Source organism: Scyliorhinus torazame, chromosome 5, assembly GCF_047496885.1.
Source record: "Scyliorhinus torazame isolate Kashiwa2021f chromosome 5, sScyTor2.1, whole genome shotgun sequence".
NCBI lineage: Eukaryota > Metazoa > Chordata > Chondrichthyes > Carcharhiniformes > Scyliorhinidae > Scyliorhinus > Scyliorhinus torazame.
The window spans coordinates 109,625,092-109,696,127 of record NC_092711.1 but is presented as its reverse complement, the minus strand read 5'-3'; the positions used below and the strand labels follow the sequence as shown (position 1 = coordinate 109,696,127).

Genomic DNA, 71,036 nt, shown 5'->3' with positions numbered 1-71,036 from the left:
TGAACATGTTGCCACCTCCCAAATCCTTGCCCATCTTTCCCAGAACTCCCATGTTTGAATCCCTTCAATCAGGTCTCTGAAATGTCACAGTGAAATACAAGAGACAAACAGAAAGACAGACAATCCGGGAACTTGGCTCCAATACGGATATGTTCATAACCAGAAGACAAGGGTAGCAGCACAGTCATTATCGAGAGACAACAATACTTGCTGGAGACAGACAGACAACTAAACAACACACATCACACCAAGCTACCTAGATCCATATACACGAGACAGGAAGGAGAATTGGAGACAGACTGGAAGAACTCAAAAACTGCAGACACATTATCCAAAAACAACAAGGCACAACAGATAGAACCAAGGAAGTTCTACCTGCTCCCTAAAATACCCAAACACATAGACTGTACCAGGAAATACCGCAAGACAGACCCATCAGATCAGACTGTGAGAGCGAAAGTCCGACAGAATCATAGAATTTACAGGCCCATTAAGCCTACACCGTCCTTGGAAAGAGCACCCTACTTAAGTCCGTGCCTCCACGCTATCCCTGTAACCCAGGGACCCCACCTAACCTTTTTTTGGGCACTGAGGGGCCATTTAGCATAGCCAATCCACCAAACCTGTACATCTTTGGATGGTGGGAGAAAACTGGAACACAATGGAGGGAACCCACGCAGACACAGGGAGAATGTGCAAACTACACATTGAATTGAACGCAGGTGCCAAATACAAAATGCTGCCAAGAGTCGCTCCAGTCCTTCAAACCTTCTCAATGGTCAACACCTCTCAGGTAGAAAATTAGGTTGTGGAAACCGCGCACCCGTGGCCAATAGGAAGAACTCAAAATGATGCAGAATCACAGCCAATGAAGGAGATCTGGGATAAGCCCCGCCCCTCATTCTCTCCGATTGGTTGGAGGACCAGATGCTCCCGCTTGGTCCTCCAGCCCGGAGCTGCCGTCAATCACTCCCCGGCATTGTGCTCCGGAGCACGCGCAGTGTGACTGCTGGACATGGATTTCAGTGCTTGTTTGTCCTGGAGAAGCGGAGTCAGCGTCAGGCGGTGGGTGGGAGAATTTGGAAACACTTTGTGGATCCGCAAACCCTTCACAATCATTGTCAGCTCCCTGGTTTGCAGCTGCGGTGCTTCTCCCTCCCTCCCGGGAACAGGCCCAGGTTAACGGGCACCATCCTGCTTCAGACACTGGAGGATGGTTCACATCAGAGGATGGGGGAGGGGGGATAATAAATAAGAGCTTCCACTTTGCACTCAAATCAATGAGGATTCTGATCTCTGGCAAGGAAGGAAACCCTGGCACGTGGGCGGGGAGGATTCACAAACACCCGCTGGAGACCCCAAACCCCCAATCAGAACCTGCAGATCCCGGGTTTCCAGCTCTGGGGGATTGTTGGCTTCAGGTGCGGCCATCTTGGTGCAGGAACATAAGAGTGGGCGCGGCTTCAGGGTCCCAGTGACCAGGAGGAAAAATTATTGGTTAATTGATTTTATTCTCACTTTGCACAAAGGGGTTTGAGAACTGAACCCAGCCAGAGGGGAGGGAGGGGGTGAGCTGTAAGGAAAGGAATTGTGAAGGTGGTGTGCAGGGTTTGCCGAGCTGACAAACTCCCATGGTGAAAATTAAGGTACAGCCTGCACTGAAAGACTGGTGTGCTGCCAGAGCTGGGACCAGGCCGCCTCGGGTAAGTGTCTGTTTCTGGAACACAGAAACAATAAGGAACATGGTTCTGTGCATTGAGAAAGGTCCAAATTATATGACAGAAAACATCTAGGCAGCATGCAGCCTGGGACAGTGGACTCCAATACATTCCAGTAAAATATGGGACTGTTAGTCACCCTGGGATTTGCATCGAGCACAGGGAGGTGAGAGAGTGCATGGGATGAGGATTTACTGCTTTGCAGGTACAGATGAGGAAAATATCCTTCATGGAAAATAGAACTGTACGTTCAGAATTTCTCTTCTCTTAAGTTTTGTAAACTCCTTTTCCAGGGCATTAGACTTGGATTTACAAACAGGAACTCCAACTGCATGGTCTGACAGTCACTGAGTCGCCACAACCTGAATATCATCAGTCATTGAACTTGGAAGGAGAAATGTTTGTGTTCTGTCTGTGCGACACCATTTAAAACATCTGTGTGACTGGAAAAGCATCAAGACTCACACTGGAGTGAGAGGTTCCAGTACACTCAATGTACAAAGAGCTTTAACCAGTTAAACAGCCAATTATAATCATCACACGATTCGCAGTGGGGAAAAAGTGTATTCGTGCTCTGTGTGTGGACAAAGCTTCAACTGATTGTCCAAACTGGAAAGATGCAGGGAAACTAGAATCATGGAGAAACCGTGGAAATGTGAGGACTGTGGTAAAGGATTCAATTCTTCATCCAGGCTGGAAATCCACCTGGCGTTCACACTGGGGAAAGGCCGTTCATCTGTTGTGTGTGTGAGATGAGATTCACTCAGTTATCTGCCCTTCGGTTACACCAGCGAGTTCACACTGAGAAGAAGCCATTCAGCTACACAACCTGTGAAGAGAAATTCAAGTCCTTATCCATGCTCACTGAACACCAGCGAATTCACACAGGTCAGAAACCATTCATTTGCTTTGTGTGTGGGTAGGGATTGACTCAGATATTCACCCTCCAGACACACCACCAAATGCACACAAATGGGGATCCATTCAGGTGCACCACCTGTGGAGCGGGTTTCAGTCAGTCAGTTGACCTCAGTGAGCACCAACGCACTCACACTGGGGAGAAGCCGTTCACCTGCTCCGTGTGTGGGAAGGGATTCCCTTGGTCATCCCAACTGCTGACACATCAGTGGGATCACATCGGGGGGAGACGGTTCACCTGCTCCTTGTGTGGAGCAGGATTCTCTCAGTCACAACACCTGCTGAGACACCAGCGAGTTCACAAGTGAGTGCAGGGACTGGAATCTGCTGTTTTGCTGCTGCTAATCACATCCAGGATTGATAGTCTGACAATATCTGGTTAGATTCTGCTGATGTTAACAATCTCTTCAACTGGCTGCAGTTTAATATTCTGGAGAATCGCAGCACCTGCGATCTTCCTCCTTAATTCAAGAACTGTCAACAGGAACACCTTTACAGTAAAATTATGAACTTTAAAAAAAAAAAAATTGAGTACCCAATTCATTTTTTCCAATTCAGGGGTAATTTAGCCTACCTTGCACATCTTTGGGTTGTGGGGGCAAAACCCACGCAAACACGGGGAGATTGTGCAAACTCCACACGAACAGTGACCCAGAGCCGGGATCGAACCTGGGACCTCGCCGCCGTGAGACTGCAGTGCTAACCACTGCGCCACCATTCTGCCCGTAAAATTCTGAACTAGTACTCCAATCCTAAATTGATCTTTGATGCAAATCAGTGTCTGGAAGGTTCCACTGATTAACATCTGCAATTAGAAAGTGCAGATTAATCTTTCCTGACAATTCTTACTGACTTCTTCAGTGTTATGTCCATTAGGAAATTTAATTTGAAGGAAGCAAAACAAAACAGCAGCAACATTTGGTAAAGGTGGAACCCACAACACAGACTGGTTTGAGACCCACTCAACAGAGATGACATCTGTCATTGAAGCAAAAAGTAAAGCTGACCTGATGTACAACTGAAACCTAACAGCTAGAACAGTGTTTTTAAAAAATTTTTCCGGGGACCCATTCTTACCAACCGGCCAACCTTAGGGACCCACGCCGTCTGACCTTCGCAACCCTCGCTGGCTAACCTTTGCGGCCCACGCCGTCCGACCTTCGCGACCCACGCTGGTTAACCTTTGCGACCCACGCTGACTGACCTTCGCGACCCACGCTGGTTAACCTTTGCGACCCACGCCGGCCGACCTTCGCGACCCATCATTTTCTCTTACCTTGTTTGCTGCTGACAAAATGGAGGAATCGCAAACGCGCCCAAAGCATGTGATGTCGACGTTCGGGGGGCACAACCTGCTCTCTTCCTCCCTTCAGGCAGGAAGATTACATAGAATGTTTTAAAAATCTTCTGCAACTCCGATTGCACAAATTTGTGCGGAACAGCCGCAGCAGCCGGCTTTTAACAATGCCGGCTGCGAGCGGCCTTCAAAAAGACTGTGACCATGTTAAAAAAATGCGGGAGCACTGCGTATGCGGCAAGCTATTGGTGCACATGCGCAAACCTCTGTGCATGCGTACCAATGCGCATGCGCAGTGCGGCCGCATTTTTAAAAATATGGTCGCAGCCTTTTAAAATGTCGACTTTTAAAATGCCTGAGCTAGAACACAGCATCACGTGAAAGTAGCCAAGATAGTTCTGTAAAAGACAGGAGGTGGAATCCATTTCATAGAAAACGTGTGACACACAAATCATCACATTTTACAAAAACACCAGTGACAGAGGAGATTGCAGCAACTACAGGGACATCTCACTCCTGAACAATGCTGAGAAGACCTTCACTAAGGTCATGTTTAAAAGATTCATCTACTTTCAGACTGAGTGTATCCAGAAGCACAGTGCGGTTTCTGTGCTGACTATCTATGAAATCTATGATGTACAATGAACATGATCTTCTCCACACACCAGCTACAAGAGAAGTGGACAATTGGCATCTAAAATGCTGCCAGTTCCTGTGCTGTGAAAAGTGAAATGCTATAGTTACTGAGTGAAAGTAAACCTTTCAGTGTGAATCACAACTTACTGGTCCAATTGGAAAAGGCACCAAAATGTTTGATTCCCTCAAGATAAACTTCAGCCTTGAAGTTATAAGTTATATTTCGGAGCTCACAAGCTGTGGGAAGCTCCACTCTCTGTAACTCTTTTTGGTCTAAGAAGGTTGAAGCATTTGTTTACCCACGAAAGCTAACCTTTTTAATTTGAATTTTCCTGAGATATAATACAGCGATTGGGAAAGTCACCTGAAGAAAGAAGAAAAAACACCTTGGCAAAACTGAGAAAAAATATCAAAATAATTGGAAAAACAAAGATCAAAATGGTGTCTTGTTCATCTTTAATCTGGAAATAAAGTTATGTGAGGTTGACACAATTGTGTCCATTTGTGAATGTTAGCTTCACCCTTTTACAATCAAGCATCGCGGTGAACATTTAAACTAAAGATTTTGTTTTTTAAATATTTGACTTCATCCCAGCACACTGGGCTAAATCGCTGGCTTTTAAAGCAGACCAAGGCAGGCCAGCAGCACTGTTCAATTCCCGTACCAGCCTCCCCGAACAGGTGCTGGAATGTGGCGACTAGGGGCTTTTCACAGTAACTTCATTTGAAGCCTACTTGTGACAATAAGCAATTTTCATTTCATTTGTTATCGCTCAAGACAAAGCGCCTGAAAATGGGAGATATGAGAGTTACCCCCAAACCAATCTGTTTCTCTGTCTCTGATCTAAAAATACTGAATGATGGGTGTGTTTAATTGGACAGTAACATTTCCGCACTCTCCTGAAACAGATAGAATGGGAAGCCCCATTTTCTTTTTTCTTAATAAATTTAGAGTACCCAATTATTTTTTTCCAATGAGTCTCATCAGTCTGCAGACTCCTGTTAAATACAGAGCAGTACAGGAGCACACTGACAGTGTAACACAGTCTCATCAGTCTGCAGGCTCCTGTTAAAGACAGAGCAGTACAGGAGCACACTGACAGTGTGACACAGTCTCAGCAGTCTGCAGACTCCTGTTAAATACAGAGCAGTACAGGAGCACACTGACAGTGTAACACAGTCTCATCAGTCTGCAGACTCCTGTTAAATACAGAGCAGTACAGGAGCACACTGACAGTGTAACACAGTCTCATCAGTCTGCAGGCTCCTGTTAAATACAGAGCAGTACAGGAGCACACTGACAGTGTAACAGTCTCATCAGTCTGCAGACTCCTGTTAAATACAGAGCAGTACAGGAGCACACTGACAGTGTAACACAGTCTCATCAGTCTGCAGGCTCCTGTTAAATACAGAGCAGTACAGGAGCACACTGACAGTGTGACACAGTCTCAGCAGTCTGCAGACTCCTGTTAAATACAGAGCAGTACAGGAGCACACTGACAGTGTAACAGAGTCTCATCAGTCTGCAGACTCCTGTTAAATACAGAGCAGTACAGGAACACACTGACAGTGTAACACAGTCTCATCAGTCTGCAGGCTCCTGTTACATACAGAGCAGTACAGGAGCACACTGACAGTGTAACAGTCTCATCAGTCTGCAGACTCCTGTTAAATACAGAGCAGTACAGGAGCACACTGACAGTGTAACACAGTCTCATCAGTCTGCAGACTCCTGTTAAATACAGAGCAGTACAGGAGCACACTGACAGTGTAACACAGTCTCATCAGTCTGCAGACTCCTGTCAAAGACAGAGCAGTACAGGAGCACACTGACAGTGCAACAGAGCCTCATCAGTCTGCAGACACCTGTTAAATACAGAGCAGTACAGGAGCACACTGACAGTGTAACACAGTCTCATCAGTCTGCAGACTCCTGTTAAATACAGAGCAGTACAGGAGCACACTGACAGTGTAACAGTCTCATCAGTCTGCAGACTCCTGTTAAATACAGAGCAGTACAGGAGCACATTGACAGTGTAACACAGTCTCATCAGTCTGCAGACTCCTGTTAAATACAGAGCAGTACAGGAGCACACTGACAGTGTAACACAGTCTGCAGACTCCTGTTAAATACAGAACAGTACAGGAGCACGCTGACAGTGTAACACAGTCTCATCAGTCTGCAGACTCCTGTTAAATACAGAGCAGTACAGGAGCACACTGACAATGTAATACAGTCTCATCAGTCTGCAGACACCTGTTAAATACAGAGCAGTACAGGAGCACACTGACAGTGTAACACAGTCTCATCAGTCTGCAGTCTCCTGTTAAATACAGAACAGTACAGGAGCACACTGACAGTGTAACACAGTCTCATCAGTCTGCAGACTCCTGTTGAATACAGAGCAGTACAGGAGCTCACTGACAGTGTAACAGTCTCATCAGTCTGCAGGCTCCTGTTAAATACAGAGCAGTACAGGAGCACACTGACAGTGTAACACAGTCTCATCAGTCTGCAGACTCCTGTTAAATACAGAGCAGTACAGGAGCACACTGACAGTGTAACAGAGTCTCATCAGTCTGCAGACTCCTGTTAAATACAGAGCAGTACAGGAGCACATGACAGTGTAACACAGTCTCATCAGGCTGCAGGCTCCTGTTAAATACAGAGCAGTACAGGAGCACACTGACAGTGTAACACAGTCTCATCAGTCTGCAGACTCCTGTTAAATACAGAGCAGTACAGGAGCACACTGACAGTGTAACAGAGTCTCATCAGTCTGCAGACTCCTGTTAAATACAGAGCAGTACAGGAGCACACTGACAGTGTAACACAGTCTCATCAGGCTGCAGGCTCCTGTTAAATACAGAGCAGTACAGGAGCATGCTGACAGTGTAACACAGTCTCATCAGGCTGCAGGCTCCTGTTAAATACAGAGCAGTGCAGGAGCACACTGACAGTGTAACAGAGTCTCATCAGTCTGCAGTCTCCTGTTAAATACAGAGCAGTACAGGAGCACATTGACAGTGTAACACAGTCTCATCAGCCTGCAGACTCCTGTTAAATACAGAGCAGTACAGGAGCACACTGACAGTGTAACACAGTCTCATCAGTCTGCAGGCTCCTGTTAAATACAGAGCAGTACAGGAGCACACTGACAGTGTAACAGTCTCATCAGTCTGCAGACTCCTGTTAAATACAGAGCAGTACAGGAGCACATTGACAGTGTAACACAGTCTCATCAGTCTGCAGACTCCTGTTAAATACAGAGCAGTACAGGAGCACATTGACAGTGTAACAGAGGGTGAAGTTCAAAGGCCGAGAGTAACTAACCAACTCAGTTTCGAATTTATTGATCCCAGGAGTGTTTCCAATATCTTCCCAGGACCCCAGTGGTAGGATAATAATAATAATCACTTATTGTAACAAGTAGGTTTCAATGAAGTTAATGTGAAAAGCCCCTGGTCGCCCCTGGTGCGGGAAGGCCGGTATGGGAATTGAACCCGTGCTGCTGGCATTGTTCTGCATTACAAGCCAGCTGTTTAGCCCACTGTGCTGAACCCAGCCCCCTAAACCAGGAGACACACTCTGGAAGATATGAGGAGCTGGGAATTGTCCATGAGAGTAACTGAAGCTATGAGAACTGAAATAATATAGAGATAGAAAAGAGAATAGAACCCAAAAATGAAGCAGTCAGCGACAGGACATTGATTAATCTCCTCTTACATTGGAGAACATGGAACATAACATTGTGTATTTGCACCAAGACTGACTTAGCTGACATTCATCTCGAATTTTAATCACCCTGATGACGGGGCTGAAGTTTACCAACAGCAGAAACAAACAGCGAAAGTGATGAACAGCACAATCCCGCCCCTGCAATCACATATAAACTCACTGCTCTCACAATAGGTGCTGTGACTGAGTGAACCCTTTTCATACACAGAGCAGGTGACCAGCCTCTCACCAACGTGAGTGCGTTGTTGTGTCTGCACCTCACTTGCACTTCTCACATTCATAACAAGAGGTCATTTATCAATGTGAAAATGTTGATGTGCAGCGAGGGTGCTTAACCGAGCCAATCCCTTCCCACACACAGGGCAAGTGAATGGCCTCTCCCCAGTGTGAACCCGCTGGTGCCTCAGCAGGGTGGATGACTGAATGAATCTCCTCTCACACACAGAGCAGGCGAATGGCCTTTTTCCAGTGTGAGTCTACTGGTGCCTCAGCAGGGTGGATGACTGAGTGAATCCTTTCCCACACATGGAGCAGGTGAACGGCCTCTCTCCAGTGTGTGTGTGTTGGTGTTGCATCAGGTTCTTCCTGCTTTTAAAGCTCTTCCCACAGTCAGAACATTCTAAAGGTCTCTTATTGGAGTGAGCACGCTGGTGTGACTGCAGGTGTTGTGACTGAATGAAATCTTTTCCACACAAGGAGCAGGTGAATGGCCTCTCCCCTGTGTGACTGTGTCGATGAGTTTCGAGATGGGATGGGTAATTGAATCCCTTCCCACATTCCCCACATTTCCACGGTTTCTCCATGGTGCAGGTGTCCTTTTGCCTCTCCAGGTTCGATGATCAGTTGAAGCCTTGTCCACACACAGACCACGTGTATGGTTTCTCCTCACTGTGAATGGTGTGATTTTTGTTCAGGCTGTGTAACTGGTTAAAGCTCTTTCCAGTCACTTCACTGGATCACTCTCACCCGTGTGTGTGTGTGTGTATGTGTCTCGGTGCTTTTCCAGTCACACTGATATTTGAAATCTTTTCCCAGACAGAAGACAAACATTTCTCCTTCCACATCCAAAGGCCAATGAGATTCAGGTCCTGATAATCGAATGACTTTGTTGAATCTTGATGTGATGCTTAGGAATTTCCCGTTTGTAAATCATCCCCTTCGAATATCCTGTAAATGGTGATTGTCAAAGACGTAAATCCCCATCCCACACACTGTCCCTTCTCCCGGGGCTGAAATCCAAACCTATTTCTTTCCTCCACTCCGTTTTCTCCCTCCCTCTCCTCTGCCTGGGTTCAGTTCTCCTGTCTGCAGACTGACAATAAAATCAATGGGTCTTATGGTGGTGGGGGGGGGTGGGGTTTGGGCTCCCCTCTTACCCGCCTGAAGCCAGAGCAAGAACCCGCACTGCACGTGTTCCAGCTCACAAAGCCCGAGTTGCGATTGACGGCATCTCTGGACCTATAAGAAGCAGCAGTGGGGCTGGAGGACCGAGCAGGAGCAGCTGGTCCTCCAACCAATCAGAGTGAATGAGGGGCGGAGCTGAGCCCGGATCTCTCTCATTGGCGGAAATTGCACCATTTTGAAAACTGATTTGTCTCAAACTCCAGGAGAAAAGTGAACCTTTCTGTCTGTGTTGGGAGACATCACTCACTCCCTCCAGCCTGCTCCACCATCGAATAAGAACCTGGCTGATCTGACTGTAACACCCACTACACATGCAGTGAGCGGGACTGCCCTGGAGCTCAATTATACTCAAATTCTGATCATGTTCAGGTTCTGATGAACAGAGTGACTCTGTTAGAACTTGATATGATCTTTGATTTGTGTTTTCTGTGTAAATCCAGCCATCCCACCCCCTGTAAAAGGAGTTTGCAGAATCCATCCCTGTCAGTCCAGGAGAGAAATTCACAACATTCTCTCCTCCTGCTGACAGGGAGCACCGCGCATGCGCCCTTAACCCGGGCCTCTCACTCCAGACGCGGTTCCTCCGCGTCCGCCGCACAGATACAAACCCGGCACCGGCGCTTCTTATTCCGGTGTCAGAGCCGCATCGGGGACTCAAGGACCCTCCCCGTCCACCGCTGGGCTCCGCCTCTCCCTCCATTCCGCCATTTCCCTCACCGCCTGTGGATCTGACAAACAAGCGTCTGTCCCTGGCCACCGCCTGCACTGCGCATACTCAACGTCACAATGCCCGGGGAGTGATTGACGTCAGGGCCAGACCAATAGGAAGTAGGGGCGGGGCCGGTGGACCGAGCAGCAGCGGCTGGTCCTCCCACCAATCGGAGTGAAAGAAGGGGGGCTGAGGGCTCAGCACTGACTGAAGCATGCGCCGTACGAGCCCCAAGAGCTGGAAAAGACGGTCCAGTTGAGGTCATGATGTGGAGATGCCGGCATTGCACTGGGGTGGGCACAGTAAGAAGCCTTACACCAGGTTAAAGTCCAACATGTTTGTATTGAGGTCACAAAGAGTGAGAAGTGAATCCGGGCGGGGCGGGGATTGTGACCAAAGCGGGAGGTTGGGAGCCAGGGATGAGATGGTGGTGGAGTGGGAATGTCCCTGGGCGGGTATTACTGAGTCCCCGAGGGTAATGGTCTGAGGAGCTATTGGAATATTTCAGGTTACCAAACAACTACATTCAATTCATAAAACAGTGAAAACTAGTATCAGTAATGGTGACCATGCAGCTAACACTGGTTGTGTCGAAACTGATCTGGTTCACTAATGGCCTTTAAGAAATCTGCCAACCCTACCTGGTCTGGCCTACATGTGACTCCAGAGCCACAGCAGTAAATCTGCCCTCTGAAATAGACCAGCAAGCCATTCAGTTCTAGAGCAATTCGGGATCGGCAACAAATAAGGGGGCAGCACGGCAGCATTGTGGATAGCACAATTACTGCACAGCTCCAGGGTCCCAGTTTTGATTCCGGCTTGGGTCACTGTCTGTGTGGAGTCTGCACATCCTCCCCGTGTCTGCGTGGGTTTCCTCCGGGTGCTCCGGTTTCCTCCCACAGTCCAAAGATGTGCAGGTTAGGTGGATTGGCCGTGCTAAAATTGTCTTTAGTGTCAAAAATTGCCCTTAGTGTTGGGTGGGTTTACTGGGTTATGGGGATAGGGTGGAGATGTGGACCTTGGGTAGGGTCTCTTTCCAAGAGCTGGTGCAGACTCGATGGGCCGAATGGCCTCCATCTGCACTGTAAATTCTATGAAAGATAGTGGATTCACCAGGGATTGCCACAGGAATTGTCATTTATGGGAGAGAATTCCAAATGTGTCCCAGATTTTGTGTCAAGTGTTTCCTCATTTCACACTGAGTTCTGTGACCTGGCTACAATTTTTAGGCAATGTCCCAAGTCCTTACTCCCCAGTCAGCAGAAATCACTCCTCTCTGTCTTTGATTAAATCATGCTGTAATTTACTAAACACCAGGATGTGGAGAAGCCGGCGTTGCACTGGGGTGGGCACAGTGAGAAGTCTTACAACACCAGGTTAAAGTCCAACAGATTTGTTTCGAATCATGAGCATTCAGAGCATAGCTCCTTCCTCAGCTGTGCTCCAAAAGCTAGTGATTCTAAATAAACCTGTTGGACTTTAATCTGGTGTTGTAAGACTGCTTACTGTGCCCACCCCAGTGCAACGCCTACATCTCCACATTTCATAGAATTTACAGTGCAGAAGGAGGCCATTCGGCCCATCGAGTCTGCACCGGCTCTTGGAAAGAGCACCCTACCCAAGGTACACACCTCCACCCTATCCCCATAATCCAGTAACCCCACCCAACATCATGGCCTGAAGATGAGACAAACAAGCGTCTGTCCGTGGGCATGAGCCGCACTGGGCATGCTCCACATCACAATGCCTGGTGAGTGATTGACAGTAGCTTTGCACCAATAGGAAGAGGAGGCGGGACTGCAGGACCGAACGACAGCAGCTGGTCCTCCACCCAATTGGAGTGAATGAGGGGCGTTGCTGCTCAGATCTCCCTCATTGGCTGAGACTGCATCATTTTGAGTTCTTCCCATTAGCCCCGTGCGCACGGGTTCCACAACCTCACTTCCTGTCTGAGAGGGGTTGACCAACGGGAAGATTGGGAGGACGGGATGGATTCTGGTCCTTCAGCCAATCAGACTGTGGGCTGTGTGTGAATGAAACTGGAGCTTCACACAGAGTGAAACTTGTTCCTGTGTCAAACCGCTTCAATGGACAAAAACGTCTTATTTCGACTTCAATGGACTTTTTTAGAATCCATTGATCCTTCTACAGAACTGTTACAAGGAACAACAAACATTAACTCTGTTTCTCTCATCACAGATGTGGCACAATGGTTAGCACTGCTGCCTCACAGGGCCAGTGACCAGGGTTCAATTCCGGCCTTGGATGACTGTGTGGAGTTTGCACATTCTTCCCGTGTCTGTGTGGTTCCCTCTGGGTGCTCCAGTTTTCTCCCACGAGAATGTGTAGGCTTGATGGATTGGCTATGCTAAATTGGTCCTTAGTGTCCAAAGGTGAAGTGGGTTATGGGGAGAGGGTGGGGAAGTGCACCTGGGTGGGACGCTCTTTTGTAGGGTTGGTGCAAACGCGATGGACCGTATGGCCTCCTTCTGCACTTTAGGGATTCGATGATACTACCAGACCTGTTGAGTTAATCTCGCATTTTCTGTTTTACTATATATTACACACCTTTTTAATCCACTGATTATATTTATTGAACCATGATACCATCAACCACCAGGAGCAGTGTGTTGATGTTTCAGCTTTTTCAGCCTTGAGTGACTGGGTAAAGTTTGCACATTTTCCCCGTGTCTCTTCCCTCCGGGTGCTCCAGTTTTCTCCCACCGTCCAAAGAGTTAAGGTCGATTGGCCGCTTAGTGTCCAAATAAAGGTTAGGTGAGTTACTGGGATGGGCTTAAGTAGGGTACTCTTTCTGAGGGCCGGTGCAGGCTAAATAGCCTCTTTCTGCACTGTAAATTCTATGATTCTGTTGGATTTTCTCTCCCACAGTCTTGACCCGGTGGGTCTGTCTGGTGGTATTTCCCTGGTACTGTCCATGTGTTTGGATGTTTGGGTATTTTAGGGAGCAGGTAGAACTTCCTTGGTTCTACCTGTTTTCTTTGGTTAATATGTCTGGAGTCTTTGAGTTCTTCCAGTCCGTCTCCAATTCTCCTTCCTGTCTCGGGTATATGGGTCTAGGTAGCTTGGTGTTGTGATTCGTGTTGTTTAGTTGTCTGTCTGTCTCCAGCAGGTATTGTTGTCTCTCAATAATGACTGTGCTGCTACTCTAGTCTTCTGGTCTTATGGACATATCCGTGTTGGATCCAAGCTCCCGGATTGTCTGTCTTTCTCTCCGGGTAAGATTCTGTTTGTCTCTTGTATTTCACTGTGACAGGGCAGAGACCTGATTGAAGGGATTCAAACATGGGAATTCTGGGAAAGATGGGCAAGGATTTGGGAGGGACAACATGTTCAAAGAGTTTGTGAGGAGAGGGAGGTTGAAGATGGGGCAGTAATTTGTAAGGATGACAGGGTCAAGGGTTTGTTTTATTGAGGGGGTGATGATGGCAGATTTGAAGGACAGAGGGACAGTACCTGAAGAGAGAGAAATGTTGACAATATCCGTGGACACAGGGTAGTTGGCTGATCAGTAGCTCAGTGGGAATAGGGTTGATGGAGCAGGAGCTGGGTCTCATGGACAAGATGAGCTCTGAGATGGCATGAGGGGAGCTGGGAGAGAAACTAGAGAAAGATGAGGGTTCAGGGCTCGGGAAAGGATGAAATTTAGAGACAGTTTGGTACGGTGGGCTCGTGGAAGGGAGGGAAGCAGCAGAGGCGGCTGATCGGATTTACTCAATCTCAGTCACAAAGAAGCTCCTCACACTTCTTGTTGGAGGTGAGGATGGAAGAGACGGGAGAGCGAGATTACTTCAAAAGGAACTAACTTGTGTCAGAGTAATTAAAAAGTTTCAGCACACTGCATATTTCACACAAATCTAATTTATTAGACTTTTAGCCAGAATATTAGCCCCTGTAAATGGGCTGGAGTTTGTTATCAGCAGAAAGAGACCCAAATGAACATGGTTCAGTCCTGTCTGTGAGGAACAGCAAAATCCAATCACTGTCGTTATTTGTGGCCTCGGTGTTTCAGCAGGAGGGATGAAGTGGTGAATCCCTTCCTACACTTGGAACAGGTGAACGGTCTCTCCCAAGTGTGAACTCGCTGGTGCTTCTGCAGGGCGGATGACTGAGTGAATCCCTTCCCACACCAGGAGCAGGCGAATGGCCTCTCCCCAGTGTGAATTCGCTGATGTGCAGTGAGGTGAGACAATTGTCTGAACCCAGTCCCACAATGAGAGCACCTAAACGGTCTCTTGTCAGTGTGAACACGTTGATGGCGCATCAGATCCCCAGAACGTTTATAACAATTCCCGCAGTCTGGACAATGAAATGGTCTCTCATCAGTGTGAATTCGCTGGTGATTCAGAAGTTCGGCTGACTGAGTGAATCCCTTCCCACACTCTGAGCAGGTGAATGGTCTCTCCCCAGTGTGAGTTCGCTGGTGTACAGTGAGATGAGATGATCGTCTGAACCCAGTCCCGCAGTGAGAGCACCTAAACTGTCTCTCGTCAGTGTGAACACGTTGATGTTGTAACAGTTCCCCAAAACGTTTACAGCACTTCTCGCAGTCTGGACATTGAAACGGTCTCTCCCCAGTGTGAATTCGCTGATGCTTCTGCAGGTCGGATGACTGAGTGAATCTCTTCCCACACTTGGTGCAGACGAATGGCCTCTCCACTGTGTGTGTTCGCTGATGTACAGTGAGGTTAGACGATCGTCTGAACCCAGTCCCACACTGAGAGCACCTGAATGGTCTCTCGTCAGTGTGAACACGTTGATGGCACATCAGATCCCCAGATCTTTTATAGCACCTCCCGCAGTCTGGACATTGAAACGGTTTCTCATCAGTGTGAACTAGCTGGTGACTCAGCAAGTGGGCTGAAATAGTAAATCCTTTCCCACATGTGGAGCAGGTGAATGGTCTCTCCCTGGAGTGAAGTCGCTGGTGTGTGGACAGAGCGGATGGCTGAGTGAATCCCTTCCCACACGTGGAGCAGATGAATGGTCTCTCCCCAGTGTGACTGCGTCGATGAGTTTCCAGCTTGGATGGATAAGTGAATCCATTCCCACAGTCCGCACATTTCCACGGTTTCTCCTCAGTGTGACTGCATTTGTGTCTTGTGAGGCCTGATGATCGACTGAATCCTCGTCCACACACACAACACGAGTATGGTTTCTCCCCACTGTGAACGGTGCTTTTTCCTTCCATGTTCAAAATCTCATGATATTCAGCAATGATAAATTGAGGACTCTGTCAGACCCTGATGTGATGCTTGGTTTGTGTTTCCGGATCTTGAAGTCTCACCTTCGAACACCCTGTGAAACTGATTGAAAACAGAAAATAGGGAGTGAGAGACAACCCACAAAAACACAAAGGCAGGTTGTGAAATTGAGCTGAATGAATCTGGTCATTTGTGGGGCCGGCACTGGGAAAAGACACCATGAAAACTGCTGGATTGTTGTAAAAACCCAACTGGCCTCTTTGGGAGGAGAGAGGAAGAGGTGAAGAGGGATTTTGTATATCTACAAGACATATTAAGAGAGTAGTTGGCAAAGCAAATTCGACCTTGAGCTTCATAACTGACACAGAAACTATGCTTCTGGTGGCAGTGATTGGCACTGCTGCCTCACAGTGCCAAGGACTCGGGTTCAATTCTGGCCTTGATGACTGTCTGTGTGGAGTTTGCACTTTCTCCCCGTGTCTGCGTGCGTTTCCACCCGGTGCTCAGGATTCCTCCAACAGACCAAAAAATAATGATAATAATAATCGCTTATTGTCACAAGTAGGCTTCAATGAAGTTACTGTGAAAAGCCCCTAGTCGCCACATTCCGGCGCCTGTTCGGGGAGGCCGGTACGGGACTTGAACCCGCGCTGCTGGTCTTGTTCTGCATTACCAGCCAGCTGTCTTAGCCCACTGTGTAATACCAGCCCCAAAGCCCCTAGTCGCCACATTCCGGCGCCTGTTTGGGGAGGCTGATAGGGGAGCAAGTTAGATGGATTGGCCTTGATAAATTGCCCCTTAGTGTCCAGGGATGTGCAGGTTTGGTGGGGCTATGGGGTTACAGGGACAGGGTAGGGGTGTGGGCCTAGGCAGGGTGCCCTTTCAGTGAATCAGTACACACTTGATGGGCCGAATGGCCTCCTTCTGCACTGCAGGAATTCTATGGTTCTAATTCTATTCTATGAATCTTTATAAAGCTCTGGTCACCACTCTTCAGGAAGGATGTGAAGATTCTTGGAGAAGGCGCAGAGGAGATTTACCAGAATGGTTCCAGCAAAGGAGGTTGAGGGGAGATTTGATTCAGGGACACAAGATTATGCCAGGTTTCCATCGGGTGGACAAAGAAACACTGTTTCCATTCACTGATCGTACAAGCAGCCGGGACACAGATTCAAAGTTTTGGGTAAAACCTGGATTGAACGATATAAGATGCTGAGGGGTCTTGACAGGGTGGATGTGGAGAGGATGTTTCCTCTTGTGGGAGAATCTGGAACAAGGGGGTCACTGTTGGAAAGTGAGGGGTCACCCATTTCAGATGGGGATAAGGATTTTGTTTTCGCTCAAGTGTTGTAAAAGAGGGGGTGGCACAGTGGTTAGCGCTGCTGCATCACAGCACCAGGGACCCAGGTTCACGCCTGACCCGGGATGACTGTGTGGAGTTTGCACATTCTTCCCTTGTCTGTGTGGGTTTCTTCCGGGTGCTCCGGTTTCCTCACACAGTTCAAAGATTTGCAGGTTAGGTGCTAAATTGCCTCTTCATCTCCAAAGATGTGCACGTTGGGTGGGATGTGAGGATGGGGCAGGGTGGGATGGGGGGGGTTTCGGGGGTTGGTGCTGACTTGGGCTCCTTCTGCACTGTGGGGATTCTATGACTTAGATCTTGCGTCCTTAAAACGCAGTGGAAGTCGAGTCCTTGAATATTTTTAAGGCAGAGATGGATAGATTCTCGATAAGCAAGGGGGTGAAAGGTTATCGGGGTCGGCAGGACTATGGAGTTGAGGTTAAAATTATTGTATAATAGAGCAGGCTCGAGGAGCCGACTCCTAGTTTGTGTGTAAGGAGCAGGCTCGAGGGGCCGACTCCTAGTTTGTGCGTAAGGAGCAGGCTCGAGGGGCCGACTCCTAGTTTGTGTGTAAGGAGCAGGCTCGAGGGGCCGACTCCTAGTTTGTGTGTAAGGGACAGGCTCGAGGGGCTGACTCCTAGTTTGTGTGTAAGGGGCAGGCTCGAGGGGCCGACTCCTAGTTTGTGTGTAAGGAGCAGGCTCGAGGGGCCGACTCCTAGTTTGTGCGTAAGGAGCAGGCTCGAGACGCCGACTCCTAGTTTGTGTGTAAGGAGCAGGCTTGAGGAGCCGACTCCTAGTTTGTGTGTAAGGAGCAGGCTCGAGGGGCCGACTCCTAGTTTGTGTGTAAGGAGCAGGCTCGAGGGGCTGACTCCTAGTTTGTGTGTAAGGAGCAGGCTCAAGGGGCCGACTCCTAGTTTGTGTGTAAGGAGCAGGCTCGAGGGGCCGACTCCTAGTTTGAGTGTAAGGAGCAGGCTCAAGGGGCCGACTCCTAGTTTGTGTGTAAGGAGCAGGCTCGAGGGGCTGACTCCTAGTTTGTGTGTAAGGAGCAGGCTTGAGGAGCCGACTCCTAGTTTGTGTGTAAGGAGCAGGCTCGAGGGGCTGACTCCTAGTTTGTGTGTAAGGAGCAGGCTCGAGGGGCCGACTCCTAGTTTGTGTGTAAGGAGCAGGCTCGAGGGGCCAACTCCTAGTTTGTGTGTAAGGAGCAGGCTCGAGGGGCCGACTCCTAGTTTGTGTGTAAGGAGCTGGCTCGAGCAGCCGACTCCTAGTATGTATGTAAGGAGCAGGCTCGAGGGGCCGACTCCCAGTTTGAGTGTAAGGAGCAGGCTCGAGGGGCCGACTCCTAGTTTGTGTGTAAGGAGCAGGCTCGAGGGGCCGACTCCTAGTTTGTGTGTAAGGGGCAGACTCGAGGGGCCGACTCCTAGTTTGTGTGTAAGGAGCAGGCTCGAGCAGCCGACTCCTAGTTTGAGTGTAAGGGGCAGGCTCGAGGGGCTGACTTTAGTTTGTGTGTAAGGAGCAGGCTCGAGGGGCCGACTCCTAGTTTGTGCGTAAGGAGCAGGCTCGAGGGGCCGACTCCTAGTTTGTGTGTAAGGAGCAGGCTCGAGGGGCCGACTCCTAGTTTGTGTGTAAGGAGCAGGCTCGAGCAGCCGACTCCTAGTATGTATGTAAGGAGCAGGCTCGAGGGGCCGACTCCCAGTTTGAGTGTAAGGAGCAGGCTCGAGGGGCCGACTCCTAGTTTGTGTGTAAGGGGCAGACTCGAGGGGCCGACTCCTAGTTTGTGTGTAAGGAGCAGGCTCGAGCAGCCGACTCCTAGTTTGAGTGTAAGGGGCAGGCTCGAGGGGCTGACTTTAGTTTGTGTGTAAGGAGCAGGCTCGAGGGGCCGACTCCTAGTTTGTGCGTAAGGAGCAGGCTCGAGGGGCCGACTCCTAGTTTGTGTGTAAGGAGCAGGCTCGAGCAGCCGACTCCTAGTTTGTGTGTAAGGAGCAGGCTCGAGCAGCCGACTCCTAGTATGTATGTAAGGGGCAGGCTCGAGGGGCCGACTCCTAGTTTGTATGTAAGGGGCAGGCTCGAGGGGCTGACTTTAGTTTGTGTGTAAGGAGCAGGCTCGAGGGGCCGACTCCTAGTTTGTGTGTAAGGAGCAGGCTCGAGGGGCCGACTCCTAGTTTGTGTGTAAGGGACAGGCTCGAGGGGCCGACTCCTAGTTTGTGTGTAAGGAGCAGGCTCAAGGGGCCGACTCCTAGTTTGTGTGTAAGGAGCAGGCTCGAGGGGCCGACTCCTAGTTTGTGTGTAAGGAGCAGCCTCGAGGGGCCGACTCCTAGTTTGTGTGTAAGGAGCAGGCTCGAGCAGCCGACTCCTAGTTTGTGTGTAAGGAGCAGACTCGAGCAGCCGACTCCTAGTATGTATGTAAGGGGCAGGCTCGAGGGGCCGACTCCTAGTTTGTGTGTAAGGAGCAGGCTCGAGGGGCCGACTCCTAGTTTGTGTGTAAGGAGCAGGCTCGAGGGGCCGACTCCTAGTTTGTGTGTAAGGAGCAGGCTCGAGGGGCCGACTCCTAGTTTGTGTGTAAGGAGCAGGCTCGAGGGGCCGACTCCTAGTTTGTGTGTAAGGAGCAGGCTCGAGGGGCTGACTCCTAGTTTGTGTGTAAGGAGCAGGCTCGAGCGGCCGACTCCTAGTTTGTGTGTAAGGAGCAGGCTCGAGGGGCCAACTCCTAGTTTGTGTGTAAGGAGCAGGCTCGAGGGGCCGACTCCTAGTTTGTGTGTAAGGAGCTGGCTCGAGCAGCCGACTCCTAGTATGTATGTAAGGAGCAGGCTCGAGGGGCCGACTCCCAGTTTGAGTGTAAGGAGCAGGCTCGAGGGGCCGACTCCTAGTTTGTGTGTAAGGAGCAGGCTCGAGGGGCCGACTCCTAGTTTGTGTGTAAGGGGCAGACTCGAGGGGCCGACTCCTAGTTTGTGTGTAAGGAGCAGGCTCGAGCAGCCGACTCCTAGTTTGAGTGTAAGGGGCAGGCTCGAGGGGCTGACTTTAGTTTGTGTGTAAGGAGCAGGCTCGAGGGGCCGACTCCTAGTTTGTGCGTAAGGAGCAGGCTCGAGGGGCCGACTCCTAGTTTGTGTGTAAGGAGCAGGCTCGAGGGGCCGACTCCTAGTTTGTGTGTAAGGAGCAGGCTCGAGCAGCCGACTCCTAGTATGTATGTAAGGAGCAGGCTCGAGGGGCCGACTCCCAGTTTGAGTGTAAGGAGCAGGCTCGAGGGGCCGACTCCTAGTTTGTGTGTAAGGGGCAGACTCGAGGGGCCGACTCCTAGTTTGTGTGTAAGGAGCAGGCTCGAGCAGCCGACTCCTAGTTTGAGTGTAAGGGGCAGGCTCGAGGGGCTGACTTTAGTTTGTGTGTAAGGAGCAGGCTCGAGGGGCCGACTCCTAGTTTGTGCGTAAGGAGCAGGCTCGAGGGGCCGACTCCTAGTTTGTGTGTAAGGAGCAGGCTCGAGCAGCCGACTCCTAGTTTGTGTGTAAGGAGCAGGCTCGAGCAGCCGACTCCTAGTATGTATGTAAGGGGCAGGCTCGAGGGGCCGACTCCTAGTTTGTATGTAAGGGGCAGGCTCGAGGGGCTGACTTTAGTTTGTGTGTAAGGAGCAGGCTCGAGGGGCCGACTCCTAGTTTGTGTGTAAGGAGCAGGCTCGAGGGGCCGACTCCTAGTTTGTGTGTAAGGGACAGGCTCGAGGGGCCGACTCCTAGTTTGTGTGTAAGGAGCAGGCTCAAGGGGCCGACTCCTAGTTTGTGTGTAAGGAGCAGGCTCGAGGGGCCGACTCCTAGTTTGTGTGTAAGGAGCAGCCTCGAGGGGCCGACTCCTAGTTTGTGTGTAAGGAGCAGGCTCGAGCAGCCGACTCCTAGTTTGTGTGTAAGGAGCAGACTCGAGCAGCCGACTCCTAGTATGTATGTAAGGGGCAGGCTCGAGGGGCCGACTCCTAGTTTGTGTGTAAGGAGCAGGCTCGAGGGGCCGACTCCTAGTTTGTGTGTAAGGAGCAGGCTCGAGGGGCCGACTCCTAGTTTGTGTGTAAGGAGCAGGCTCGAGGGGCCGACTCCTAGTTTGTGTGTAAGGAGCAGGCTCGAGGGGCCGACTCCTAGTTTGTGTGTAAGGAGCAGGCTCGAGGGGCTGACTCCTAGTTTGTGTGTAAGGAGCAGGCTCGAGCGGCCGACTCCTAGTTTGTGTGTAAGGGCCACGCTCGAAGGGCCGACTCCTAGTTAGTGTGCAAGGAGCAGGCTCGAGGGGCCGAGTGGCCTGCTCCTAGTTTGTGTGGAAGCATGCAGGTACAGCAGGCGGTAAAGAAGGCAAGTGGTTTTTTGGCCTTCATAGCAAGAGGATTCGAGTCGAGGAGCAGAGATGTCTTGCTGCAATTATACAGGGCCTTGGTGAGGCCACACCTGGAATATTGTGTGCAGTATCAGGCCCCTTATCCGAGGAAAGATGATCTCACTAAAGAGAAAGAGCAGCAAAGTTTTGCCAGACTGATTCCTGGGATGGTGGGACTGACGTATGAGAGATTGAATCAGTTAGGATTGTATTCGCTGGAGTTCAGAAGAATGAGGAGGAATCTCATAGAAACCTATAGACTGTGGGCTGCACAATGGTTCAGTGGTTAGCACTGTTGCATCACGTCACCAAGGACCAAGGTTCGATCCCGGCCCCGGGTCACTGTCCGTGTAGAGTTTGCGCATTCTCCCTGTGTCTGTGTGGGTCCCACCCCCACAACCCAAAGATGTGCAGGGTAGGTAGACTGGCCATGCTAAAATTACCCCTTAATTGGGGAAAAAAAAGAATTGGGCACTCTAAATTTATATTTTAAAAAAACCTATAACATTCTAACAGGGCGAGACAGATTAGATTCGGGAAGGATGTTCCCGATGGTGGGTGTGTCCAGAACCCGGGGTCACAGTCTGAGGATACGGGATAGCACGGGCAGCACAAGTGGCTAGCACTGTGTCTTCACAGCACCAGGGTCCCAGGTTCGATTCCCTGCTGAGTTACTGTCTGTGCGGAGTCTGCACGTTCTCCCCGTGTCTGCGTGGGTTCCCTCCGGATGCTCCGCCTTCCTCCCACAGTCCAAAGATGTGCAGGTTAGGTGCATTGGCCATGATAAATTGCCTTAGTGACCAAAAAGGTTAGGAGGGGTTATTGGGTAATGGGGATAGGGTGGAAGTGAGGACTTAAGTGGATCGGTGCAGACTCGATGGGCCGAATGGCCTCCTTCTGCACTGTATGTTCTATGTTCTATGACAGACCATTTAGGACCGAGGTGAGGAGAAATGTCTTCACCCAGAGAGTGGTGAGCCTGTGGAATTCATCACCACAGGAAGAATTGAGACCAAAACCTTTCATGTTTTCAAGAAGCAGTTAGATACAGCACTCAGGGTGAAGGGGATCAAAGGATATGGGGGGAAAAGCAGGATTAGACTATTGAGCCCAATCTGCTCTGATCGTAATGAATGGTGGAGCAGGCTCGAAGGGCCAAATGGCCTCCTGCTGCTATTTTCTATGTTGCTCCGTATCTATGCATGTAAATGGTCCAGGAGGTATGAAGAAGAATGTTTTTACACAGCCAGTGGCAATGACCTGAACCTTGCTGCCTATGACGGAGTTTAGAAATAGACACCAATGAATGATTTTTTTAAAAATTGGATAGAAACCTGAGAGAAATAAAGCTGTTAGGATACAGGGATACAGCAGGAGAATGAGACTGACTGGATTGCTCCAGATAATAACAGTAATCTTTATTAGTCTCACAAGTATGAATGTTTGAGGTGAGGGACGCCGTCAGTGTCCCTGCTGATTTCACCTGTGGGAAGTGCACCCATCTCCAGCTCCTCAGAAACCGCGTTAAGGAACTGGAGCTGGATGAACTTCGGATCATTCGGGAGGCAGAGGTGGTCATAGAAAGTAGCTTCAGGAATGTAGTTACTCCGAAGAATCAAGACGGTGACGGTGAGAGGGGCTGGGAGGAAGCAGTCAGTGCAGGGATCCTCTGTGGTCGTTCCCCTCAGTAACAAGTATACCGTTTTGGATACTGTTGAGGGGGACGACCTACCAGGGGTAAGCTACGGTGAACAGATCTCCAGCACTGAGTCCGTCCCTGTAGCTCAGAAGGGAAGGAGGGAGAGCAGGAGAGCAATAGTTATTGGGGACTCGATAGTTAGAGGGACAGATAGACGGTTCTGTGGCAGCGAAAGAGACTCACGGATGGTATGTTGCCTCCCGGGTGCCAGGGTCCATGACGCCTCGGGCCGTGTTTTCAAAATCCTTAAAGGGGAGGGGGAGCAGTCACAAGTCGTGGTACATATCAGTACCAACGACATAGGTAAGAGAAGGGACGGGGATTTAAACCAGGAACTAAGGGAGCTAGGGAGGAAGCTGAGAGCCAGGACAAACCATGTTGTCATCTCTGGTTTGTTGCCGGTGCCACGTGCTCGTGAGGTGAGGAACAGGGAGAGAGTGCAGATAAACACGTGGCTGCAGGGATGGTGTAGGAGGGAGGGTTTCAGGTACGTGGATAATTGGAAAACATTCTGGGGAAGGTGGGACCTGTACAGACAGGACGGTTTGCACCTAAACCAGAGAGGCACCAATATCCTGGGAGGGAAATTTGCTACGGCTCTTCGGGGGTGGGGGGGGGGGGGGTGGGGGGTTTAAACTAATTTGTCAGTGGGCTGGGAAAACGAGCTGTAGTCCAGAAGCCAGTGTTGAGAGTAGTGTGGTACTGAGGAGGGTATCAAGGTCGCAGGAGTGTACCGGCAGACAGAAAGATGGGTTGAGGTGTGTCTACTTCAATGCAAGGAGCATCCGGAATAAGGTCGGTGAAATTGGAGCGTAGATTGGTACTTGGGACTACGATGTTGTGGCCATTTCGGAGACATGGTTAGAACACGGACAGGAATGGTTGTTGGAAGTTCCGGGGTATAGATGTTTCAGTAAGAGTAGGGAAGGTGGTAAAAGAGGTGGAGGAGTAGCATTGTTAATCAAGGATAGTTTAACGGCTGCAGAAAGGCAGTTTGAAGGGGATCTGCCTACTGAGGTAATATGGGTTGAAGTTAGAAATAGGAAAGGAGCGGTCACATTGTTGGGAGTTTTCTATAGGCCCCCAAATAGTAATAGATATGTGGAGGAAGAAATTGCAAAACAGATTATGGATAGGTGTGGAGGTCTCAGGGTAGTTGTCATGGGTGACTTTAACTTTCAAAATATTGATTGGAACCTCTATAAGTCGAACAGTTCGGATGGGGCAGTTTTTGTACAGTGTGGATAGGCCGACAAGAGGGGGGGGGGCACATTGGATTTGATACTGGGTAATGAACAGGGCCAAGTGTTAGATTTGTTTGTGGGAGAGCACTTTGGAGATAGTGACCACAATTCGGTGTCTTTCATTATTGCAATGGAGAGGGACGATAGGGCAAGGTTTATAATTGGGGGAGAGGTAATTATGATGCGATTAGGCAAGAATTAGGGAGCATAAGATGGGAACAGAAACTGTCAGGGAAAGGCACAAATGAAAAGTGGAGCTTGTTCAAGGAACAAATACTACGTGTCCTTGATAGGCATGTCCCTGTCAGGCAGGGTGAAAATGGCCGTGTGAGGGAACCATGGTTCACAAAAGAGGTTGGATGTCTTGTCAAGAGGAAAAAGGAAGAGTATGTAAGGATGAGAAAACAAGGTTTAGTAGGGTCGCTTGAGAGTTATAAGGTAGCAAGGAATGAGCTGAAAAAAGGGCTTAAGAGAGCTAGGAGGGGGCATGAGAAGTCCTTGGCGGGTTGGATCAAGGAAAACCCCAAGGCATTTTACTCTTATGTGAGAAATAAAAGAATGACCAGGGTGACGGTAGGGCCTCTCAAGGACAGTAGTGGGAACTTGTGCATGGAGCCAGAAGAGATAGGAGGGGCGTTGAATTAATACTTTTCTTCAGTGTTCACAAAGGAGAGGGACCATGTTTTTGGGGATGAGTGTGTGATACAGGCGGGTAGGCTGGAGGAGGTAGATGTTCTGAGGAAGAATGTATTTACAATTTTGAAAAGCCTGACGGTCGACAAGTCCCCTGGTCCAGATGGGATATATCCAAGGATTCTTTGGGAGGCAAGGGATGAGATTGCAGAGCCTTTGGCTTTGATCTTTGGGTCCTCACTGTCCACGGGGATAGTGCCAGAGACTGATGAATGTTGTTCCTCTGTTCAAGAAAGGGAATAGGAATGACCCTGGTAATTGTAGGCCAGTTAGTCTTACTTCGGTGGTCGGTAAGATAATGGAAAAGGTCCTGAAGGATAGGATTTTTAACCATTTGGAAAGATGCAGCTTAATCCGGGATAGTCAACACGGATTCATGTAGGGTAGGTCTTGCCTCACAAATTTGATTGAATTCTTTGAGGAGGTAACGAAGTGTGTAGATGAAGGTAGAGCAGTTGATGTTGTATACATGGATTTTAGTAAGGCGTTGATAAGGTTCCCCATGGTCGGCTCATGAAGAAAGTAAGGAGGTGTCGGATAGAGGGAAATTTGGCCAATTGGATAAGTAACTGGCTATCACGTAGAAGACACAGGGTGGTGGTGGATGGAAAATTTTCAGACTGGAGACCAGTTACCAGCGGTGTACCACAGGGATCAGTGCTGGGTCCTCTGCTATTTGTGATTTTTATCAATGACTTGGAGGAGGGGGCTGAAGGGTGGGTCAGTAAATTTGCTGATGACACCAAGATTGGTGGAGTAGTGGATGAGGTGGAGGGCTGTTGTCGGCTGCAAAGAGACATTAATAGGATGCAGAGCTGGGCCGAAAAATGGCAGATGGAGTTTAACCCTGATAAGTGCGAGGTGATTCATTTTGGTAGAAAAAATTTGAATGCGGATTACAGGGTCAATGGCACGGTTCTGAGGAATGTGGAGGAACAGAGAGATCTTGGGGTTCATGTCCACAGATCTCTGAAGGATGTCACTCAAATGGATAGAGCAGTGAAGAAGGCTTATAGTGTGTTAACGTTTATTAAAGGGGGCTTGAGTTTAAGAGCCGCGGGGTTATGCTGCAACTATACATGATTGTGTGAGACCACATTTGGAGTATTGTGTGCAGTTCTGGTCACCTCATTATAGGAAGGATGTGGAAGCATTGGAAGGGGTGCAAAGGAGATTTACCAGAATGCTGCCTGGTTTGCAGAATAGGTCTTATGAGGAAAGGTTGAGGGAGCTAGGGCTTTTCTCTTTGGAGTGGAGGAGGCTGAGAGGTGACTTAATGGAGGTTTATAAGATGATCAGGGGGACAGATAGAGTGGACGTTCAGAGACTATTTCCTCGGGTGGAGGTAGCTGTTACAACGGGTATAACTATAAGATTCAGGGTTGGAGATATAGGAGGGATTTCCGAAGTAGGTTCTTTACTCAGAGTGGTTCGGGGGTGGAATGGACTGCCTGCTGTGATAGTGGAGTCGGACACTTTAGGAACTTTCAAGCGGTTATTGGATAGGCAGATGGAGCACACCACAATGACAGGGAGTGGGATAGCTTGATCTTGGTTTTGGACAATGCTCGGCACAACATCGAGGGCTGAAGGGCCTGCTCTGTGCTGTACTGTTCTATGTTCTATTGTTACATTAACACTGCAATGAAGTTCCTGTGAAAAGCCCCATGTCGCCACATTCCGGCACCTTTTGGGTAGACAGAGGGAGAATTCAGAATGTCCAATTCACCTAGCAAGCACATCTTCAGGGACTTGTGGGAGGAAACCGGAGCACCCGGAGGAAACCCACGCAGACATGGGGAGAACGTGCAGACTCCACCCATTCAGTGACCCAAGCCGGGAAAGAAACCGGGTTCCCTGGCGCTGTGAAGCAATGGTGCTACCATGTCGATTAGAGAGCTGGCATGGACCGAATGCTTTTCTCTGTCCCACAATTACAGATTTTTTTGTGCAATCTAGTTTTGTAATTTAACCCTGGGGGGTTCAGATAAATCTGTGCTGCACTCCCTCCGAGGCCATTCTATCCTTCCTCAGGTTTGTTGTCCAGAACTGAACACAGTTCTCCAGGTTTGTGAATCTCGGGGCTTTTCTAATCACAGTGAGACCTGAAATCTTCACTCACAGACAGAACAGACAAACCTTTTACCTTCCACACCCAGATGCTGCTGATATTCAGGTTCTGATGAACCGAGTGACTCTGTCAGATTGCAATGTGACGTTTGGTTTGCGTTTCCCGTCTGTTAAACCTCCACTTCCAGTATCCTGTAAATTTACAGAAACCTCACTGTCAGTTTAGGATTGAAATTCACAACATTCTCTCCTCGCCAACTTTGATTAAATGTATTTCTGGAGGTTTGATCACATGACCTGCCCCCATCCTCCAGCCATTAATCGGTCAACACATCCATCCTTGTGACACACCGCCATCCTCGGCCAATTGGGAAGCAAAAGGACTCATTACCTCACAGGACAGTGTTTGACTGTCAGCCAAACAACCTTTATCCCATTTTCAATAATTTATATCCGCTTAAGAGAAATGTTCAAAAAAATATTTTTTACTATCCTAATCATTTTCCAAAGATCCAAAAATATTTTCCACTGTCCTAATGATTTCCTAAGTATGAATCTCACCGAGACAGAAGGTAAAATTTGAATTCATTGCAAGTCTACTGATGACCATGAAACCATTGTCAATTGTTGTAAAGACACATCTGTTCACTCATGTCCTTCAGTGAAGGAAATCTTCTATCCTTACCTGGTCTGGCTGACACGATTCCAAACCACAGCAATGTGGTTGACTCTTTAAATGCCCTCCGAGATGGCCGAGCAAGCCACTCAGTTCAAGGGAAATTGGGGATGGGCAATAAATGTTGACCCAGCCAGTGACTTCCACAAATTATCAAAATAAAATTCGGGGGCAGCACAATGGGCTATCCCTGATGGCTCACGGCGCTGAGGACCCTCGGTTCGATCCCTGCTCTAGGTCACTGTCCTTGTGGAGTTTGCACATTCTCCCCGTGTTTATGTGGGTTTTGCCCCCACAACCCAAAGATGTGCCGGGTAGGTGGATTGGCCAGACAAAATTGCCCCTTAATTGGAAAAAATGAATTGGATACTCTAAATTTATGAAAAAAAATCAACAAAATAAAATCCTGGAGACTCCAGTCAGTGAATCCGGGAGAGTTGGCATCCGGCTCGCAGCGCATGCGCCCTGCGGCACCTTGTCCATTGTAAAGATGGCGGCCGGTAACCCAGGCCTGTTACCGCTCAGCCCTCAGTCTATAGAGAAAGTGCCAAAGCCCCAACATTCACCAGCTCTGAGGACACACCTTAGCTCCCTTTCCAATCTGAAAGCAGCCTGAGCTGGATTTACATTCCCCTTAATTGATCATTGCTGGGTGATAATCCTGTCCTTCCTTACCTCACACCACTGTGACAGCACCTTCACTACACAGACTGCAGCAACTGACCAAACATCACCTTCCCAGTTATTCCTGAAGGCACCGCCTTCCCAACCTGGCCCCTTGCCTGAGGTGTGGTGATCCTCAGGTCACATCACCGCCGGTCAGCTCTCTCCCGGGACCAGGCCCTGGTTCACAGCCGCCATCTTGGGGAAACAGAGCGCATGCGCTGGCGTCTTGGTGACGCAACAGGACCCTGAAGGCCCTGGGCGGGCCCTGCAGGTTTCTGTTCCCAGCCGGGTCCTAGTGCCCATTGAAGCTGGGCAACTCGAACCAATCATCATATTGAGATCTGACGGTGTCACTCAATTCATTACGACCTAAAAAGCACAAACTTTCAATGTGTTTGTTCTGTCTGTGGGCAAAGATTTCAAATATCAGTGTGACTGGAAAAGCACCGACACACACACAGCACATACCTGAGCGAGAAAGTTCCAGTGAACTAACTGTGGAAGGAGATTTAACCAGTTTCACAGCCTGAAAGAACATCACACCATTGACAGCAAGGAAAGACTGTACACGTGTTCTGTGTGTGGACGAGGATTCAACTGATCATTGGATTGGATTGGATTGGATTTGTTTATTGTCATGTGTACCGAGATACAATGAAAAGTATTTTTCTGCGAGCAGCTCAACAGATCATTAAGTACATGAAAAGAAATGGGAATAAAAGAAAATACATAATAGGGCAACACAAGGCACACAATGTAACTATGTAAGCAGCGGCATCGGGTGAAGCATACGGAGGTGTAGTGTCAATGAGGTCAGTCCATAAGAGGGTTGGTTAGGAGTCTGGTAACAGCGGGAAGAAGAGGACTTCTGGTGGCGGCTATGAAGGAGTAAGTCACACATTTGCTGGCTCCCACTCGAGTCAGCATTTTGGACCTTTACCCCCAATTTTCTACCGGACTTGAATTGTAAAACTGATGACAGAGGCAATTGTGTACTGAATTCCCACATTGGTGAATGGAGAGAAGGACTAGACGTGCTCGTCAAGGCAGAAACAGAAAGACAGAGAAGGCTTGGGCTGAAGCTGCAGCAGGAGACAGCATGGCGGAGGACCGGACCTCTGGTTTGTCGACCCAGCAGTCTCTGGAGCAGCTGATGCAAGTTATTCAGGAAGGCTTTGCTAAGCAGAAACTGGACTGCTTGGACCCAATAAAAGAGTCAATTGAGCGGCTGGAGCTTAGATTGGACGCCCAAGATTGGGCGATCCAGAAGGTAGAGAAGGCACTGGCTGAACAGGAGGAACATCAAATTGCGCTGGAGTTGGAGGTGGGGATGCTGAGAGACCAGCAGAAGCAGCCCCTGGAGAAGGTGGAGGACCAAGAGAATAGGTCTCGCCTGCAGAAATTGAGAATTGTTGGGCTCCCGGAGGGGTCTGAAGGAGCGGATGCTGGGGCATACATCGCGGACGCTGGGGCATACATCGCGGACATGTTTGAGAAGCTGCTGGGGGATGGGACATTCCCCCGACCCTTGGAGGTTTAGCACACTGGGCTAAATCGCTGGCTTTTACAGCAGACCAAGGCAGGCCAGCAGCACGGTTCAATTCCCATACCAGCCTCCCCGACCAGGCACTGGAATGTGGCGACTAGGGGCTTTTCACAGTAACTTCATTTGAAGCCTACTTGTGACAATAAGCAATTTTCATTTTCAGGTGGACAGGGCTCACAGAGCGCTCGCGAGGAAGTCATGAATGGGAGACCCCCAGAGGGCAATGGTGGTGAGATACCATAGGTGCTTGGATAAGGAGCGCATTCTACAGTGAGCCAAGCAGACACGGAGCTGTAAGTGGGACAACAGTATCCTGCGGATCTATCAGGACCTGAGTGTGGAGGTGGCCAGGAGAAGAGCAGGCTTCAACCAGATCAGGTCGATCCTTTTTAAGAAAAAGGTGAAATTCAAACTGTTGTATCCGGCCCGACTTCGGGTCACGAGGAGCAGCACTTTTATTTTGAGTGGCCCGAGGACGCGCTGGACTTCGCGAAAAGGAAAGGACTGGTGGTGGACTGAGAACTTTTGAACTTTGCTGCAATGTTCATGTTTTTTTTTGGCTTTTCTGTTCTTCTTTTAAAAAAAAGTTTCTTGTTTCTCGTTTTCTGGAAGCTGTTTGTAATGCATTTTGCATTGATTTGGGACCAGCGGTAGAGCTGAGTGAGTTAAGGTTTTCATTTGCACTGTTGGGGATGGAGGTATGCTTGTTTAGATTTTGGTGTTTTTTGTCGGGCAATTGTGTGGGGATTGTATGACATTGGAGTTTGTTTGTATGAGCAAGGGGAGCGTGGGGAGGGAACAATAGGTGGGAGACTATCCAGCGCCAGGGATGGGGCCACCAAGCGAGCTGGGCGGGTTTGCTCACGAAAGCGCAGTGGTGGGTGTGCATATGTTCGGTTTATTAAAGGGTTTGGGTTACAGAGTGTGGTTACTAGGGGGAGGGAGGGGGTGAATGTTCTGCTGACGAAGGAGGGATTTGGGCTAAGGGACAGAGAGGAGGTTCGGGGTGGAGGCTCTCTGGGGGCGGGCTGGTGGAGGCGTGGAGCATGGGCTGCAGGTGGGCCCAAAAAAGGGGATGGCTGATCGGTGAAAGGGGGAGGCAATGAGCCCCCCAACTAGGTTGATCACCTGGAATGTTCGAGGGTTAAATGGGCCGGTCAAGAGAGCATGTATGTCGCGCATCTTAGGGGACTGAAGGTGGCTGTGGTAATGTTGCGGGAGATGCACCTTAGAGTAACTGATCAGATTAGATTGAGGAAAGGCTGGGTCAACCAGGTCTTTCACTCGGGACTAGACTCAGAGACTGGAGGGGTCGCGCTCCTGATCAATAAGCGGTTGGTGTTTGAGGCGGGTAGAATAGTCTCAGATGTGGGAGGTCGGTACATTATGGTCTGTGGGAAACTGGAGGGGGTGCAGGTGGTATTAGTAAATATGTGCGTGCCAAATTGGGATGATGTGAAGTTTATAAAGAGGCCGCTGGGGAAGATACCGGACCTGGACTCGCAAAGTTGGTCATGGGAGGGGATTTCAACATAGTTATTGACCCTGGCTTGGACCAGTCAAGCTCGAAAATGGGCAGGGTGCCAGCAATGGCAAAGGAACTAAAGGGTTCATGGAGCAGATGGAGGGGGGGGGGGGGGGGAGAGGGGGGGGATCCATGGAAATTTTGGGCAGCCGAGGGTGAAGGAGTTCTCCTTCTACTCACACGTGCACAGAGTGTACTCCCGGATTGACTTCTTTGTTTTTGAGTAGGTGAGTAGGTCCTTATTGACAGGGGCGGTGGACACAGGGTACTCGGTGATCACAATCTCAGACCATGCTCCACACTGGGTTGACCTGCAGGTTAGTAAAGACAGTAACCAGTGCCCACACTGGAGGTTAGATGTGGGAATTTTGGCCGACGAAGGGGTGTGTGAGTGGCTGAGGAAATGTATTCAGAATTACCTGCAGGTCAATGACATGGGGGAAATTTAAGCAGCAATGGTCTAGGATGCAATGAAGGCAGTGGTCAGAGGGGAGCTGATCTCATTACGGGCCCAGAGGGAGAAGGTGGACAGAGCAGAGACGGGCCGACTGGTAAAGGAGATACTACAGATTGATAGGAGGTATGCGGAGACCCCAGAGGCAGGGCTTTTAAGGGAATGGCGGAGGCTACATCGGAGTTCAGCTTGTTAACCACAGAGAGGGCGGTGGAGCAGCTGAGAAAGGCGAGGGCGGCGATCTATGAGTATGGAGAGAAGGCCAGCAGAATGCTTGCACAGCAGCTTAGAAAGAGGGAGGCAGCCAGGGAGATAGGGAAAGTAAATGACGGAGATGGGAACCTGTTTGGAGATTCAGCAGGGGTGAATAAGGCGTTCAGGGATTTCTACAGTAGGCTGTATAGATCGGAACCCCCAGCTGGGACGGAGGGGATGAGGCACTTCTTGGAGGGACTGCATTTCCCAAAGGTGCACGGGGAGCTGGTAGAAAGGCTGGGGGCCCCGATTGGGTTGGAAGAGATAGCGGAGGGTCTGAAGGCCATGCAGTCGGGTAAAGCCCTGGGGCCAGACGGGTACCCAGTGGAGGTTTATAAAAGATTCTCTGGGATATTGGGGCCGGTGTTGTTGAGGATGTTCAATGAGACAAAGGAAAGAGGGGTGCTGCCCCCGACGTTGTCACAGGCCACGATTTCGCTGATCCTTAAGCGGGACAAGAACCCGGAGCTGTGTGGATCCTACAGGCCGATCTCCCTGTTGAATGTGGATGCCAAATTGCTGGCCAAAGTTTTGTCCTCCAGGATTGAGGATTGAGTTCCTGACGTTATTGGGGAGGACCAGACGGAGTTTGTTAAGGGTAGGCAGTTGGTGGCCAATGGAAGAAGGTTGTTAAACGTGATCATGATTCCCCCGGAAGGTAGGGAGTTGGAGGTAGTGATCGCAATGGATGCAGAAAAGGCCTTTGATCGTGTAGAATGGGATTATCTGTGGGAGGTACTGGGATGGTTCGGATTTGGGCAGGGTTTTATTGACTGGATCAGGTTGCTGTATAAGGCTCCTGTGGCAAGTGGACCGATGAATAGGACAACATTGGACTATTTTAGACTGCACAGAGGGACGAGACAGAGATGTCCCCTTTCCCCACTGTTGTTTGCGCTGGCGATTGCTCTGAGAGCCTCAAGGGGCTGGTCCGGGGGGGGGGGGGGGGTGGCTTGGAGCACAGAGTCGCGCTCTATGCAGATGCTCTGCTTCTGTATGTATCGGACCCAATAGAGGGGATGGAAGAAATTATGAGGATTCATGGGGATTTTGGCCAGTTTTCGGGGTATAAGCTAAATATGGGGAAAAGTGGGATGTTTGTGGCCCAGACGAGAGGTCAGGAGAGGCGATTGGGGGAGCTGCAGTTTAGATTGATAGGGGGAAGCTTTAGGTCCCTAACCATTGAAGTGGCGCGGGAATGGGACCGGCTGCATAAATTAAATTTGGCCCGGCGAGTAGACCAAATGAAGGATGATTTCCGAAGGTGGGATGCACTTCCGTTGTCACTGGCTGGGAGGGTGCAGATGGTGAAGATGACAGTCCTCCCAAGATTCGTGTTCGTGTTTCAATGCCTCCCCATCTTTATTCCGCGGTCCTTTTTTAAATGGCTCAACAAAGTGATCACTGGCTTTGTTTGGGCGGGCAAGAGCCCACGAGTAAGGAAGGTAATGCTTGAGCGGAGCCGGGGAGAGGGCAGGCTGGCGCTGTCAAATTTTAGTAACTATTACTGGGTGGCGAATATAGCCATGCTCAGGAAGTGGGTGGTGGGGAGGGATCGGCATGGGAGCGAATGGAGATGGCTTCATGCAAGGGCACCAGTCTGGGGGCATTGGTAACTCCGCCTCTGTCATTCCCGCCGGCACGATACTCCACTAGCCCCGTGGTGGTGGCGGCCCTGAGAGTCTGGTGGCAATAGAGGAGACATGTGGGAGCAGAGGGAGCATCGGTCTGGTCCCCAATCTGTAATAATCACCTGTTTGCCCCGGGATGTATGGATGGGGGGTTTCGGATATGGTGGAGAGCAGGGATTGAGAGGATGGGGGATATGTTTATAGAGGGGAGCTTTCCGAGTACGAGGGCACTGGAGGAGAAGTTTGGGTTGGCGAGGGGATACGAATTCAGGTATCTGCAGGTGCGGGACTTCCTACGTAAAGAGGTGTCAACCTTCCTGCTCCTACCGCTAAGGGGAATTCAGGACAGGGTAGTTTCCAGAGGATGGGTAGGTGAAGGGAGCGTCTCTGACATTTACAAGGAACTTATGGGGTCAGAGGTGATGCAGACCAAGGAGCTGAAGTGCAAGTGGGAGAAGGAGCTGGGAGGAAAGATAGAGGATGGTCTATGGGCAGACACGTTGAGTAGAATCAACGCGTCCACAACATGTGCCAGGCTCAGCCTGATACAATTCAAGTTCGTTAAGTCGGGCTCACATGACAGCGGCCCGGATGAGCAGATTTTTTGGGGTGGGAGACAGGTGTGCAAAATGTGCGGGAGGACCAGCGAACCATGTCCACATGTTCTGGACATGTCTGAAGCTTAGGGTATTTTGGCAGGGGTTTGCAGATGTCATATCCACGGTGTTTAAAACGAGGGTGGCATTGAGTCCAGAGGTGGCGATTTTCGGAATGTCAGAAGACCCAGGAATCCAGGAGGAGAAAGAGGCAGACGTTCTGGCCTTTGCTACCCTGGTTGCCCGGAGACGGATATTATTAGCTTGGAGGGACTCAAAGCCCCCGAAGTCAGAGACCTGGCTAGCGGACATGGCTAGCTTCCTCTGTTTGGAGAAAATCAAGTTCGCCCGGAGGTGGCAACCGTTCGTCGACTTCTTCGTGGAAAATTGATCATCAGCAGAAGGGTGACAGTTAGTTTAGCTTAAAGTAGGGGGTTATTAAAGGTGGGACCTGTAAGGGCGGGTGACAGCTTTTGCACTATGTATATAGTTTCATGTACATTGTTTATTTTGTTGTTACAACACCAAAAAATACCTCAATAAAATGTTTAATTTTAAAAAACAGCGGGAAGGAGCTGTTTTTGAGTCTCTCCGTGCGTGTTCTCAGCCTTCTGTATCTCCTGCCCGATGGAAGAAGTTGGAAGAGTGAGTAAGCCGGGTGGGAGGGGTCTTTGATTATACTGCCCACTTTCCCAAGGCCATGAGAGGTGTAGATGGAATCAATGGATGGGAGGCAGGTTTGTGTGATGGACTGGGCGGTGTTCACGACTCTCTGAAGTTTCTTGTGGTCCTGGGCCGAGCAGTTGCCATACCAGGCTGTGATGCAGCCAGATAGGATGCTTTCTATGGTGCATCTGCAAAGGTTTGCAAGACTAAATGTGGACATGCTGAATTTCCTTAGTTTCCTGAGGAAGTTTAGGCGCTGTTGTGCTTTCTTGGTGGCAGCGTCAACATGGGTGGACCAGGACAGATTTTTTGAGATGTGCACCCATAGGAATTTGAAACTGCTAACCATCTCCACCTCGGCCCCGTTGATGCTGACAGGGGTGTGTGTACAGTACTTTGCTTCCTGCAGCCAATGACCAGCTCTTTAGTTTTGCTGGCATTCAGGGATAGACTGTTGGTTTTGGAGCTTTGATATGAGCTTGGCTGGGATTATGGTGTTGAAGGCGGATATGTAGTCAATAAATAGGAGTCTGATGTCGGAGTCCTTGCTGTCGAGATGCTCGAGGGATGAGTGTAGGGCCAGAGAAATGGCATCTGCTGTGGACCGGTTGTGGCGGTATGCGAATTGCAGTGGATCAAGGCGTTCTGTGAGTATGGAGGTGATGCGCTTCATGACCAACCTATCGAAGTACTTCATTATGACTGAAGTCAGGGCCACCGGTTGGTAGTCATTGAGGCACGCTGCCTGGTTCTTCTTTGGCACCGGTGTATGATGGTGGTCTTCTTGAAGCCAATCTGGACAGACACAAGGACACTGGCACCATGGAGAAACCATGGAAATGAGGGGATTGTGGGAAGAGATTCAGATCCCTGTCTGTGCTGGAAACTCATCAATGGAGTCACACCGGGGGAGGCCATTCATCTGCTCAGCATGTGGTCAAGGATTCACTCAGCTATCCAACTTACATAAACACCAGAGAACTCACACCGGCGAGAAACTGTTCATCTGCTCTATTTGTGGGAAGGGATTGTCAACTAACTGACCTCACTTCAAACCGACTTCTTCACTCTGACTTGAGGCCGTTTAAATGCTCCAGCTGGGAAAAGAGCTTTAAAAGTAACAAGCTTTTGCTGACTCACCGGCGAATTCACAGTGGGGAGAGGCTATTCACCTGCTCCGTGTGCGGGAAGTGATTCACTCATTCAGCCTACTGAAACACCACCAAATTCACACCGGGGAGAGACCATTCACCTGCTCCGTGTCTGGGAAGGGATTCACTCAATCATTCAGCCTGCTGAAACACCAGATTACACCGGGAAGAGACCATTCACTGCTCTGTGTGTGGGAAGAGATTCACTCAGTCATCCATCCTGCTGAATCACCACTGGGTTCACACTGGGGAGAGACCATTCATTTGCTTCATGTGTGAGAAGCGATTCACTCAGTTATCCCAGTTTCAGAGGCGGTGTATCGGGGAGATGGTGGCGTAGTGGTCTTGTCGCTGGACTAATGATCCAGATACCCAGGATAATGACCTGTGGACCTGGGTTCGAAAATGATTGGGCCTAGGACACTACCCTGAGGAACTCCTGCAGTGATGTCCTGTAGCTGAGATGATTGACCTCCAAACACCACAACCATTTTCCTTTGTGCCAGATATGACTCCAGTAAGTGGAGAGTTTCCCCCCTGATTCCCATTGACTCCAGTTTACCTAGGGCTCCTTGATGCCATACTCTATCAAATGCTGCCTTGATGTCAAGGGCAGTTATTCTCACCTCTCACATTCAGCTCTTGTGTCCATGTTTGAACCAAGGTTGTAATCAGGTTAGGAGCAGGTTGACCCTGGCGGAACCCAAACTGAGCATCCAAGAGAAGGGTATTGCTGAGTAAGTGCCACTTGATCGCACTACTGATGACTCCTTCCATCACTTTGCTGATCATGGAGAGTAGATTGCCAGTGTGATAATTGGCTGGATTGCATTTGTCATGTTGTATACAGGACACACCTGGGCAATTTTCGACAGTGTAGATACTAGTGTTCTAGCTGTGCTGGGACAGCTTGGCTAGGGGTGCGGCAAGTTCAGGAGCACAAGTCATCAGTACTATTGTCCCTATATTGTCAGAGCCCATAGCCTTTTCAGTATCCAGTGCCTTCAGCCGTTTCTTCATATCACGTGGAGTGAATTTATCGGCTGAAGACTGACATCTGTGATGCTGGGGCCCTCCGAAGGAGACCGAGATGGATCATCCACTCGGTACTTCTGGCTGATGATTGTTGCAAATGCCTCAGCCTTGCCTTTTGCACATATGTGCTTGGCTCCTCCATCATTGAGGATGGGGGTATTTGTGGAGCCTCCTCCTCCAGTGAATTGTTTAATTGTCCACAACCATACGTGACTGGATGTGGCAGAACTGCAGAGTTTGGATCTGATGTGTTCGTTATGGAACCGTTTAGCTCTGTCTATTACTTGCTGCTTATGCTGTTTGGCACACAAGAAGTCCTGTGTTGTAGCTTCACCAGGTTGATACCTCATTTTTTGGTATGTCTAATGTTGTTCCTGGCATGTTCTCCTGCACTCTTCATAGAACCAGTGTTGATCCCCTGGCTTGGTGGTAATGGTAGAGTGGTGGCCATGAGGGTGGCAGGTTGTGGTTGAATACAATTCTGCTGCTGCTGATGGCCCACATAGCCTCATAGACGCCCAGTTTTGAGTTTCAAGATCTGTTCGAAGTCTATCCCATTTAGCACAGTGGTAATGCCACACAACACGATGGAGATAATATCCTCAATCTGAAGACGGGACTTTGTCTCCACAAGGACTGTGAGGTGGTCACTTCTACTGATACTGTCATGGACAGATGCATCTGCAGCAGGCAGATTGGTGAGGATGAGGTCAAGTATGCTCTTCCCTCTTGTTGGTCCCCTCACCACCTGCTGCAGTCCCAGTCTAGCGGCTATGTCCTTTAGGGCCCGGCCAGCTCGGTCTGTGGTGGTACTACCAAGACACTCTTAGTGATGGACATTGAAGTACCCCTCCCAGAGCATAATCTGCTCCCTTGCCACCCTCAGTGCTTCCTCAAAGTGGTGTTCAACATGGAGGCGTACATCATTCATCAGCGGATGGTGGCCGGTACATTGTAATCAGCGGATGGTGGCCGGTACATTGCCCATATTTAACCTGAAGCCGTGGGACTTCATGTTGTCTTCATGTTCTCAACAGAGTCCATGTTGAAGACCCCCAGGGCATCTCCTTCCTGAATGTATACCACTGTGCCGCTGTCTCTGCTGGATCTGTCCTACCGGTGAGACAGGACATACCCAGGAATGGTAACAGTGCTGTCTGGGACATTGTCTGTAAGGTATGATTCTGTGAGTATGACTATGTCAGGTTGTTGCTTAACTAGTCTGTGAGGCAGCTCTGCCAAGTTAAATATAGTGTTAAACTCAAAGTTAAAACGTATCTTGGCAAATATATTCCCAGAGGTTTGGGAAAGTTTTCAGAAAAAAAACAGTAGATGAGCAAAAACAGGGAGGACATATACCATGAGGATAAACTAGGAAGTAATATAGAAATGGACTGCAAGAGTTTCCTTAAATTCTTAAAAATGAAGAGAGGCCCTGAAGTGGACGTCGGTTCCTGAGAGAATGAGACTGCGGAAAGAATAATGGGGAGTCAGGAAATGGCAGAGGAGTTAAATAAATACTGTGAGTCAGTCTTCACGGTAGGAGACAGTAATAGCATTCCACAAATACTAAATAATCAAAGGCAAAAGGGGAAGGCAATAAACACAATAACTAGACCGGAGAAAAAGTATTCTGGAAACGAATGGAGCAAAAGTCTGCTATGTTCCTGGCCTGATGGGTTGCATCCCAGGATAGTAAAGGAAGTAGCTGCAGAGATAGTGGATGCCCTGGTCAAATTCTTGACAAGTCCCGAAGGATTGGAAAACTGCTAATGCAACATCGTTATTTAATAAAGGAGGGAGACAAAAAACAATAACGATAGGCCAATAAACTTAACATCTGTCATCGGGAAAATATTAAGAGCCCATTATAAAGGATGTAATAGCAGAACATTTTGAAAAGCATAATATCATCAAACAGAGTCAGCATGGCTTCATGAAGGGGAAATCATGTTTGAAACATTTTTAGAAATTTTTGAGGTGGTAACAAGCAGGATAGATGACGGGGAGCCAGTAGATCTAATACACTTGGATTTCCAAAAAGTGTTTGATAAGGTACCACACAACCGGCTACATAATAAGATAAGAGCTCATAGTGTTGGGAAACTGACCATGATAATGCACGTTCTCCCCGTGTCTCCGTGGGTTTCCTCCAGGTGCTCTGGTTTCCTCCCACAAGTCCCGAAGACGTGGTTGTTAGGTGAATTGGACATTCTGAATTCTCCCTCAGTGTACCCGAACAGGCGTTGGTGTGTGGCGACCAGGGGGTTTTCACAGTAACTTCATTGCAATGTTAATGGAAGCCTACTTGTGACAATAATTATTACTATTATAAAAGACAGGAAATTGGGATAAGGGGGCATTTTCAGAATGGCAACGTAACTAGCGGAGTGCCGCTGGGATCCATACTGGGGCCACAGTTATTTACCATATATATTAATGACTTGGACGAGGGAAGCAAATGCACTTTTGCAAACTTTGTGGATGACACAAAAATAGGTGGGAAGTCTACACACGGCTATAAACAGGTTAGTTGAGTGGGCAAAATCTTGAGAAATGGAATATAATGTAGGAAACCGAAAATGTATGCACTTTGATGGGAAGAATAAAGGAGTTGAATATTATTCAAAGTGAGAAAGACTACAGAAAACTGCAGCACAGAGGGGCCTGGGGGTCCTCGGGCATAAATCACAAAAGCTAGCGTGCAGGTTCAGCAGGTCATTGGGAAGGTAAATGGAAGGTTGGCCTTTATTTCAAAGGGAATGCAGCATAAAAATAGAGAAGTCCAGCTGGAATTATACAAGGCAATAGTTAGACCACACTTGGAATACTGTGAACAACATTAGTCCCCTTTCCTGAGGAAAGATATGCGGGCATTGGAGACAGTCAAGAGAAGGTTCACTAGGTTAGAACATAGAACATAGAAAAATACAGCACAGAACAGGCCCTTCGGCCCACGATATTGTGCCGAACCTTTGTCCTAGATTAATCATAGATTATCATAGAATTTACAGTGCAGAAGGAGGCCATTCGGCCCATCGAGTCAGCACCGGCTCTTGGAAAGAGCACCCTACCCAAGGTCAACACCTCCACCCTATCGCCATAACCCAGTAACCCACCCAACACTAAGGGCAATTTTGGACACTAAGGGCAATTTATCATGGCCAATCCACCTAACCTGCACATCTTTGGACTGTGGGAGGAAACCGGAGCACCCGGAGGAAACCCACGCACACACGGGGAGGCGGTGCAGACTCTGCACAGACAGTGACCCAAGCCGTAATCGAACCTGGGACCCTGGAGCTGAGAAGCTATTGTGCTATCCACAATGCTTCCGTGCTGCCCTTAAGAACAAATTAATCTACACTGTATCATTCTACCATGATCCATGTACCTGTCCAATAGCCGCTTGAAGGTTCCTAATGTTTCCGACTCAACTACTTCCACAGGCAGTGCATTCCATGCCCGCACTACTCTCTGGGTAAAGAACCTACCTCTGACATCCCCCCTATGTCTTCCACCATTCACCTTAAATTTATGTCCCCTTGTAATGGTTTGTTCCACCCGGGGAAATGGTCTCTGACTGACTACTCTATCTATTCCCCTGATCATCTTATAAACCTCTATCAAGTCACCCCTCATCCTTCTCCGTTCTAATGAGTAAAGGCCTAGCACCCTCAACCTTTCCTCGTATGACATACTCTCCATTCCAGGCAACTTCCTGGTAAATCTCCTTTGCACCTTTTCCAAAGCTTCCACATCCTTCCTAAAATGAGGTGACCAGAACTGTACACAGTACTCCAAATTTGGCCTTACCAAAGTTTTGTACAGCTGCATCATCACCGCACGGCTCTTAAATTCAATCCCTCTGTTAATGAACGCTAGCACACCATAGGCCTTCTTCACAGCTCTATCCACTTGAGTGGCAACTTTCAAAGATGTATGAACATAGACCCCAAGATCTCTGCTCCCCTACATTGCCAAGAACCCTACCGTTAACCCTGTATTCCGCATTCATATTTGTCCTTCCAAAATGGGCAACCTCACACTTTTCAGGGTTAAACGACATCTGCCACTTCTCAGCCCAGCTCTGCATCCTATCTATGTCAATTTGCAGCCGACAACAGCCCTCCTCATGATACACAACTCCACCAATCTTCATATCGTCTGCAAATTTACTGACCCACCCTTCAACTCCCTCATCCAAGTCATTAATGAAAATCACAAACAGCAGAGGACCCAGAACTGATCCCTGCGGTATGCCACTGGCAACTGGGATCCAGGCTGAATATTTGCCATCCACCACCACTCTCTGACTTCCAGCGGTTAGCCAGTTCATTATGCAACTGGCCAAATTTCCCGCTATCCCATGCCTCCTTACTTTCTGCATAAGCCTACCATGAGGAAACTTATCAAATGCCATACTAAAATCCATGTACACTACATGCACTGCTTTACCTTCATCCACATGCTTGGTCATCTCCTCAAATAATTCAATAAGGCTTGTAAGGCAAGACCTACCCCTCACAAATCCGTGCTGACTATCCCTAATCAAGCAGTGTCTTTCCAGATGCTCAGAAATCCTATCCCTCAATACACCTTCCATTACTTTGCCTACCACCGAAGTAAGACTAACTGGCCTGTAATTGCCAGTGTTATCCCTATTCCCGTTTTTGAACAGGGGCACGGCATTCGCCACTCTCCAATCCCCTGGTACCACCCCTGTTGACAGTGAGGACGAAAAGATCATTGTCAATGGCTCTGCAATTTAATCTCTTGCTTCCCATAGAATCCTTGGATATATCCCGTCAGGCCCGGGGGACTTGTTTATCCTCAAGTTTTTCAAAATGCCCAACACATCTTCCTTCCCAACAAGTATTTCCTCGAGCTTACCAGTCTGTTTCACACTGTCCTCTCCAACAATATGGCCCCTCTCATTTGTAAATACTGAAAAAAGTACTCGTTCAAGATCTCTCCTATCTCTTCAGACTCAATACACAATCTCCCGCTACTATCCTTGATCGGACCTACCCTCGCTCTAGTCATTCTCATATTTCTCACATATGTGTAAAACATCTTGGGGTTTTCCTTGATCCTACCCGCCAAAGATTGTTCGTGCCCTCTCTTAGTTCTCCTAATCCCTTTCTTCAGTTCCCTCCTGGCTATCTTGTATCCCTCCAGCGCCCTGTCTGAACCTTGTTTCCTCAGCCTTACCTAAGTCTCCTTCTTCCTCTTGACAAGACAGTCAACCTCTCTTGTCAACCATGGTTTCCTCACTCGACCATCTCTTCCCTGCCTGACAGGGACATACATATCAAGGACACGTAGTACCTTTTCCTTGAACAAGTTCCACATTTCACTTCTGTCCTTCCCTGACAGCCTATGTTCCCAACTTATGCACTTCAGTTCTTGTCTGACAACATCGTATTTACCCTTCCCCCAATTGTAAACCTTGCCCTGTTGCACGCACCTATCCCTCTCCATTACTACAGTGAAAGTCACAGAATTGTGGTCACTATCTCCAAAATGCTCCCCCACTATTAAATCTGCCACTTGCCCTGGTTCATTACCAAGTACCAAATCCAATATGGCCTCCCCTCTGGTCAGACAATCTACGTACTGTGTTAGAAAAGCTTCCTGGACACACTGCACAAACACCACCCCATCCAGACTATTTGATCTAAAGAGTTTCCACTCAATGTTTGGGAAGTTGAAGTCACCCATGACTATTACCCTGTGACTTCTGCACCTTTCCAAAATCCGTTTCCCAATCTGTTCCTCCACATCTCTGCTACTATTGGGGGGCCTATAGAAAACTCCCAACAAGGTGACTGCTCCTTTCCTATTTCTGACTTCAACCCATACTACCTCAATAGGTAGATACTCCTCGAACTGCCTTTCTGCAGCTGTTATACTATCTCTAATTAACAATGCCACCCCGCCCCTCCCCCCCACCTCTTTTACCACCCTCCCGAATCTTATTGAAACATCGAGAACCAGGGACCTCCAACAACCATTTCTGCCCCTCTTCTATCCAAGTTTCCGTGATGGCCACCACATCGTAGTCCCAAGTACCGATCCATGCCTGAAGTTCACCCACCTTATTCCTGATGCTTCTTGCGTTGAAGTATACACACTTCAACCCATCTCCGTGCCTGCAAGTACTCTCCTTTGTCAGTGTTCCCTTCCCCACTGCCTCACTACACGCTTTGGCGTCCTGAATATCGGCTAACTTAGTTGTTGGACTACAAATCCGGTTCCCATTCCCCTGCCAAATTAGTTTAAACCCTCCCGAAGAGTACTAGAAAACCTCCCTCCCAGGATATTGGTGCCCCTCTGGTTCAGATGCAACCCGTCCCGCTTGTACAGGTCCCACCTTCCCCAGAATGCGCTCCAATTATCCAAATACCTGAAGCCCTCCCTCTTAGACCATTCCTGCAGCCACGTGTTCAACTGCACTCTCTCCCTATTCCTAGCCTCGCTATCACGTGGCACCGGCAACAAACCAGAGATGACAACTCTGTCTGTCCTGGCTTTTAACTTCCAGCCTCACACCCTAAACTTGTTTATCACCTCCACACCCCTTTTCCTACCTACGTCGTTGGTACCAATGTGCACCACGACTTCTGGCTGCTCCCCCTCCCCCTTAAGGATCCTGAAGACATGATCCGAGACATCCCTGGCCCTGGCAACCAGGAGGCAACATACCTTCAGGGAGTCTCGCTCGCGACCGCAGAATCTCCTATCTATTCCCCTCACCATTGAATCTCCTATTACTATTGCTTTTCCAATCTCCCCCCTTCCCTTCTGAGCCCCAGAGTCAGACTCAGTGCCAGAGACCTGGCCGCTAGGGCCTTCCCCCGGTAGGTCATCCCCCCCCAACAGCATCCAAAACGGTATACTTGTTTTGAAGGGGAACGGCCACGAGGGATCCCTGCACTGTCTGACTGTTTGTTTTCTTTCCCCTGACTGTAACCCAGCTACTCTTGTCCTATACCTTGGGTGTGGTTACCTCTCTGTAACTCATCTCTATAACCCCCTCTGCCTCCCGGATGATCCGAAGTTCATCCAGCTCCAGTTCCCTAACACGGTCTCTAAGGAGCTGGAGTTGGGTGCATTTCCCGCAGGTATAGTCAGCGGGGACACTGGTGGTATCCCTCACCACCCACATCCTACAGGAGGAGCATGCAACTGGCCTAGCCTCCATCCCCTCTTACCTTACAGAATATAGCTGCCCTGTGGACCAACTGGACCTCCGCCCTCCGACTCTGCTCCCAGTCAGTTGCACTCACTGTAAACTCCTGGCTCCCTTCTCGCTCTTTGAGGAAATGTAGGAAACAAAATGAAAGGAGCACCTTACTCCCTCCTCACCCAACTCCCTCAGTCACCAAACTCTCACTATAGCACTCAAATGCACCAAATTCAGCACTCAGTGCAAACAAAGTCTGCACTGTCGGTGGATCACTTTTATACTGTGAATCTAGCCTCTGAAAACTGGCCTAATCCAATTAACTAAAGGTTAGTCCCGGATATGGAGAGATTTTCTGGTTAGAAGAGGTTGAGTTGTTTGGGCCCGTACTCATTGGAGTTGAGACGAATGAGAGGTGACCTTTTTGAGACATAAGCATTCTCAGGGGGGTTGACAGGGTAGATGCTGAGAGGATGTTTCCTCTTGTGGGAGAGTCCAGGACCAGAGGGCATAATCTCAAAGTAACGGGTCTCAAATTTAAGACAGACATGAGGCGACATTTCTTCTCTCAGAGCGCAGTGAATCTGTGGAATCCTTTAGCTGTGCAATCATCCTGTCGCTGGAGTTTAACCAGAAAAAGGCAAAGGTGAAGATGTGTTTACCCGGATGGACCGCTTGGTGGCGCAGTGGCTCTTTCACGGAGGGGCCTTGAGTTCAGACACATCCCAGACAGGACTGGTGAGAAATATCTGTCTGGGAAAGGGGAGAAAACTGTGTAATCGGGGAAATGGAGCGGTGCCGATTGGCCTGAGAGAAAGGATTCAGACAAGTCTTATTTTCTTCATTTTTCATTCAATATTTATTAAAATTTCAGAGAAAATATTACACAAAAGTTTATTTTGAAATTGACGAAAGGAAAAATGACGATTGAGGGTCACAGTGAGAACAGAACACATACCCTCTGAACTGCCAAATGTATGTACAACTGTAACATACACCAGAAAGAGAGAACAGGAGCTCAATGTAAAGGGAAGGCCAAAGTTATGAGTAAGGAACGAGATAAGTTACTTTATTTAGACATGATATTGAGGGAAATTATTAGCTACAATTACATTACAGCCAAAATTATCTCGTACATTTCAAACTGGGAAACAGAAATACTGTCCAAGATTGTCTCAGTTACAGATGCAGAATAATAAACTGAGAGAATTTTACTGTTAGAGGCACCAAGAGGAGATATTGTATTTGTGCCACACAGAGATCATAATAAACAGCTGAGGAAAATCTACAGCGTCCGAACGTCAACCGATCACTTGATCTGTAAAAGAGAGAGAAAATGATGAAGCAGATGTTTATAATCTGGGACATTGATGTTAGAGTTTTTAATCAATCAAACATTTAGCGATTTTTGAAACGGCTTCTGTCAGTTTGAAGTGTGAGTGGATTGAATCTTCTCACCTTCACCAGAGTGACTGCAGCGCTGTAGGAAATGCTCAGGAAGAACAGGGTGATGAATGTGGAAGCGGTTGTCCAGATGTTGCCGTTATCATCCTCATCGTCTTCAGTCCAGGTGTGTTCTGTGGTATCTACGAAGATAGAGCCGAATACGTATAATCAGATTGTTCATTAATCCACGATTTATTTTTAATATTCTCGTTTCATTTTCTCCCGCTGCTAATTCATTCTTTAATATATTTGTCATTGCATATCTACTGTTGCGTTCATGACACTCAGAAATTGATGTCTTTAACTTTTTTTTTCTAATTAAGGGGCAATTTAGCCTGGCCAATCCACCTACCCTGCACATCTTTGGGTTGTCGGGGTGAGACCCACGGGTCATGGGGAGAATGTGAAAACTCCACTGGGACAGGGACCCAGGAGCGGGATCAACCCCAGGTCCATGGTGGCGTGAGGCAGCAGCGCTAACCACTATGCCACCGTGCCGCCATTGCCTGCCGTTTCTGTTTGTTCCTTCGCTTTTGTGTCTGTGTCGATGCGAAATTCCGTGTTTTGATTTACTCCTCTGTTGTGTGTCCAGATGTCTGTGTAGGTTCACTGTGTGTTCATCGTGTCAATGAGTATTGGTCTGTGTATTTGTGTGTCAGCGCCTGTGTGTGAACTTTGTTTGTCTTCTGTCAATGTGTATATATGAGTGATATATTGTATGTGTATGTGTTGAAATCTATGTTTATATATTATTGCCTGTGTTAATATGTGTTTATACTTTCCTGTCTAGTAATATATGTGTTAATGTGTCTTTTTGCGTTCAACATGCATGCCAGTGTCTTAATGTTTGTGTCTGGATAAATGCGTTTGTGTGTGTGTGTGTCAATGCGCGTATTTCATCACAGAATCATCATCATATAATCCCTACAGTAGAGAACGAGGCCATTCGGCCTATTGAGTCTGCACCGACCCTCCGAAAGAACACCCTACCGAGGTGCACGGTGCACGCCCTCCCCTATCCCCAGAACCTCGTAACACCACCTAACGTTTTGGGCGCGAAGGGGTGATATAGCGTGGCTAACCCCCCTAACCTGCACATCTTTGGACTGTGGGAGGAAACTGGAGCACGCGGAGGAAACACGGACACGGGAGAATGTGGAAACTCAACACGGACAATCACCCGAGGCTGGAATTGAACCCGGGTTTCTGGCGCTGTGAGGCAGCAGTGCTATTTGTGCGTTGATGTTTGTTTATATCTATTGCTGTGTATTGACGCCTCCATGTGTATTCATGTGTGTTTGTATGAGCGTGTGTACGAATCTGTTAATATGTAACTACATGTGCCCATTAGTGTGTTAATGTGGATTATTGTCTCTGTTTTAATGGAAATATTTCTGTCATTGTGAAATTGTGCGATTGTGGGCGGCACGGTAGTACAGTGGTTAGCACTGTTGCTTCACAGCGCCAGAGTCCCAGGTTCGATTCCTGACTTGGGTTACTGTCTGTGCGGAGTCTGCACGTTCTCCCTGTGTCCGTGTGGGTTTCGTCCGGTGCTCCGGTTTCTTCCCACAAGTCCCGAAAGATGTGCTTGTGAGGTAATTTGGACATTCAAAATTTTCCCTCTGTGTACCCGAACAGGCGCCAAGAGTGTGGCGACTAGGGTTTTTTCACAGTAACTTCTTGCAGTGTTAATGTAAGCCTTCTTGTGACAATAAACTTTATTTTTACTATTATGTATATGTTATTGCTTACAGTTGTGTTTCATATTCTTGGGTCAGTCTGCGTGTATGGTTTTATATGTTTGTGTTTGCATATTTGTGTGTCTGTGTGGACATGTGGATGTATGTGCATGTTTGTGCATGCCGGCTTGTGTGTGTGGATTTGTGTGTGTGTGTACACGAGTGTCTTTGTGTACATAAACGTGTGCTTGTTTGTGTTTATGTGCATGTTTGTAAATTTTTGTTTGTTTGTGTGTATATGTATGCATGTGTTTCTATGTGTACATCTATGTGTGTGTTTGTGTCTATGTGTGCTCATGTATATGGTTGTGGGTGTGTGTACGTGTGCATGTATGTTTAGTGTTTGTGTCTTTATCTGTCTGTGTATTTGTATCAGCTGCCTGTAGCTTTGCCAGTTGTGGGTATTATTGGTACTGATGTGGAATATGTTGAACTTTCTGCTTATAAATGTGTTTTCTGTGAGGTGCAAGCTGACATCATTGACAGAATGCAAAAATACAAGGAAGTGCCTCAGGAGAGAACAGTGAAAACCCAGGGAGAATTCAATCACCATCTGGATTTGGATTTTGGGAAATCAGTTGTCGCATATGGATAAGAGGAACAAGGGTGCTAAAGAAAAATATGTTGCGTGAATAGATAGTTTAAGAACATCTTTAGCATGATGGGCTTTTAAAATCTTCAGCCAGTAAGCTACAAGCCATCTTGTAATGTCAGTAACTGAATCCTTAGTGTAGAGACACATCCACTCCCAAATTCCCTGCTTGGGGAGTAGGTGGATAGTGATTTAATAGTCTCTCCCTCTCTGGCCAGCTGAACAAATTCTCTTTGGGTTCCCCCTGCTGAGGAGGTGGAGATACAGAGAGTTCACTCATCACATTCCTTCTCTTTTGGTCGGGAAAGTGGAGGTAAAATGGGTTTATAATGCCCATCCCCCTCTCTCTGTTGGGGAAGTGGGCGGACAGTGCATTTATTTAGGCCCTCCCCCTCTCTTTGTTGGAAGCGGCTGTACAGTGAATTAACTAATGTCCCAGCTCTTTGGTGGGAAAGTGGGGGTACAGGGTTAATTAATGCTCCTCCCCCACTATTTGTTGGGGCGTGGTGATACACGGGATTAACTACTGCCCCCATGCTTTGGTGTGGAAGTGAGGAGTATAGTGGGTTCACTAAGTCCCTTCCTCTTTGTTAGGGAGTTGGGGTGCAGGGCATTAGCGAACGTCCATTCCCCACTCTCTGTTGGAGAAGTGGGGGTGCAGTCGATTAACTATAACCCCTCCCCCTCTCTGTTTGGGAAGTGTGGTTGCAGTGGATTAATTTATGCCCGTTCCTCTCTCTTTTGAGGAAGTGGCAGTAGAGTGCATTAACTAATGCCCCTCCTCCTGTCTCTGTTGGGGAGGTGGGGGGACAGTGGATTAACTAACGCCCCTCCTCCTGATTTTGTAGGAGAGGTGGAGATATAATGCATTAACAATTTATCTTTCCCCTCTCCGTGATGGGCGATTGTTGGTCCTTGTTTCTGTTTGATTATCAATTCAGTTCCCAGTGGGTGTGATGCAGCAATTTTAAACTGACATCAATTTTAAAGGGATGGGCAATGGGAGAAGCAGGAACACCGAGATCTAAATGTGATGTGTTTGTCTGTCTGAAATGGGAAATTGTCCGATTTCTCCTCAGCGGGAAGAAAGTCAATGAATATATTTTGTGAACACTGCAATGAATGAATTTTACTCTGTCTCTGACCCAGGGTGTATCTGAGCTCGGAGCTCTGGTTGTATCAGACTTGGGGCTGAGACCTGTAGAAATCTTGGTCTCCTTGAACAGATCTAATATCAGCAAAGTCGAAGCTCCATTAATTAAGCGGCTGTGCATTTAAATCACAATTAGAGGAAAAAAAACTTTATTATTTTTAATTTAGTTCGAAATGCAATTGATAGATTCTCATTGACATGAATTAACGGTGTCCATCAGAGCGAGGGAAATGTTCACAAAACTCGGTTTACCGCTGGATTTATCAACCGTTCTGTTGATGATCTTCAAGGGGATGGCTTCATGTCCCACCACACAGGAGTAAGAAGCGCCGCTGGCCCACTCCTCCGCTGCAATGGATAACAGGCTGTACATGAAGAAGGAGCTATTGCCGTTCTCCGCCATCACCTCGGTGTTCTTGTAGTTCCCGGGATTCACCGGCTTGTCATTGACGGTCCACTTGACGAAGATCTCTCGGGGGGAGAAACCTCTCACTAAGCAGCTGAGGGAGACGAATCTCTGAGCGGAGACGTCTTCAGCCGAGGGCAGGAGGACAGAGACGGACGGTTCCCGCGGATTGGGATCTGCAGAAGATGTACAATAGATGTCAGTAAAATTGGGAATTCGGGAGACATTGGAACCGCGGGTTAGATGTGAGAGAAATGTGTTTTGTGTTGGATTTTAAAGGTTTCCATTTTCCACTTTGGGATCTGTCCGGTTTCATAGCTCGGAGCTGAGGCGGACACAAGCCTTTTCCCTGAGAATTTACGGATATTGGATTCGAAAGTTTCAGAAAGTGTACAGCAGGGAAACAGGCCATTCGGCCCGCCTGTTCTGTGCTGGTGTATATATCCACACCAAGCTCATCTCACCTTACTCCCAAAGGATTGGGAAACTGCCAATGTAACACCCTTATTCAAAAGGGAGGGAGACAAAAACATGTAACTATAGGCCAGTGACCTTAACATCTGTCAGTGGGAAACGGTTAGAGTCCATTATAACGGATCCAATTGCTGAGCATTTAGAAATACACAATATAATCAACAGAGTCAGCGCGGCCTCGTGAAGGGTAAATCAGTGCCGAACAAATTTAGATGGAGAAAGACTGGATAAAGCTGAAGTAACGGGGGAATTGGGGGCCCTCGTGCAGAAACCACACAAAGAAAGTTCTGCAGGTAATATGGAGACAAATTGAATGTTGACATTTATTTCAAAGGAAATAGAATATAAACATGGGGAAGTCTGGCTAAAACTATACAAGGCACTAGTTAGTCGACACCTGGTATACTTTGGATAGTCTCGGTGCCCTTATCTACGGAAGGCAGATTGGTTTTGAAGGCAGTCCAGAGAAGGATCACGAGGTTGATCGCGAGTATGGAGGGATTTTCTTATGGGGAGAGGGTAAGTAGGCTGGGCTGTACTGATTGGAGTTTAGAAGAATGAAGGCGACCTAATCGAGACATGAAAGATTTTCAGGGAGCTTCTTAGGATAGACGCTGGGAGGTTGTTTTCCCCTGTGGGAGCGTCTAGGACCAGAGCGCAGGATCACAAAGTGAGGGTTCTCCCATTTAACAAAGAGATGAGGTGGAACTTCCTCTCTCAGAGAGTAGTGAAGCTGTGGAATTATTTAACCCGGGGGCAGTAGATTCTGGGTTGTTCAATATGTTCAAGGTTGAGAGAGAAATATTTTAAATCAGTAAAGGCGTCAAGAGATATGGGGATAAGTCGGGAAAGAGGAGTTGAAGATTATCACATCAGATCAGTCATGACCTCACTGCCGGCTGGACCGGTGTTGATGGGCCCAATGGCCTATGTCTGTGCCTAAGTCTTGTGGTCTATGGTCTCGCTCCATCTAAACCCAATATCACTGCTTTCAATTCATTGTTCGTTCATCTGCATATCAATTTCCCCCTTAAACTCTAATCGCCCAGAGTATTTAGTTAGTGGAATTCCCAATCAGAATGGACCATAAATACACTGAATGCTAAATACTGACCGCTGCACTGACACTAGAAATAGACACAATGACTCACTTATTGCTTCAATCTCTCTACCCACCTATTTTTTTGTGGATTGAAATTCTTAAAGGAGTTGGCAGGTCCTGATGGCTCGCCACACAGTCAAACACAGCACCACTCAGCCAGGCTTGTGTCGAGATGTTTAATTTGCTGACCACGCTTTCAGTATCTGCCCCAGGCTGGTCGGCAATCTCTGATTTCAGCGGCTTCTTCGCTTCACTCCAGGACACGTTGACTCCATAAGGAGCCTTCGAAATGACGCAGGTTAAGGTTACAGTCGCCTCCAATAAGACCTGTTCTATTGGTGGTGGCAGTATTGTTACTGAGGCATCAGTGCAACCGGAAGGATCTGCGAATGAAAAAAGTGGAAATTAACCCAAGTTTGATCTTCAGAATCAGGGCAGCAGTACTCAGCCTTCACTCGACATGGGAATAAATCAACTTAGAAACATCAACCTCTAAAGATCGCCTTTAATCTTCTGTAAGCAATGGAAAACCAGTTTGGTTTGTGAAAACTATTCTCATTGTGAAATACAATCAGCCCCGATATCATTCTAACGAATCAGCATTTCAGCATTCCCAATACAAATATTCCATTCCTGATCTCAGGAACGAAGTACTGGCGGCTGATCCATAAATAGGTTGGATGAACTTTCCAACACTTTACCCCGGAGCTGTTATCAGTTAAGTGTTTGAGACACCCACTGACTCAAATATAATCAGCTGTCTCAGGATAAAGCTGGCATCAAGTACCCCAGGGGCTGGTTTAGCACAGGGCAAAATAGCTGGCTTTTAAAGCAGACCAAGGCAGGCCACCAGCGCGGATCCAATTCCCATACCAGCCTCCCCGAACAGGCGCCGGAATGTGGCGACTCGGGGCTTTTCACAGTAACTTCATTTGAAGCCTACTTGTGACAATAAGCGATTTTCATTTCATTCATTCACCTCACTCACTAAATGACTTCAAATTATACGGATACATTTATTTCTATATTCATAAAATCGTGAATGATTAGCAACCCTCATGCAGCTCTTACATCAGAATGAAACACAAACGACATGGCAGTAAATTAGAAGTTATTCTGTGCTTTGCACTAACTTCAGTAAATTCCTGATTTGGATTAACATCAGAGTGCAGGATGATTTATTGTTTCCTCTGTTTGAGTCTCTTACCAGACGCGGTGATGTTGCGACTTTGGGTGACCTCTTGATGAGTGACCAGGCAGGTATAGACGGCTTTGCTGAACCATTCCCGAGCGGAGACTGTCAGCCGACTGCTCGCCGAGAAGTTCCCGTTCACTTCACAGGGGGGCGAGGTGACAAATCCTGAACCCATGGGTTGTCCATTCTTCAGCCACTTTACCGTCATTGACTTTGGCTGGAAATCGTTGATTGAACAGACCATGGTTGCAAATTTCTGTCTTGAGATTTCTTCATTGGAACTCACGGTGAGGAGAACATTTGGAGTGTTGACAGTTGGAGGGCCTTCAAGAAACACAAGTTAGACATTTCTTGAAGAAGATGTTGTAACGAATAAAATGACGAATTATATTTTAACAGTTTCTCTGTGGTCACTATTTCGCGCAGGAATCAGAACTATGCAGAGAACCATAAATGTGTAATCACCAAAGATGTAAATAAAGTAATCAAAGCATCTGTTTCTCACAGATTCCACAAAACTTACATGGAATTCCAATGCTCTTGTCTGAGCCGCTGTGTCGAACCTCACAGCTGATTTTGCTGCATCCCCCCTCTGACTCGGTGATGGTTAACTGGCTGCTCAGGGTGTAGGTTCCCTTCTTGTTTCTCACTGACGGGTATTTCTTAACTCCAGTGGTGATCAGCTGCCCATCTTTCTTCCAGGTAAGGCTGGTGATTTCTGGGGAGTAGTCCATCGCCAAACAGCCATAGGTCACGGAGCCGTCATTGTTGTGTTGCTGACAGGAGGAGACCAGGCTGTAGAGAGTGGGTGGAGACGGTGTTGCTGGGAAAGAATGGCCCATTCAACAAGTTAGACTCTGTTATTTGTGATCTATAAGTTACCAAGCACATCAAAATGTGACGATGCATTTAACCTAACATGTTTTCATTAACTGTTACATCCATATTTCAGCGTCTATTAGTTCTATGATTTGAGAATCACCATCTCTTTGCCGCCTCATTAGAAACTCGCATCCCTTTCTCCGTTTCTAACACATACAAAAAAATAACATTTGATGCCGCCTGAATGGTGTAACTGTCATTGGATTGAAGGAGAGGAGCAGAGAGTTTCCCCCATTATTTCAGCCACCATGTAAAATAAAATAGAAATGTTGCCATAGCCCCGGGGAATGCCCTTTCCTTCTGAGAGCTGACTGGTGGTGATTTAACCTGAGGGTTAAATCTTTATGAATATCCTCAGCCGGTACAACAATTGAATCCGCGCTGTTGGGATTGCTCTTCATCACAAACCAGCCGTCCAGCTAACTGAGTTGTATACGTCACAATCCAGCTAACTGAGCTGCGTACGTCACAATCCAGCTAACTGAGCTGTGTACGTCACAATCCAGCTAACTGAGCTGTGTACGTCACAATCCAGCTAACTGAGCTGTGGACGTCACAATCCAGCTAACTGAGATGTGTATGTCACAATCCAGCGAACTGAGCTGTGTACGTCACAATCCAGCTAACTGAGCTGTGTACGTCACAATCCAGCTAACTGAGCTGTGTACATCACAATCCAGCTAACTGAGCTGTGTACATCACAATCCAGCTAACTGAGCTGTGTACGTCACAATCCAGCTAACAGAGCTGTGTACTTCACAATCCAGCTATCTGAGCTGTGTACGTCACAATCCAGCTAACTGAGCTGTGTACGTCACAATCCAGCTAACTGAGCTGTGTACGTCACAATCCAGCTCACTGAGCTGTGTACGTCACAATCCAGCTAACTGAGCTGCGTACGTCACAATCCAGCTAACTGATCTGTGGACGTCACAATCCAGCTAACTGAGATGTGTACGTCACAATCCAGCAAACTGAGCTGTGTACGTCACAATCCAGATAACTGAGCTGTGTACGTCACAATCCAGCTAACTGAGCTGTGTACATGACAATCCAGCCAACTGAGCTGTGTACATCACAATCCAGCTAACTGAGCTGTGTACGTCACAATCCAGCTAGCAGAGCTGTGTATTTCACAATCCAGCTAACTGAGCTGGGTACGTCACAATCCAGCTAACTGAGCTGTGTACGTCACAATCCAGCTCACTGAGCTCTGTACGTCACAATCCAGCTAACTGAGTTGTGTACATCACAATCCAGCTAACTGAGCTGTGTACGTCACAATCCAGCTAACAGAGCTGTGTACTTCACAATCCAGCTATCTGAGCTGTGTACGTCACAATCCAGCTAACAGAGCTGTGTACTTCACAATCCAGCTATCTGAGCTGTGTACTTCACAATCCAGCTATCTGAGCTGTGTACGTCACAATCCAGCTAACTGAGCTGGGTACGTCACAATCCAGCTAACTGAGCTGTGTACGTCACAATCCAGCTCACTGAGCTGTGTACATGACAATCCAGCTAACTGAGCTGTGTACGTCACAATCCAGCTAACTGAGCTGTGTACGTCACAATCCAGCTAACTGAGCTGTGTACGTCACAATCCAGCTAGCTGAGCTGTGTACGTCACAATTCAGTTAACTGAGCCGTGTACGTCACAATCCAGCTCACTGAGCTGTGTACGTCACAATCCAGCTCACTGAGCTGTGTACGTCACAATCCAGCTAACTGAGCTGTGGACGTCACAATCCAGCGAACTGAGCTGTGTACGTCACAATCCAGCTAACTGAGCTGTGTACATCACAATCCAGCTAACTGAGCTGTGTACGTCACAATCCAGCTAACAGAGCTGTGTACTTCACAATCCAGCTAACTGAGCTGTGTACGTCACAATCCAGCTAACAGAGCTGTGTACTTCACAATCCAGCGATCTGAGCTGTGTACGTCACAATCCAGCTAACTGAGCTGTGTACGTCACAATCCAGCTAACTGAGCTGTGTACGTCACAATCCAGCTAACTGAGCTGTGTACGTCACAATCCAGCTACTGAGCTGCGTACGTCACAATCCAGCTAACTGATCTGTGGACGTCACAATCCAGCTAACTGAGATGTGTATGTCACAATCCAGCAAACTGAGCTGTGTACGTCACAATCCAGCTAACTGAGCTGTGTACGTCACAATCCAGATAACTAAGCTGCGTACGTCACAATCCAGCTAACTCAGCTGCGTACGTCACAATCCAGCTGACTGGGCTGTGTACATCACAATCCAGCTAACTGAGCTGTGGACATCACAATACAGCTAACTGAGCTGTGTACGTCACAATCCAGCTAACTGAGCTGTGTACGTCACAATCCAGCTAACTGAGCTGTGTACGTCACAATCCAGCTAACTGAGCTGTGTACATCACAATCCAGCAAACTGAGCTGTGTACATCACAATCCAGCTAACTGAGCTGTGTACGTCACAATCCAGCTCACTGAGCTGTGTACGTCACAATCCAGCTAACTGAGCTGTGTACATCACAATCCAGCTAGCTGAGCTGTGTACGTCACAATCCAGCTAACTGAGCTGTGTACGTCACAATCCAGCTGACTGAGCTGTGTACGTCACAATCCAGCTAACTGAGCTGTGTACGTCACAATCCAGCTAACTGAGCTGTGTACGTCACAATCCAGCTGACTGAGCTGTGTACGTCACAATCCAGCTATCTGAGCTGTGTACGTCACAATGCAGCTAACTGAGTTGTGTACGTCACAATCCAGCTAACTGAGCTGTGTACGTCACAATCCAGCTAACTGAGCTGCGTACGTCACAATCCAGCTAACTGAGCTGCGTACGTCACAATCCAGCTGACTGGGCTGTGTACGTCACAATCCAGCTAACTGAGCTGCGTACGTCACAATCCAGTTAACTGAGCTGTGTACATCACAATCCAGCTAACTGAGCTGTGTACATCACAATCCAGCTAACTGAGCTGCGCACGTCACAATCCAGCTATCTGAGCTGTGTACGTCACAATCCAGCTAACTGAGCTGTGTACGTCACAGTCCAGTGAGGGTGTGTGTGAGTGAGGGTCAGTGAGTGAGCTGTGTGAGTGAGGGTGTGTGAGTGAGGGTGTGTGAGTGAGGGTGTGTGAGTGAGGGTGTGTGAGTGAGGGTGTGTGAGTGAGGGTGTGTGAGTGAGGGTGTGTGAGTGAGGGTGTGTGAGTGAGTGAGGGTGTGTGAGTGAGTGAGGTTGTGTGGACGAGGGTGTGTGAGTGAGGGTGTGTGAGTGAGGGTGTGTGAGTGAGGGTGTGTGAGTGAGGGTGTGTGAGTGAGGGTGTGTGTGAGTGAGGGTATGTGTGAGTGAGGGTGAGTGAGTGAGGGTATATGTGAGTGAGGGTGAGTGAGTGAGGGTATGTGAGTGAGGGTGAGTGAGTTAGGGTGTGTGAGTGAGTGTGTGTGAGAGGGTGTGCGAGAGGGTGTGCGAGTGAGGGTGTGCGAGTGAGGCTGTGCGAGTGAGGCTGTGCGAGTGAGGGTGTGTGAGTGAGGGTGTGTGAGTGAGGGTGTGTGAGTGAGGGTGTGTGAGTGAGGGTGTGTGAGTGAGGGTGTGTGAGAGGGTGTGCGAGTGAGGGTGTGTGAGTGAGGGTGTGTGAGTGAGTGAGTGTGATTGAGGGTGTGTGAGTGAAGGTGTGTGAGTGAGAGTGTGTGAGTGAGGGTGTGTGAGTGAGGGTGTGTGAGTGAGGGTGTGTGAGTGAGGGTGTGTGAGTGAGGGTGTGTAAGTGAGGGTGTGTGAGTGAGGGTGGGTGAGTGAGGGTGGGTGAGTGAGGGTGTGTGAGTGAGGGTGTGTGAGTGAGGGTGTGTGAGTGAGGGTGTGTGAGTGAGGGTGAGTGAGTGCGGGTGTGTGAGTGAGGGTATGTGAGTGTGGGTGTGTCAGTGAGGGTGTGTGAGTGAGGGTGTGTGAGTGACAGTGTGTGAGTGAGAGTGTATGAGTGAGGGTGTGTGAGTGAGGGTGTGTGAGTGAGGGTGTGTGAGTGAGGGTGTGTGAGTGAGGGTGTGTGAGTGAGGGTGTGTGAGTGAGGGTGTGTGAGTGAGGGTGTGTGAGTGAGGGTGTGTGAGTGAGGGTGTGTGAGTGAGGGTGGGTGAGTGAGGGTGGGTGAGTGAGGGTGGGTGAGTGAGGGTGGGTGAGTGAGGGTGTGTGAGTGAGGGTGTGTGAGTGAGGGTGTGTGAGTGAGTGAGTGTGATTGAGGGTGTGTGAGTGATGGTGTGTGAGTGAGGGTGTGTGTGTGAGGGTGTGTGAGTGAGGGTGTGAGTGAGGGTGTGAGTGAGGGTGTGTGAGGGAGGGTGTGTGAGTGAGGGTGTGTGTGTGAGGGTGTGTGAGTGAGGGTGTGTGAGTGAGGGTGTGTGAGTGAGGGTGTGTGAGTGAGGGTGTGTGAGTGAGGGTGTGTGAGTGAGCGTGTGTGAGTGAGCGTGTGTGAGTGAGAGTGTGTGAGTGAGGGTGTGAATGAGGGTGTGAGAGTGAGGGTGTGAGACGGTGTGTGTGTGAATGTGTCTGTGAGAGGGTGTGTGAGTGAGGGTGTGTGAGTGAGGGCGTGTGAGTGAGGGCGTGTGAGTGAGGGTGTGTGAGTGATGGTGTGTGAGTGACGGTGTGTGGGTGAGGGTGTGTGAGTTAGGGTGTGTGAGTGAGGGTGTGTGAGGGAGGGTGTGTGTGTGAATGTGTGTGTGTGTGAATGTGTGTGTGAGTGAGGGTGTGTGAGTGAGGGCGTGTGAGTGAGGGCGTGTGAGTGAGGGTGTGTGAGTGATGGTGTGTGAGTGACGGTGTGTGGGTGAGGGTGTGTGAGTTAGGGTGTGTGAGTGAGGGTGTGTGAGGGAGGGTGTGTGTGTGAATGTGTGTGTGTGTGAATGTGTGTGTGAGTGAGGGTGTGTGAGTGAGGGTGTGAATGAGGGTGTGAGAGTGATGGTGTGTGAGTGAGGGTGTGAGACGGTGTGTGTGTGAATGTGTGTGTGAGAGGGTGGGTGAGTGAGGGTGGGTGAGTGAGGGTGAGTGAGGGTGTGTGAGTGAGGGTGTGTGAGTGAGGGTGTGTGAGTGAGGGTGTGTGAGTGAGGGTGTGTGAGTGAGGGTGTGTGAGTGAGGGCGTGTGAGTGAGGGTTTGTGAGTGAGGGTGTGTGAGTGAGGGTGTGTGAGTGAGGGTGTATGAAGGTGTGTGAGTGAGGGTGTGTGAGTGAGGGTGTGTGAGTGAGGGTGTGTGTGTGAGGGAGGGTATGTGAGTGAGGGTGAATGAGGGTGTGTGAGTGAGGGCGTGTGAGTGAGGGTGTGTGAGTGATGGTGGGTGAGTGAGGGTGTGTGAGTGATGGTGTGTGAGTGAGGGTGTGTGGGTGAGGGTGTGTAAGTTAGGGTGTGTGAGTGAGGGTGTGTGAGTGAGGGTGTGTGTGTGAATGTGTGTGTGTGTGAATGTGTATGTGAGTGAGGGTGTGTGAGTGAGGGTGTGAATGAGGGTGTGAGAGTGATGGTGTGTGAGTGAGGGTGTGAGACGGTGTGTGTGTGAATGTGTGTGTGAGAGGGTGGGTGAGCGAGGGTGGGTGAGTGAGGGTGGGTGAGTGAGGGTGTGTGAGTGAGTGTGTGTGAGTGAGTGTGTGTGAGTGAGTGTGTGTGAGTGAGGGTGTGTGAGTGAGGGTGTGTGAGTGAGGGTGTGTGAGTGAGGGCGTGTGAGTGAGGGTGTGTGAGTGAGGGTGTGTGAGTGAGGGTGTGTGAGTGAGGGTGTATGAAGGTGTGTGAGTGAGGGTGTGTGAGTGAGGGTGTGTGAGTGAGGGTGTGTGTGTGAGGGAGTGTATGTGAGTGAGGGTGAATGAGGGTGTGTGAGTGAGGGCGTGTGAATGAGGGTGTGTGAGTGAGGGTGTATGAGGGTGTGTGTGAGAGGGTGTATGAGTGAGGGTGTGAGTGAGGGCGTGTGAGAGAGGTTGTGTGAGTGAGGTTGTGTGAGAGGGTATGTGAGCGAGGGTGTGTGAGTGAGGGAGTGAGACGGTGTGTGTGAATGTGTGTGTGAAAGTGTGGGTTAGTGAGGGTGTATGAGGACGTGTGTGACTGCAGGTGTATGAGTGAGGGTGTGTGTGAGGGTGTGTGTGTGAGGGTGTGTGAGTGAGGGTGTGTGAATGAGGGTGTGTGAGTGAGGGTGTGTGAGGGTGTGTGAGTGAGGGTGTGTGAGTGAGGGTGTGTGAGTGAGGGTGTGTTAGTGACGGTGTGTGAATGAGGGTGTATGAGTGAGGTTGTGAGAGTGAGGGTATGTATGTGAGGGTGTGTGTGTGAGGGTGTGTGAGTGAGGGTGTATGATTGAGGGTGTGTGAGTGAGGGTGTGTGAGTGAGGGTGTGTGAGTCAGGTTGTGTGAGTGAGGGTGTGTGAGTGAGGGTGTGTGATTGAGAGTGTGTGAGTGAGGGTGTGAGAGTGAGGGTGTGTGAGTGAGGGTGTGAGTGAGGGTGTGTTTGTGAGGGTGTGTGAGTGTGTGTGAGTGAGGGTTTGAGTGAGGGTGTATATGCAAGGGTGTGTGAGTGAGGGCGTGTGAGTGATGGTGTGTGAATGAGGGTGTAAGTGAGGGCGTGTGAGTGAGGTTGTGTGAGTGAGAGTTGTGTGAGTGAGGGCATGAGAGTGATGGTGTGTGAGTGAGGGTGTGTGAGTGAGGGTGTGTGAGTGAGACTTTGAGTGAGGGTGAATGAATGTGGGTGGTTGAGTGGGTGAGATCTATGAGAGTGTGTGTGTGAGAGGGTGTGTGAGAGGGTGTGTGAGTGAGGGTGTGTGAGTGAGGGTGTGTGAGTGAGGGTGTGTGAGTGAGGGTGTGTGAGTGAGGGTGTGTGAGTGACGGTGTGTGAGTGAATGTGTGTGAATGAGGGTGTGTGAGTGAGGTAGTGTGAGTGAGGGTGTGTGAGTGAGGGCGTGTGTTTGAGGGTGGGTGAGTGAAGGTATGTGAGTGAGGGTATGTGAGTGAGGGTGTGTGAATGAGGTGGTGTGTGAATGAGGGTGTGTGTGTGAGGGTGTGTGTGTGAGGGTGTGTGAGTGAGGTTGTTTGAGTGAGGTTGTTTGAGTGAGGTTGTTTGAGTGAGGGTGTGTGAGTGAAGGTGTGTGAGTGAAGGTGTGTGAGTGAGGGTGTGTGAGTGAGGGTGTGTGAGTGAGTGTGTGTGAGTGAGGGTGTGTGAGTGAGGGTGTGTGAGTGAGGGTGGGTGAGTGAGGGCGTGTGAGTGAGGGTGTGTGAGTGAGGGCGTGTGAGTGAGGGTGTGTGAGTGAGGGTGTGTGAGTGAGGGTGTGTGAGTGAGGGTGTATGAAGGTGTGTGAGTGAGGGTGTGAGTGAGGGTGTGTGAGTGAGGGTGTGTGTGTGAGGGAGGGTATGTGAGTGAGGGTGAATGAGGGTGTGTGAGTGAGGGCGAGTGAGTGAGGGTGTGTGAGTGAGGGTGTATGAGGGTGTGTGTGAGAGGGTGTATGAGTGAGGGTGTGAGTGAGGGCGTGTGAGAGAGGTTGTGTGAGTCTGTGTGTGAGAGCGTGTGTGAGAGGGTGTGTGAGTGAGGTTGTGTGAGAGGGTATGTGAGCGAGGGTGTGTGAGTGAGGGAGTGAGACGGTGTGTGTGAATGTGTGTGTGAAAGTGTGGGTTAGTGAGGGTGTATGAGGACGTGTGTGACTGCAGGTGTATGAGTGAGGGTGTGTGTGAGGGTGTGTGTGTGAGGGTGTGTGAGTGAGGGTGTGTGAATGAGGGTGTGTGAGTGAGGGTGTGTGAGTGAGGATGTGTGAGTGAGGGTGTGTTAGTGACGGTGTGTGAATGAGGGTGTATGAGTGAGGTTGTGAGAGTGAGGGTGTGTGTGTGAGGGTGTGTGTGTGAGGGTGTGTGAGTGAGGTTGTGTGAGTGAGGGTGTGTGAGTGAGGGTGTGTGATTGAGAGTGTGTGAGTGAGGGTGTGAGAGTGAGGGTGTGTGAGTGAGGGTGTGAGTGAGGGTGTGTTTGTGAGGGTGTGTGAGTGTGTGTGAGTGAGGGTTTGAGTGAGGGTGTATATGCAAGGGTGTGTGAGTGAGGGCGTGTGAGTGATGGTGTGTGAATGAGGGTGTAAGTGAGGGCGTGTGAGTGAGGTTGTGTGAGTGAGGGTTGTGTGAGTGAGGGCATGAGAGTGATGGTGTGTGAGTGAGGGTGTGTGAGTGAGGGTGTGTGAGTGAGACTTTGAGTGAGGGTGAATGAATGTGGGTGGTTGAGTGAGTGAGATCTATGAGAGTGTGTGTGTGAGAGGGTGTGTGAGAGGGTGTGTGAGTGAGGGTGTGTGAGTGAGGGTGTGTGAGTGAGGGTGTGTGAGTGAGGGTATGAGAGTGAGGGTGTGTGAGTTGCGGTGTGTGAGTGAATGTGTGTGAATGAGGGTGTGAGAGTGAGGTTGTGTGAGTGAGGGCGTGTGTTTGAGGGTGTGTGAGTGAGGGTGGGTGAGTGAAGGTATGTGAGTGAGGGTATGTGAGTGAGGGTGTGTGAATGAGGTGGTGTGTGAATGAGGGTGTGTGTGTGAGGGTGTGTGTGTGAGGGTGTGTGAGTGAGGTTGTTTGAGTGAGGTTGTTTGAGTGAGGTTGTTTGAGTGAGGGTGTGTGAGTGAAGGTGTGTGAGTGAAGGTGTGTGCGCGAGGGTGTGTGAGTGAGGGCATGTGATTGAGGGTGTAAGTTTGGCGTGAGAGTGAGGATGAGAGAGTGAGGGTTGTGTGAGTGAGGGTATGAGAGTGACGGTGTGTGAGTGACGGTGTGTGTGAGAGGGTGTGTGAGTGAGGTTGTGTGAGAGGGTATGTGAGTGAGGGTGTGTGAGAGTGTGTGTGAGTGAGGGTGTGAGACAATGTGTGTGTGAATGTGTGTGTGAGAGGGTGGGTTAGTGAGGGTGTATGAGAGTGTGTGTGACTGCGGGTGTATGAGTGAGGGTGTGTGAGTGAGGGTGTGTGAGTGAGGGTGTGTGAGTGAGGGTATGAGAGTGAGGGTATGAGAGTGAGGGTATGAGAGTGAGTGACGGTGTGTGTGAGAGGGGGTGTGTGAGAGGGTGTGCGAGTGAGTGTGTGTGAATGAGGGTGTGTGAGTGAGGGTGTGTGAGTGAGGGTGTGTGAGTGTGGGTGTGTGTGTGTGAGGGTGTGTGTGTGAGGGTGTATGATTGAGGGTGTGTGTGCGTGAGGGTGTGTGAGTGAGGGTGTGTGAGTGAGGGTGTGTGTGTGAGGGTGTGTGAGTGAGGGTGTGAGAGTGAGGGTGTGTGTGTGAGGGTGTGTGAGTGAGGGTGTGAGAGTGAGGGTGTGTGAGTGAGGGTGTGTGCGTGAGGGTGTGTGAGTGAGGGTGTGTGAGTGAGGGTGTGTGAGTGAGGGTGTATATGCAAGGGTGTGTGAGTGAGGGCGTGTGAGTGAGGGTGTGTGTGAGAGGGTGTGTGAGTGAGGGTGTGTGAGTGAGGGTGTGTGAGTGAGGGTGTGAGTGAGTGAGGGCGTGTGAGTGAGGGTGTGTGAATGAGGGTGTGTGTGTGAAAGGGTGAGTGAGCGTGTGTGAGTGAGGGTTGATGTGTTAGAGTGGGTGAATGCACTTTGCTGAAAGAGGATGAGTGAGTGAGGATGTGTGATTTAGGGTTGATGAGTTAGAGTGGGTGAGTGCGTGGTGCTGAAAAAAGTTGAGTGAGAAAACAATTTAGAACTGGGACAATGAACATTCCTGCGACTTAACGGATTTTCATTTTGCAAATGGGATTTTTGTGCCCGTAAAAGTCTTGTCATATTGTGTCAGAGAGAGTGTGTTGTGTTTATTAATTCTTGTGATGTAGGCTCGGCCTGCATTTATCTTCCATCCCTCATTGACTTTGAGAAGATGCTGAGCTTCCTTCTTTAACCGTTGCAGTCCATGTGGTGTTTCCCCGAGTCCGATACATGATGTTGAACCAGCGGCAGTGCAGGAACGGAGATATATTACATAGTCATGATGGTGAATGGTGAGGAGGGGACCTTCCAGTTGGTGATGTTCCCATGTGTCTATTGTCCTTGTCCAAATGGCCGCTGTCATCGGTTTGGAAAATGCTGCCTACGGAGACACGATGAGCTTCTGCAGCGGATCTTTAGACAGTCGACAGGCTTTGGGGAGTCAGAAGATGGGTTTTTCACCTTTGATCTGTTCTTCTGGCCTCAAAATTTCTATGACTCGCCCAGATCACTTTCTGGTCCATGTTAAGCACCAGGAGGTTGTTAGTGAGGATTCACTGATGGTAATGCCAGTGAATGTTAAGGGGCGGTGGTTAGATCCGTTCTTACTGGAGGTGAGCATTGCCTTCAATTGGGTGACTTGACTGTTACTTACCACTTGTCAGCCAGAACCGGATAGAGCCTCCATGTTGCTTTATTTACATGTTTATTTAGTGACTGCACAGTTGCAAATTGTGCTGAGCATGGTGCAATCATCTGCCATCAACCCCTGTTCAGACCTGATGATGGAAAGAAGGTCATTGATGAACAAGCTGAAGACGGTTGGACCTCGGACACTGCCCTGAAGAAGTCTCGCAGTGATGTCCTAGAACTGAGCTGATTGGCCTCCAGCAATGGAATCCATCCACCTTGGTGCTGGTTGTGACTCCAACCAGCGGAGATTCTTCCCCTGATTCCCATCCATTCATTCTTTGGTTGGGCTGCTTGAGGTCTCACGTTTCAATGCTGCCTTGATTTGGCGGCACGGCAGCACAGTGGTTAACCCTGTTGCTTCACAGCACCAGGGACCCGGGTTCGATTCCCACTTGGGTCATTGCCTGTGCGGAGTCTGCACGTTCTCCCCGGAGTCTGGGTGGGTTTTCTCCGAGTGATCCGGTTTCCTCCCACAAGTCCCGAAAATCGACCTGTTAGGTGGTTTGGATATTCCGAATTCTCCCTCTGTGTACCCGAACAGGCGCCAGAGTGTGGTGACTGGGGGCTTTTCACAGTAACTTCATTGCAGTGTTAATGTAGGCCTACTTGTGACAATAATAATGATTATTATTATTGATGTTAGTTCAGTCGCTCTCACCTGTGTATCTGAAAGTGTGTGCGTCTCAGAGTGTGTGTGTGTGTGTGTGTGTGTGTGAGGGAGAATTTGGGTATGTGAGAGCCCGTGACTGTGTGTATGCATGTGTCTGCATGCATGCGTGTGATTGTTTCTGCGAGAGATGGATCAAGAGAGTGGGAGAGAGAGAGTACACGTGTGAGTGTGTGTGTGCGAGAGAGTATCTGTGTGCGAGAGTATCTGTGTGTGAGAGAATATCTGTGTGTGAGAGCGCGATTGTGTGTATTTCTGCGAGCGACAGGATATCTGTGTGTGTGAGGGAGCAAAATAGTGTGCACAGGAGAGAGACTGCATGTGCAAAATTGTGTGTGTGAGACAGCATGTGAGTGAAAGAGTGCTTTCACAAGAGAGCATGTGTGTGAGAGAGCATGTATGCACCAAAGCATGTGAGTGAGACAGCATGTATGTGAGAGCATGTGTGCGAGAGATCATGTGTGTGAGAACACATGTGTGTGAGTGTGTAACAGACCATATGTGTGAGAGAGCATGTGTGCAAGAGAGCATATGTGTGAGAGAGCATGTGTGTGAGAGAACGTGTGCATGAGACAGCATGTGTGCAAAAGAACATGTGTGTGAGAGAGCATCACTGCGAGACAGCATGTGTGAGAGAGCATGTGTGCGAGAAATCATGAGTACGAGAGAGGCCATGAGGTGTGTCAGAGTGCGTGTGTGCAAGAGAGAATGAGAGAGAGTGTGTGGGTGTGAGCGTGTGTGTCAGAGTGTGTGTGTGTGAGAGCATGAGTGTCGAGAGTGAGTGTATGAGAGAGTGTGTATGTGAGAGAGCAAGTGTATGAGAGAACATGTGAGTGAGAGGGCATGTGTGTCAGGGAGCGTGTGTGCAAGAGAGCGTGAATGTGAGAGATATGTGATTGAGAGAGTGTGCGTGAGAAAGCATGCGTGGGAGAGTACATGGGTGTGAGAGCATGTGTGCAACAGAGCAAGTGTGTGAGAAAGCATGTGTGTGAGAGAGCATGTGTGTAAACGAGCATGAGTGTGAGTGAGCAAGTGAGTGAATGTGCGAGAGAGTGTGAGTATCAGAGCGCATGTGTATGAGAGAGCATGTATGCAAGAGAGGATATATGTGTGAGAGAGCAGGAGTACAAGAGAGCATGTGTGAGCGAGAGGCTGTGTGTGTGCGAGAGAGCGTGTGTGTGAGAGCATGTGTGTGAGAGAGCATGCCTGCAAGAGACCATGCATGTCAGAGAGAGTGTATGTGTGAGAGAGTGTATGTGTGAGAGAGTGTATGTGTGAGAGAACGGATGTGTGAGAGAGCCTGTATGTGAGAGAGCGTTTTTGTGTTGGAGAGATGTGTGTGACAGGGCATGTTTGTGAACGAGCGTGTGTGCAAGAGATAATGTGTGCGAGAGTGCATGTGTGCGAGAGTGTGTGTCTGTGAATGATTGTGTATGTGAGTGAGATTGGTAAAACGTGTAAGAGAGAGTGTGTGTGAGAGTGTGAGAGAGGGAGATTGTCTGAAAGAGAGAGAGGGATAATGTGCCTGTGTCTGTGAGAGAGCGAGTGACAGTCTGTTGGTGTGTGAGGGAGAGTTGGAGAGAGAGAAAGTTGGAGACAGAGAGTATGTAAGAGAATGAGTGTGTGAGGCAATGCGTGTGTGACCGAGTATGTGTGTGAGAGAGACTGTGTGTTTTTGAAGAGCTATCGTGTATGTGAGAGTGTCTGTGAGAGAGAGTGTCTGTGTGTTTGAGGAATAGTCCGGGTTTCTGGGAGAGAGGGAGTGTGTGAGGGAGAAACAGTGTGCGGATGAGAGTGTACCTAGTGTGTCAAATTTCACTCTGAAACACAGGGGATCGAATCATTCAAACTGCTTGATTCTAATTGATAAATGGTCAACTTACGACAAATGAAATTAATAACCACTGTGAAATTAAACTGATATAAATTTCAAACTCCCTTCGCCTTTCAGCTATTTCTCCTGTCTGAACTGGGCAGAATGTATTTTCACTGAGAATGAACACATTAAATAGAACAGATTGAGGGGAGTTTAATGTCTGTGACAGAGATCCAGTGTTTGATAAGAAATAAACAAACCAGGAAACATTCACATTGGAAACTGATTACCCGATTTGATCCAATGTCTTAATTAAATACAATCAACAAAACAATGGAGGCGGGCCACCTCATCAACCGGAGCAAATAAATGTATTGTTTTCTAAATTATTTTCAGGGCAATTAAACATTCTCCAATAGCTTTGATATAACACGCCAGTATGCTACTCAATTGTAGCAGTTAATTTATGTTGAATTAGTTAGTACTAAAGTCGCATTGCAAGTTATTGCCAATTGTCAATTAGTTGACCTGTCAGCTGATTTGTACTCATAATATAAATAATAAAACATGGTTCTCTGTAATTCAAAACCTGCTCCTGCCTGAAATTTGATAAATATTTGGATTTAATTAAATATTAAACTTCAAATTATCGGATGGAATAATTCAGACATGTGTAATATCTAGAAAATGATGGAGAAATGTTTTTGTTCAATTTACGAGTTAAGAAGAAATAAGCTTGAGGCTCAGATATAATCTATTCTTCGATTGTATAATTTGTTTTATTTCAATAATGTTATATTGTGTACAGCACAGCTCTGCGAGACAGGATGTTATTATTTTTTGCAAAGCTAATATTCTCTTTTTGTAATTAAATTAATCTCTTTGAATTTCAAGCTTTTACTTGTCAAGCTCCAGCACTGTGCAGTCTGGACATTCCTACAATTCAGATAAAATCATAAGAACAATTCCTGCACTGTCAGCGACTTCCACCTCCGAGAAAACTCTTTATGATTAGGTTAGAGACAACTACAAATGACGTTGAAGAGATAATTAATATTCTTGCTGCTGCACATAAATAATACTATAACCGGATACATAAATTGCCAAACTGCAATATAAAACTCCTATTTAAGTAACTGCAAACGTAATCAGAGAAATAAAAATTAATTCAAATATATCTTGTGTAATCGAACAGTGCTGTAGAATCAGTATGTTATTATTAAAACAGTTTCATAAATAATCACAAAATATTCCCAGCCTACAAACTTTTCCGGTCATGCTGATGGTGTGCAAAGCACAGCAGAATTGTGGAAGGAGATTGATGATTAATGATATTAATATGGAAACATATTTGGATAATATGGTGATAATACCGCATTATAATTGTTTAAGTTATATTAATTTTACTCACGAATTTGAAAACGTTTTAATTAAATAGTTTCAGACTGCAGTAACGAATTGCGTTCTTAATGACGCCATGGTTTAGTTTAATCAGTAATCATTAGGTAAAATTTAAAAATGTCAATCAAATCTTTAATTCCTTTCTTTATTTTCGAAACCGGCCACGTTTACTCCCCACAATTGTGTTTCAAGGCGATTCAAACGCGCAAACCTTTTTACATTTAACCAGAAAACGTGTAACTGCTCAATGTCACCCAGTTTGAACAATGCAGAAACAACGTAGAAACAGAAAACCGCTTCACAAATTGTACTTATTCAAAGTCACCCAGACACACCATCTCCTCAGCAGCAAAACACCAAAACTCATCGTGAGGACTGAACCCGTTTCATTGAGAAGCAGCTCAATTCTACATTCAACAGAATCAAACGTAACATTTCAAAAACATCTGAATATCGAATCCAGCAAATCAGTTCGGCACCAAATGTATGAATTATCAAACTAAATAGAAATACAGAACAACAGTAATATCACTGTGAGCAGGTGGGGTATGTCCAAAATATTTTTGAAACTTTACCATATTTTATTCATGTTGGACCATATTTCAAACGCATTTAAACAGTTGACAGGAGAGATAAAAGCTGCATCCATCAATCCCACCAAGATGGAACATTGAAGAAAAGCCAGGCTGTGATTGCAGGAACAAATTATGTTCGTAAAGAGCATTTAAAACTGTGGCTTAGTTTTTAAAAAACTCTAAAATCCTGACCGTTGTCCACCCACAATCGTGTGCCAAGCAGTTTCAAACACGTGTCTTATTTTCATTCAATTACAAAACATGGAAACGCTCAATATCACCGAGTTTAAAGAGTATAGACACGCCAGAACCGATTCACAAACTTTACTCATTCAAAATCACCCAGACACAATCTCCTCAGCAGAAAACACCAAATTACATCACCGAGGGGCTGAAACTCGTCTCATGGAGAACCAGCTCAATTCTTCAAACACTTTCAATAGAATCAAACAGCATTTCAAGAAAATTTATATCTAGAACCCACCAAATCCGCCTTTCAGCAAGTGAATGAACAATTAAAACAAACAGAAATATGGAAGAATATCATCAGCATTGTCAATATGCGGGAAGTGTTCAATAAATTGACACAGATACTTCAGCATATTTTGTGAATATTGGGTAGATTTCTAACACTTGTGCAGGAGGCGGTAAAATCTGCAGCCACCAGGTGTCACCGAGATTAAACATTGCAGAAATACCAAACTGTTTAACAGGCGTTAGGTATTTAAAGTAACCCGGCCACAGTATCCTCAGCAAATAAACATCAAATCATAACATGCAGGGACTGAATCCCTCAGCAGCACCTTTTGTCAAGAGGCAGAATAATTCATTTTTCAGCAGAATCACATGAAACATTGCAACAAAATCTCAATACAGAATCCAGCAAACCCGCAATTCAGTGAACGAATGCGTAGTTAAAATAGAAATAAATAAATAAAATAAAGACTCAAGTAAAACAGTTCATAAATAATGGAATGGTTCTTACCTGCAGTCACCGTCACCATGGTCCCCTGTCCCCAGTAGTCCATAGCGTCACAGTGTCACATTCCCTGGGCAGCTCCGTACAATAACCGCACCTGCACAAAATAGACAGAAATACACCATTATTTTAAATATTCACAAACCAGCGGCAAAGTAAACTTGTAATGAATTTTCAGTAAATTAGAATTGCATTTGTGGATATCGCTTGCTGTTCAGAAATGACCCTAATGTTTTATATTTCAGAGTAACACATGAACATGTTATTGAAATCACTAACTAATGAGTGAAGAATTATCACAGATTTCCATATTAATTATTGTCATTTTGTCAGTGCTGGACATGAATAATACTTCACTGTGAATAAAGTTGGATTGTAAAAGCGATCACTGACCCAGCCTCAGTTAATTGGTGCTGAGGGGCTTTTTGTATTGACAGTAACTGCTGTGCCCCAGTTATCACAGTGAGACACAGCGTGTCAAATACTGCGGCAGACTGTTAACTGTAAAATACAGGGATTTAATTTCACTGCGCGTTCAAAAAACTAACTCTGTCTCTTCCAAGAGCGAATGGGTGAGTTATTTCAGCTTGTCCTGGTCATTACATTTATAAAGAGGATCGGAACACTTTTAAACCCTCGGGGCACATTTAGCGTGTCGGTCAACAATGATAAAGTGGAAGATTTTTATACCTTTTTACAAACTAATATTGTGTTTTATTTAAGCCTCATTTAAGTTGACAATCCTGCTGGGGCCCTGATCACCAATTTGGATAAACTCTTTCACTGAGGTTTTTGTATGAGGATGTCGCTGTGGACAGCACTGTGACCCACTGCTGTAGTCACAGTGACAGACACCCGCACAAAAACTGCACTCACTCTCTGTTCAGTCCTGCCGCTCAATATTCTCTTCAAATAGATGCGTCGTTTAGAATTCATGCAACATTTCACAAAACACAATGCACAAAGGTCTCCTCTGTGTAACAGACATATTCAAGATAACATTATATCCAGACCTGTAATTGCTAAAACTGCTAACAGAGAAGATAAACACAACTAAAGTCTCACCACATTAAGTAGGTTGGTTTGTTAGATTTTACGATTACATTTTCTCCAGATTGGTTTTGTAGCGGACGGCTTGGGGTCTGGCTCGCTGATATTAACTTCACATTTAAAACAAGTACTGACCTTCAGGTTAAGATGAAAGTTGCTGAATTCCCTCTCGAGCTGTTCTTGTGCGGGTCCAGCCCTGGTTCCTCTCGCTGTGGTGTCTTGCACAGTAATAGATGGCGGTGTCTTCGGTCTTCAGGTTCGTCATGGCCAAAGAGAAGATGCTGTTTGAAAGGTCTTTGGACGCAGTGAATCGGCCTTGAATCGCTGAGGCGTAGTACTGATAGGATGAAGTATAGTAGACAGCCAGCCACTCCAGCCCCTGCCCGGGAACCTGGCGGACCCAGTACATGTAGTAGCTGTTGAGATCGAAGCCGCTGGTTTTGCAGGTCAGTCTCAGGGAGCCGCCGGGACGCCCGCTCTCTGCCTCCGGCTGAGTCAACACAACATCCGACTGGACACCTGTAAAAATATATCAAAAAGCCCGAGGATTAATGCTGATGAAATGATTGGTGACTCTGGAACATTCCAGAGAGAGACTAACACTGAGACAGTAACAGTGAGAGACTTGGACAATAAAAACTACTCACGGGATAAGAAAGTCAGCAACAAACTGAGAGAAATGGCCCACCTCATCCTTCTGGTCATTTGGGGGAAATGGTTGTGTCCGGAACTCAGTGAACAAACCAGCTCCCGGACTGTTGGATTCGGGTCCCAGTGAGCGGCATTTAAATACCCGGCAGAAGGGGCG

The 71,036-nt window shown here is 48.2% G+C and overlaps 1 protein-coding gene, 1 long non-coding RNA gene and 1 gene segment (V, D, J or C); 1 reads left to right on the top strand and 2 right to left on the bottom strand.

Moving 5' to 3' along the window:
• Nucleotides 1–13,545: 13,545 nt before the first annotated feature.
• LOC140419395 (uncharacterized) lies at nt 13,546–45,897 on the top strand. Of its 2 annotated transcripts, none has more exons than XR_011945756.1 (3): nt 13,546–13,657; nt 38,262–38,400; nt 45,674–45,897. It is a non-coding gene; the product is annotated as an uncharacterized lncRNA (long non-coding RNA). The 2 variants fall into 2 exon arrangements; XR_011945757.1 differs by having other exon boundaries at nt 38,262–38,410.
• Nucleotides 14,285–28,567, bottom strand: LOC140419394 (uncharacterized). 2 transcript variants are annotated; one of them, XM_072503262.1, is made up of 3 exons: nt 28,375–28,567; nt 27,093–27,215; nt 14,285–15,745 (listed from the first exon to the last, which is right to left on the bottom strand). In XM_072503262.1, exon 3 carries the CDS (start codon nt 15,628–15,630, stop codon nt 14,428–14,430), a length of 1,203 nt encoding a protein of 400 aa, XP_072359363.1. In that variant the 5' UTR covers nt 15,631–15,745; nt 27,093–27,215; nt 28,375–28,567; the 3' UTR covers nt 14,285–14,427. The 2 variants fall into 2 exon arrangements, with proteins under 2 accessions (XP_072359363.1, XP_072359362.1); XM_072503261.1 differs by having other exon boundaries at nt 27,100–27,215; nt 28,375–28,566.
• A 3,578-nt stretch (nt 45,898–49,475) lies between the features above and the next one.
• LOC140417852 (Ig heavy chain C region-like) lies at nt 49,476–70,970 on the bottom strand. The segment is given in 7 exon segments: nt 49,476–49,925; nt 51,400–51,708; nt 52,533–52,844; nt 53,044–53,343; nt 69,185–69,237; nt 70,387–70,747; nt 70,876–70,970. Coding segments are annotated over 7 exon segments (1,785 nt in total).
• Between the last annotated feature and the right edge of the window lie 66 nt (nt 70,971–71,036).

What these genes read in the sequence shown, in the direction of transcription:
- LOC140419394 (XM_072503262.1), bottom strand. Translation starts at nt 15,630, where the DNA reads ATGGAAGGAAAAAGCACCGTTCACAGTGGGGAGAAACCATACTCGTGT.